The sequence below is a fragment of the Vigna angularis genome, chromosome 10, assembly GCF_016808095.1.
Source record: "Vigna angularis cultivar LongXiaoDou No.4 chromosome 10, ASM1680809v1, whole genome shotgun sequence".
Classification (NCBI taxonomy): domain Eukaryota; kingdom Viridiplantae; phylum Streptophyta; class Magnoliopsida; order Fabales; family Fabaceae; genus Vigna; species Vigna angularis.
Window position 1 is genome coordinate 2,259,710 of NC_068979.1, and position 70,704 is coordinate 2,330,413.

Sequence of the window (70,704 nt, forward strand, 5' to 3'; positions counted from 1 at the left end):
GTGGTTCATTGGCTGGAAAGAAGAGTAGCTCACGGCCATGGCAAGTTATCTAGATAGTTATTTGACAATAAAACAGACCCAAAGAAATAATGAATGGTCAAACTATATATGACTATGACAAGGCCTTTCCAGTCAGAATAGACCCTGCCATCCACCTAAAATGCTCTTCATTTCTTTTAGCCTATGTTTGGTACATTCTAGTTTTAAATTAAAACAGATTAATTAAGATTAATAGTAGTGCTCAATTACATTAAACACAACACAGATATACCTGGTAGCTTTCCAGGTTTGCATAAAGGAAAAAACATGGCAACAATGCCTAACGCAATTGAGGAACCAAAAATGAATCCCCTGAGTTCAAGTTGAAGCAAAACAAAGTTACTCTCACTCAGCAGAATAATTACAATCATACCATAATTTATCCAATATCAATCACACAACATAATTTCCAGAATTTAGCAACATCAACTCAACCATCGAAAACAAACTCAAAAGCTAAAAGTAGTTTTTATACAAGTACCCTTTTAATCACACCAGATTTAGAATCCCATTCTATTCTACTACGTAGGCATGCATTCATTAACAACTACTCAATTGAACCCCAATTGAAACCCCAATTAGAATATAATAGTTCAAAGAAAATTGCAAAACTGCTAGCATTCAATAGAACTAACTGAGATATTATAGCCACCACATTTAGTACAATAAATCAATCATACCAGATCCCAATTTTCTCTTTTCAATTCAGCAGGTATCTAAGTAAAACTACACTTAACTTCCATGTAAACTTTACTAGGTTCTAGACAGATTATAAGCAAACTAATTCCACCGAATACCGAAACATCAGACACAAACTTAAAACCACATAATTAAATTATATACTCTTTAGAAGCAATAATCACAGCCACCAGGAAACACTAATACGGTCAGACTATATGAAGTTGTTTTATGCATAAATTCTTTTTTCTTTTCAACACAAAGCATATGCATCAATCCCTCCTATTAATAACACTATATAATAGTTCTAGATTGTCCAAACAAACCAGTCAAAACTATTAAGAGTTCACTGAAAGACAATAATAATCATTTCCAATTATATCAGTAACCAATGTGCACAGTTAGAACCTCAATTAGGATATGAGGTTTTATCGCGCAACAAAATGCCCCCTTCATGCTTAAAACACCTAAACAAATAGTCCATTGTCCAATTAATGACCTTAGTTAATCAAAAGGGAAATAGACCAAAAAGAAATGTGGCCCGAGATTCTGATTAGGATCCAGTATTGTTGGCGGTGATTGATCTCCCTATTTTGGTATTTTAATACTGGTTGTTAAAACTATATGACTGAGTAAAGAGAGGTTGTTACGTACCTGAGTACGTAAACTAGCCAAATACAACCTTTCACTCTCTCTCACACGGAATAGAACAATAAACGAATAATATTTGATGAATGAATCTCTTTTATTGATGGTAATATCTGAATAAACAAGGATAAACAATAATTGGGAGCATAACCTCCTTCAATTACTTTGAGAGCATAACCTCCCTCACAAGACAATAATGTCTGTCACAAAACTCAATAATCAAAAGCCTGTCTTTAACCCTGGACTCTAACCTTATTTATATTAATTATTTCCCGCCCATCTCTTATTAAATATTCCTCTAGAATATATCTGCATTTGATATAAATATCCCTATATTTAATATTCAATAATTTATATAAATATCTCTATATTTAATATAAATATCTCTATATTTAATATAAATATCTCTATATTTAATATAAATATCTCTATATTTAATATAAATATCTCTCCGTATATTATCTTAGCACATATCCTTAATTATAAATATCTTATATTGAATATTTCCCTAAATATATATTTATTTACTCTAATTAACTTATACTATATTTATTTACTTTAATTAACTTATATTATATTTATTTACTCTAATTAACTTATACTAAATATTCTCTCTGCTCATATACTTTCTAACCCTTATTATTACCCCTACCTTAGGTCGTAACATTACACCCCGCTGCAAAACAACCTTGTCCTCAAGGTTGGAAACAGGGAGCTAGACCTCATGGCTCCTCATCAATTCATGTCTGGAGGTTCGGGTGGTGGTAAAACCTTCTCTAATGTCTTCCATTCTTCATCCAGCATTCTGGTTACCACTTCTCCTAAATCATAAGCCCTGAGGGAATGGTTTTCAATGTCTTTCAGTACTTCACGTCGCGCTCTTCCTTCTGCCAGTGTACCAAACACTGCAAGCCCCCTGTTCTTTTTGTCGGCCCATCTCTTCACAGACTCCATTGTTCTCTCCAGGGTATTGATTCTTCCATTTGCCCTTCCTTCCAAAGCCTTCATCCTTCCTTCCAATACTAGACCGTTTGGTTCAGGTAGTTTTCTCACGCTCGGTTCTGGCCGTCTCCTCCCGTTTGGCTCGGTAAGTCCTCTCTCTATAGGTTCCGTCCGTTCTTTCACATTCGGATCCAGCAGTCTGCTATCGTTCGGTTCTGGCCGTTCGCTCACGTTCGGATCCGTTAGTCCACTATCGTTTGGTTCCAGCAGTCCCTTCCCATTTGGAGCTTGGACTTCATGGCGTATTCCACTCAACTCTGCCTTCAACCTCCTTAGGGAGAACTCCATGTTCTTTATTCTCTGCTCCATGCTCTCCAGTTTCCCTTCAACTGCATTTATTCTTCCCTCCATGATGTCTTTCACTCGTCTCTATTAGGATCCGGCAGGTCGGACCAATTGTTACGTACCTGAGTACGTAAACTAGCCAAATACAACCTTTCACTCTCTCTCACACGGAATAGAACAATAAACGAATAATATTTGATGAATGAATCTCTTTTATTGATGGTAATATCTGAATAAACAAGGATAAACAATAATTGGGAGCATAACCTCCTTCAATTACTTTGAGAGCATAACCTCCCTCACAAGACAATAATGTCTGTCACAAAACTCAATAATCAAAAGCCTGTCTTTAACCCTGGACTCTAACCTTATTTATATTAATTATTTCCCGCCCATCTCTTATTAAATATTCCTCTAGAATATATCTGCATTTGATATAAATATCCCTATATTTAATATTCAATAATTTATATAAATATCTCTATATTTAATATAAATATCTCTATATTTAATATAAATATCTCTATATTTAATATAAATATCTCTATATTTAATATAAATATCTCTCCGTATATTATCTTAGCACATATCCTTAATTATAAATATCTTATATTGAATATTTCCCTAAATATATATTTATTTACTCTAATTAACTTATACTATATTTATTTACTTTAATTAACTTATATTATATTTATTTACTCTAATTAACTTATACTAAATATTCTCTCTGCTCATATACTTTCTAACCCTTATTATTACCCCTACCTTAGGTCATAACAGAGGTCCTAATGAATTTGACGTTAGCAAAATAATTAAGATTAGAATTGCATACATTAGCACTCTGTTAGCAGAAGGAATGGAAAATACTGTGATTAAGAGAAAGGATGGGAAGGCAGCACATATACAAATGATAAACTGATTCTTTAGACCCACTTGCAAAGAATACGACTTCTTAAGTCAACATAAAAGCAGCTGAATTATGCTGTCTGAGTGTCTGAATTTGTAAAACTGAGAAATGAAATACGAATTGTTTCCTTTTGAGAACTTGGATTAAGGGAGAGTATTCTGGTTAACACAAGCGTGTGGTAATTAACAGCTTTGTTCTGTTCTGTTTCTGCAGTAACTACTTTCCATTACAAATATTTACACAGACCCTTGGTCAGACTGTACATTCAAATATTTTTCCTACTGCCTTAGTTTTGAGTTGAATGTTCGATATTGGTCCACTTATGCCTCTTTCTTTAATTTCTCTAGTATATGTATACATGCGAGAACATAGCTAAGTGGAGAAAAGAAATAAGAGACAAAAAAAATGTGAAAAAGAAAACTGTAAGAAGAAAAGTAGTGCAGAAAGAACATCTGTCTACAAGAATTCAGAAATATAAAGGTAAAGGAAGTTGCAAAGGGTTCCTGAGTGTGTAGGGAGAGTGTCTAGTTTTAGTCTAAAAATTGACGTATACTAGACGCATTTAGAAAACCTAACCATCAGTTCGCAAATTAATCGAATTCTCGTGCTCACCGTACCTAAGAAAGTGAATTCATCCAAACCAATTGCACAGATAAAAAGTTTCATTTGAGATTTAAACAAGAAATATAAGATAAAATGTTTAAAGAGTAGCGAATATGAGGCTTGAAGAAAACAGAGAAAGCATGAAAACGACGACGCAGTACCGAGTGAGTGGCTAGGCAGAGGGAGGCGGAGGAGCAGCGGAAGCAGAAGAAGCGTCAGCAGGAATAACGAGAGTCCAATCCGGAGGAAGAGGAGGCATAGGATCGTACACAGTTGGCTTGCGGTTTATATCCCATGGCTGCGTCTTCCGTGGCCGAGTCTTCATGTGATGCGCAATCGCTTTCTTCTGCGGCCGAGACGAACACACTATCGTCAATCCTCCGTCACTTCTCTTTCCAATTCCCAGTGCTTGTGGTGGCGCCATCACCACTCCACACCCAAACATGCTTGACAACGACGACATCCTTCTCTCTTCTCGCTTTTCTCTTTTCTCTTCTATTGTTTCTCAAACACTCATCTCTTACCGGTTTATCCCTCTCAGATATTTTTCCAAAACTTCCCAATTTACCCTTCGAATTTTGGTTCGGAGGTACAAGGCCCAAAGGTTATTTGCTTTTTCCCTCTTCGATAGTTTCCTCCTCCATCCATTAAATTTTTCCTTACACGACATTATTCTGGAATGTTTTGAAGAGTGTAAAAAGAAAATTGACAGGGTACAGAAAGAAACATCCTCCCTCTTCACGAACTTTACTGGGCCTGGTCTTTTCTTTCTATACCTTTTGGGCTCCCCTTTTGCAGACACCTTTGCTGAAATTAATCCATGATTCGATAAAAGTACAGAAGCATGAACCATTTAATCTCTAAATTTATAATGATGAATTAAATTTGTTTTTTACACTGAGAGACAAGAAAAATTATTTCCAAAATGTTAATTAATATTAATGTGGTCTCTCTGAAATTAATTTAATCATTTCTTATTAACTAGTGTAACACCTGTAACATCCCAAAAGTACAGTAAAATCATATAATAGAATTAATTACACTAAATGATAAACCAATTCAGTTTTATATTAAACAAGCGAACGCTCTTGATCGAACGGCCTTACATAGAGTTGCCAAAAGTGAACTGTACAAGATTCAAGGGAGAGGAGGCTGCTAGTTCTTGTTTCATTTCAGCAATAGTCATAAAAAATAAACTCAAAACATACGTGTACTTTTCGATGAAAACGACACATTCCGGAATAGACAATTTCTGAAACCACCACTTAACTAACTATGCAAGTACTTGGTCAAACAACTGCTTTAATTTACACAAGTCGTGTAAATTATGTTTATTTTCAAGAATTTATCTTCTATAAAATTGGAATCTCATTTGGAAGAAAATAAAAAAATCAGCATGCTCATGCTTCAGGAAAACTACTACCAGTAATGGTAGAGTTCTTCTATTATTATGACCACGTGCCATTGAATGAGTTGACGCATTCCGTATCTATCTGAACTTACCCAAGTGGCTTCTATTTCTATTATGTTTGTCTCATGTCAGAGCTTGTGGCATAGTAACTACTGTCGTCAAAGTTCAGGTGACCATTGACCGATCGCTCACAATCATAAACATTAAACGTTGTCACTGTCACGGGCAAGACAAAATTTCCCTTTGGCCCCTAAAAGAGGGTACCTATGAAACCATCTTGCTCCTGAGCTGCTTCTCAATGCATAAGCTTAAGCTTAATTTGGCAAGGAGTGACCCCGTATCTTTTCCATAAATGCAGTGCTCTCGCGTTGTAACTATTATGAACTTCCATATCAAGTCCCAATCTGGCCTGGTTTGAGCATAATAAATAAGACAAGTCTAAAATGATTTAGAGACACTTTATAGAATGCACCATTAGAAGTTGTTCAAGTCCATAGACAAAATACGTGAGCTCAGGGTCAAGTGTGCTTGTCTGATTAGCAGAGGGTATTAATATGCCCCTCAGAGTATATTTGATTGGCAAGGATGTCCAATAGTACGTAAATATCCTCACTTTGAGGATGATTACTGTCTCCAACTAAAAATTCATGACTCTTACCATCCACCCTTATAATGCTAGACCCAGGAGCCTTGCTTATTCCTTTCTGCTTCATCAGTCTCCTAACATTTCTCACGTCAGCCCATTTCTTGTTAGAGGCATACAGATTAGAAAGAAGCACGTATATGCCACTATCTTGAAATTCAAAATTCTGCAGTGATTTCAAGATTTCTTGGGTGAATCCAACATTCCCATATGTATTACAGGCACTCAAAAGCGCTCCTATGATCTGCACATCAGGGGACATGGGCATTGTCTTTATCAACTCCACAGCTTCCTCCACCAGTCCAGCTCTGCAGAGTAAATCAACCATGCAGCCGTAGTGTTCTAACCAGGAAGAAAGGTTGTAGAGGGGACTTGACATCTCATTGAAATACTTTCGGCCTTCGCTGACCAAGCCAGAATGGCAGCAAGCTGTTAAAACAGCAAGAAATGTCACTTCATTAGGCTTTGCACCTGACACTATCAAATCTTTAAATAGCTTCAATGCTTCCCTCCCAAGTCCATTTATTGCTAGGCCACCTATATAGGCATTCCAAGTACGGATATTCCTAGAAGGCATTCCACCTATATAGGCATTCCAACACAGCATTGCATACCACCAACTCCTTCCCGAACAGACATTTGAGACCCAACCCATGAATTCCTTTCCCCAAATTTAAACAACCCAATTTCCCACAAGCCCCAAGTATGCTGACAAAGGTTGCCACATTAGGTTCCACATTCATTCTCAAAAACAATGCGATGGCCTCATTAAACAACCTAGCCTTGACATACCCAGATATCAAGCCAGTCCAAGAGACCACGTCTCTCACAAGCATGTCATCAAACACCTTGCCAGCACCAACAGTGTCCCCAGAAATGCAATACACATGGACAAGAGTGTTTTGCACATAAATGTCGCACCACAAGGCAGTCTTCAAAGCTACGGAATGAAACTGTTTAATCTCTACAATCCCATAAAACTTAGCACAAGATTTCAAAACTGCTGGGATAGTGTACACATCAGGCACAAAACCATTCCTAACAGTCCATCTATAAATCAGGATTGCAAGCCAGGGTAAGTGGCCAGAGGCATAGCCAGAAATCAGCAAATTGCAAGGGAAAGAGCTCAAGTTCCAATCAAATTGCTTCAGGAAATTGCAAGGGTAATGAACATCTGTAACATGTTTTCCCAAAAAAATTGCAGCCTTGGAAATAACCAAGTCATTGGCAACAAGGGCAGAAGTCAATAGATGCGCATGAATTTGCTTGAAGGATCTCAAGCCATTGCTCTTGTGAATCAAATCCAAGAGAACCGATTTCAGAGATTGCCCAGCCTTGCTCATGGTAGTGATCAGTGCTCAAACAATCCATCCAAAATCTTTCACTGTTTATGAGTGGACATAGCCACGCTTAGTTATTGGCACACAAGGTTATCAAAATCACAAGGAGTTTACGTTCCCACACCCTCTAACCTTGGTGTATTAGTAATTTTGAGCGTTCGGTCTTAAATTGGATTCTTAGGTTTGAATCGAGAGCGTTCGGTTTTGGTGCAATAGTGATTATAAGCGTTCGTCCTAAATTGGTATTCTCAGGAAGTGATCTTGAGCGTTCGTTTTGGTGAATTAGTGATTGTAGTCGTTCGTCCTTAATTTGGATTATTAGGTTTGGATCATAAGCGTTCGGTCTTGGGTATTAGTGATTGATAGCGTTCGACCTGGATCAGGTATTTTGAGGTTTAGATTGTAAGCGTTCGGTCTTGATGTATGAATTATGATTAGCGTTTGATCTTGATCTGATAGTGAACGTTCGATCCTGATGGTGATTATTCTAAGTTAGTGATCGTTCATAGAGAACGTTCGGTCTCGATGATGTTTGTCCTCAGGTAATGCTCGTAAAAACTTAGCGTTCGATCTAGATGAGGTTTGATGTTTGACCGATCGTCCAAACAGTGTTCGAATAATAGTATTCAGTCTAATAGATGTTCGCTGTTTTAGCGTTAAGTCTAAGTGCTCGATCTTAACGTTCGTTCAATAGTGTTCGACCTAATAGTATTCTGTTTATCAGCGTTTGGAGTTTTAGCGTCCAGCATAAGTGCTTGATCTTAGCGTTCGTTCTTTTGGTGTTCGAACTAATGGTATGCGGTCTAATAACGTTTGGTGTTTTAGTGTTGAGCCCAAGAGATTGATCTTAACGTTCGTCCAAGCAGTATCCGATTTGAATGAGGTGTTCGGTTTTAGCGTTCGGCCTAATAGTATTCGATTTAATATGGTGTCCTGTTTAGCGTTCGGTCAATAGTGCTTAATCTCATGACGTACGGCCAAATAGTGTTCAATCTAATATGGTGCTCGGTTTCTAGCGTTCGGCCTGATTATGATGGATTTTATAGTGTCCGTCCAAATAGCATAGTGTTCGGCAATTTAGCTGTCGGCAGATAGCGTTCGTTGGAATAGCGCGGTGAATAGTGTTGGCTGTAACACCCCGAAATTTTGTGTTACGCTGACTAATTTTTCCGTAAAACACGTAAGTAAAAATTCAAATTTTTAATATTCAACTTCCACGGAAAAATAGTACGTTATTTATTACAAACCGATTATTCCGAAAATAAAACGTTTAAATAGTCAGGATCGACTACAAACAAATACATTCCCAGTCATCTATCCCATCTCTCTTTCATCCTTTATGCATGTTCAGAAATATCAGCCATCACATCTGCAATAACATCTGCTCCCGTATAACATCACACATTACACGATCATCGCATTCACATGCACAAACAAGCAAGGGTGAGCTAACAAAATACAATTCATATACATCATAAATATACTCATAATAACATACTGTCATCCACACCTTAACCAGATCAAACTATATACCCAAGTACGAATTATGCTTCAACCATATGCATATACCAATATGTATCAAAATATCAAATTAGAATGCATACGCCAATATACATTACAAAATAAATCAGACTACATCCACCAATATTACAGATCAATCAAAATACATACACCAATTTGTACTAGTGTCACTCCCATCACTCTTTTCAGAGCTTCCCCGGGCCGTTACACATTACCCTAATGTGTAGTGTTGCTTCCCATCACTCTATAGGGAGATTCCCCGAGCAAGTACACAAGTCACCCTCCATTACTCTAATCAAGAGCTTCCCCGGACAAGTGCAAGTATACCCCTCATCACTCGCCTAAAGAGATTCCTCAGGCCCGCAAGCACAACGCCAATCAAATTTTGTAATGAGCTTCACCGGACTAGTACCCCACGTCACCCCCATCACTCTTACATAAATGTAAGAGATTCCCCAGGCGGTTACACACGTCACCCGTGTATAGGGTTACTTCCCATCACTCTATAGAGCTTCCCCGGGCCAGCAACCACAACGCTTACTATCCACCACTCATTTAATGACACCAAGTAGCCAAAAATACACATATCCAATAATCCTCACAATACCAATCCAAGCATACCATAACGCACATATCATATCATCATCACATAATCATCACAATACCAAATTTTAAACAATTCAAGTTCTTCATTTAACATGAAACTTATAATCAAATCATATACAACCATGATTTCAACAGTACTTAACCATTCAAACATCATTCTCCTATCAATTTGCAATCTCAAACAGATCACCCAACATTCCCATATCAAATAGATATATCAAACAACTCAAAACAGTGTACACCTAACACATTTTCTTTATATCTTTTTAATATCTTTTTAATACTCATTTTTAGGTAACTCAAACAGGTTTGAAACCATTACCAACAGTTCCGGAAGGGTCAAGAACCCCCAAAACGACCGAGAGAACGTCCAAAACGGACATCCGGAACCCCAAAACTATCGAAAACAAATTCTGCAAAGTGCAGGTGCGAGTTAACTATTTGGACGAACGTCATAAACCATTGGACGGACACTGTTTGGACGAACGCTGTTAAAGCTAGCGCTTCATGGACAACCACTGTGAGATCAAACACTAGGCCGAACGCTCAGAACCGAACACCATATTGAATTCAACACTCCTTGAACGAGCGCTTTACTATCAAACCTTATGAAGACCGAACGATAATTAAACCATCAACTGACCGAACACTACTAAACCAGCGAATGAACGAACGCTACTAACCAACACCTGAGCGATCGTTACTAAACCATAACTTGAGCGATCGTTATTTAAACCAATGACCGAACGCTATTAATATCATCCCCGAAAACCGAACGCTCTCCAGACAAGGACGAACGCTAAATGCCTAAGCCAAAGCATGATTATGACCGAACGCTTCTACCAAGAATGAACGTTAACCAAACCAACATTTGACCGAACGCCACTCAGCACATGGCATGACCGATCGTCCAAATCCGACATGGACGAACGGTCAGTTTTTCACATCATGCAGAATTCTGCAGAATGGTAGCAGAACCTCCCTTGACCATTTCTAACCACTTTTCTCAACTTCTTAGACTCTTAATTCTCGTTTTAGACTTAATTAAACTTATCCAAATGATTCTAAGCATTTCTACTACCATTTTTTTAAGTGATTAAAGTTCACTTTCAGCTCCAAAACACTAACTTCAACAACTTAGGGACCCAAATTTGATTCTACTACTTGGAACATGTTTTAGACCACTTTTATGTTTCTAACAAGTCACAATGGACTTGTCTAGACTGCCCAAACAGTCCAGGAACACTGCAGCCCTCATTTACTCAAAATTCCTACCTCACTTCCTCTAAAATAGCCCAAATTGACCATAAAGACACTTGATTTCCTTTCTAACAGCACTACCACAGAATTTTCATGTCAACACAGATCCAACATACACAATTCCAATAATCATCTCATACTTCCATCAATTCATCCAACCAAAAATTCATTAACTAAGCAAAACACACAATTTTCGTATTCCATGAAAAGTGAGTTAAAACTTCCTTGTTTACCACCCTAATTCACACCCAAATCCATCAAAACTTCATTTACGCATATACCAACATGCTAGAACGAATTTCCATCATCCAATTCACATATATTCATCACCTTACACAATTATTTCATCATTCAACTTATGCAGAATTCATAGATTAAATCTAACTCCCCTTACAACTTTACCTTCAAGCTTCTTTCATATTCAGAATTCTCAATCCATCATTTAATTATCTCACCTTATCATATTGATAATAACAAGTCCATAGATTCAAACAGAAAACCAAAGATCAAGGATCAATCTAACATCATCTCCATATGCTTAAAACATTTCATCCAATTCATACAAATTTTCCACAAAGTAAAATACATAGATTAGCTCCCCTTACCTCTTGAAGATCTTAACTTCTTCTTCCAAGAGAGTAACTCTTCCCTTCTGGTAGACCAAGCACGCTTCAATACCTCTGCACACGTAGAGTTTCATTCTCCTCACACCAAAAAGCTCTCCACTCTCCCCAAACTTCCAAGTCTGATGTGGATTTAAAGAAATGGCTCCAAGACAAGCAAGGACCCAAGATATTGTAATTTAGCAATAAAAGACCGACATCTGGCCTTACTAATCCATTTTCCAGCCCCAAAATCCGGAAAGAATGGTTTGTGGGAAGATTCCCCAACCTTGCACGCTCAAAAAAACGTGTTCCAGGCTGTTATGTTTCCATAACTGACGTAGCTAATCGATTAACTAAAGTGCTAATCGATTAACTCGAGTCCAGAGGCTAAAACACGAATTTTCTCTGTAACAATCGATTAACTACAACTGTTAATCGATTAACCAGCAGAAAACTCAAAATAACGTTTTTCGTGACTTGTTTGATTTGGTTGAGGCCCTTCCCGATGTTGAAAAAAAACGTATGAGTACTCAAATCGAAGCTCTTTGAGTCTACTTTCTAATGGAAAAAGAATTAACCCAAAATATTAATTGTACAAAAAGTTATACATAAAATAGTAAACCATGTCAAATTTTGACAGCATTCTATTTTACACTACAACTTGAAATTTTTACAACTTGGTAAAATTTTGAGTTTACAAGGGTCTTACATTGGCCAAATACGTTCGGCATATAGTGTTCGGCAGATAGCGTTCGGTCATATAGCGTTCGTCCAAATAGTATTCAACCAACTAGTATTCAACAATAGCATTCGGCAGATAGCGTTCGTCCAAATGTATTCGTCCAAATAGTGCTCGGCAAATAGTGTTCGGTTCCAAGGTTATTTGCTCTTGTTTTAAGTGTGCAATGTGGTTGGAATATATACTCTGATGTGATTTATGTGAAAAACATGTGAATGCATGAGATATGATAAATTACTCTGATAATATGACTGTGGTTGTAAATGATGAGTTTGAGTATGATTTGGACATCTCAGGGAGAGATGACTGTGGATGTAAATGATGAGTTTGAGTATGATTTGGACATCTCGGGGAGAGATGGATGAAAGTGATATGTGGTGTTGTGGTTGTTCTGTATAACTGTAGTGAACTTTGGGCTCGGTCTCTCTATCCCTACACTCAAAGCATTGTTCATGCTCACATAGAGAAGAACAGTGTCTGTGGTGAGAGTAGAGGGAGGTCCTCGTCTATAGCCTTTAATGGCAGAGATAGGCAGCTTGGGGATTCACCTTGCTAGTGTTGAAGAGTGCCAACAGAACTATGCAAGTGCAAAGACGACTGCTAGTTCGAGAGTTATACAAATCCGGATGAGTCGTGTGAGTGTGAGTTGTGGTTTAATGAGTATGCTTGAATTGTTCTTATATATATATATATATAACTACGTATGATGACATGAATTAACTGTGCTATATGTATAACATGTTTTTTTTATATCTAGCTCACCCTTGCATTGTTTTTGTTATGTGCTGTTTGGGTATGTTTCGTTGGCGATGATCATCCACTTGGATGGGAGTAGATGTTGTCGAGGAGATTCCCTTGGAGCAAGAGCTAGAGGATACCGAGGTTGCGGTTTAGTCTGCTAAGAACTTTCCTATTCGAACACTTGTTGTAGTGTTCAATAATTTAAACCGTTAAGTTTAAATTTTCGTTTCTTTGGCGATGATCATCCACTTGGATGGGAGCAGATGTTGTCGAGGAGATTCCCTTGGAGCAAGAGCTAGAGGATACCGAGGTTGCGGTTTAGTCTGCTAAGAACTTTCCTATTCAAACACTTGTTGTAGTGTTCAATAATTTAAACCGTTAAGTTTAAATTTTCGTTCCTTTGGCGATGATCATCCACTTGGATGGGAGCAGATGTTGTCGAGGAGATTCCCTTGGAGCAAGAGCTAGAGGATACCGAGGTTCTGGTTTAGTCTGCTAAGAACTTTCCTATTCGAACACTTGTTGTAGTGTTCAATAATTTAAACTGTTAAGTTTAAATTTTCGTTCCTTTCTTTTTCAGATGACTGTAATTCTGCACTTAAATTACACGTCATATGCTGATTGTTCTCTATATTTGAATGTTGACGTCTTTATTATATAATATTGGTTAGGTTTAATCCTTTTCGACATCCCTATTTATGTACGAATGTCTCAATTGGGTCCTCGTTTTCTAAAGTGTATCAAAATGGTCCTTAATTTTGAAAATTGATATCAATTGAGTCCTTTCCGTTAAGTTGGCTGGACGGCGTTAAAAAAATTGATGAGTGGATGCTGAGATGACGAACGAACGCTCGTCCACCAGCAAACGAACGCTCGTCCATCAGCGAACGAACGCTCGTCGACCACCGAACGAACGGTCGTCCAGTGTGGAACGAACGGTAATTAGATCAGGTACTAGAGCAGCTTCAAAAATCCCTAGTGCACTAACAGATTGAAACCGACTAAGATAAGGAAACAAAAAAAAACAGACTTAAATGTTTCTTGTATCTGTAATATACTAATTTAATGGTTTTGATCTCCATCAAATTTTATTTTATGGTTTTGATGTCCAGTAACTAATAATTTTGAGGTGACAACCATCTACTACAGAACACCTGATGTTTCTTAAATAGTATAAGGACTAAAATGAATATCTTATAATATAAGAAATATAGATATCAATGGTTTATAGTTTCGTAAGAACTAAAAAGAGAATCAGGGCATCGAAACAATCAAAGGAATATTGCACAAATAAACTGATGGTAATAAATTAAATTACAAGGTTCACTAGTGACTACTGTAATCATGTAATCACTATGGATAGGACTGAAATCTTATCAAACCTGTATGCTACTGGATCATACTCTTCTCTTATATTGTCCTGCTCCCAATATTCTTGTTCTTTACCTGAAACAAACAAGAAAGAATACATAGCCATCAGCCTAAATGCATATGATTAAAAACTGGATGTTATTATGACTGACAACTTGTTTTCCTTATGAAAGGACAAAAAGTGTTTTAACATTAATTTAATAAGGAAAATGTTATTCCAACAACGCTTTTTTAACACAGTTTTGACAACGTGCACGTGGCAGCTTGCCATTGGCTCAGTAATTTGAAAATGGAACAGAGAAGGTGAACCGGGGCGAGGGGTATTTTGGGTTTTCTAGATAAAATTTTTAACATTTGGGTTTGGCGGTTTAGGGTGCGAAAGTTCAAGCCTTGCTTCATCTCGTTCGTTCAAGCCTTCTCTCTTCGTTCAAGCCTTCTCTGTCGTCCGTCTTCTCTGTCGCTGTGTCGTCCGTCTTCTCGTTGGTTGAAGCCTTCGTTCTCTTTCCGTCTTCGAAGCTTCCATCCTCGGTTTCCTTCTCTCCTCCTTCTTCAAAACGTGCGTTGAAACCTTGGAGGATCTCTGTGGCTGTGTGTTCCATCTTTACCCTACCCACAGCGTTCAACCCTTACATTTTAGTGTAAGTAAAAATGGGCGAGCCCTGACATTGTGTTTTACTCTGTGTTTTTGGTTTTCATTAAGTTGAATGATATAACTGAGTGTGGAATGTTGTCTTCTTAGGGCCGTTGCAATGGAAGGGAAAAAAGCAAGTGTAAGAAAAAAATTAAATTTTTTGTTTATATATTATTTAATTATCTTACGGATTGTAGTTAGTAATAAATTTTTATGATTTTTTTTGTAGTGGCGACTTCTTATCTCGATGGATTCATCGATCATTATTGAAATGAATCGTTTACTCCGACAGTGTCATGTGGATCGGATTAGTATGACACCATTTATGTGGTGTTTGAATATTAATAACCCTGTGGAGGTGAATTTAAAATTATTGAAGGTTATGGTTAGCAGGTGGGTTGGAAATGATAACAGTTTCAGAGTTAGTCAAAACTTGGTGCCCTTTAGAGTTGTTGATGTGTTGATGAGCTTAGGTTTAGAAATAGGTGGTTTAGAGATTCCCTTTGATGAAGTAGTTTGTGGATTGGTTGGTGAAATGTTCAAATCAAAAACCATCAGTTTGAAGGACTTGACAGACATGTTTAATGTCATTGTTGATGATAAAAACATTGAAGTCGATGTAGTGTGTAGGTTATATATATTAGTTTGTTTAGTTGTTTTCTATTTCCCTAGGAAATCAAGGCATGTTTGTAACATGCCTTTTGGAGTGTTAGATGACTTAGACCGTTTGTGTGTATATGATTGGTGCACCGGTGTACATAAACACATTGTAGAGAATTTAAATAAATGTAAGAAGAAAATTATGGGAGCAGGTATCCCCCAGTCAGTCACTCTCAGTGGCAATGTGGCAGTGTTGCAGGTAATATGATATGTAGTTCACTATTTTGATGTAGTGCAGAACATTGTGAATTATGTTTGATGAAATAATTTTATGATGTTTTAGGCTTGGGCGGTTGAGAGACTTTCTTTGCATGGTCATCCTTCGCACCGGTTTTTCCCCCGCATAATGAGATGGTTCCCGTTTAAATCAAGGACCGAAAAAATTGAAAATTTTTTATGACCGGAGATGTAAGTGTTTTGTTTTTCGTTATTTTGTATGTTAAAATGGATTGTGTATTTTGTCTGAATTTGTTGTGTGCTTTTGGTGCAGTTAAATATGGAGTGGTATATACGAAATGAAGATCGTCATAGGCCGGAAATCCATGCAGCTTTCAACTTGGATGACGAAGGATCCTTGGGTGAAGGATCCAAGGTTGACAAAGACGATGATGAAGACGAAAGCTCTGATGACGGGGCATGGGAAGCAGGTGCGGAGGAGAGATTGAGGAAAAATAACGAACATATCAGAGCATTGAATGCCAAGATTGGAGTTTTGACTAGGGAGCTATTTGAAATTTATCAAACTCCAATCTTCTTCCCATGTGCCACTGATGAAGAGGTTGGGGGTGGAGTTGGAGGTGAGGATAATGCTGAAGTTGGGGGAGAACAAGAAGGTGATGGACATGGAGTTGGAGGTGAGGAGAATGCTGAAGTTGGGGGAGAAGAAGAAGGTGATGGAAATGAAGTTGATGACCCCCTAGGTGCACATGCCGAAGTAAGAGGGGATGATGAAACTGTTCGTAACATTAATTTTATTGAAATAGAAGATGATGCTGATGAAGGAGAACCGGAGGTCGTTCCATTGGCTATACCCCCATTGCGGAGTTTTGTTGGTGATCCAAGCACTGTTGATGTAAACCAATTGTATACAGCAGTCAGCATCAGAGAGATGAATGTACACAGGTATGTGGTATGAATTGTAGTTGTGGTTGAGGAATATGTATTGTTTGTCATTGACTAATATTTGTATGTTTAGGGTTGTAAGCGAGATAATTGGCCAAAGCTTGAGCACCACTTCAATTTACACTTTGGCCCCAATGAAATACGTTGATAACATGGTTAGTATTGTCACATTTGGTTGTGTTTCATGTTATAGTTTATTTTAGTAATGTGAAAATTTTTTATTGTGTAGGTGGTGTTCTTTGCTTGTACGGTCTTTATGTACTTTGAGAAAAGGTTGTGCGGTGTTGTTAAGAGGTTTCATTTTAGTCCGTTATACTCGGTAAATAAAATTTGATATTGTCTCATATTTATGATTGAAGAAAGTATTTATGATCGAATTTTTATTGATGATTTTGAAATTGTCCACAGCACCATATTCTTACAGATTATAGGAAACGTCCACAGAATCGCCATGTATTCACGCTTACCCCATTTCAGAACTGAAGTTCAAGCAAAGAATTGGTTGTGAAGTTGTAGCATCATTTGGTTATATGCAAAATGATGAAGGAGAATGGGTTCCCAAAGGCAACGCCCCCCATCCCCCCTTACAAGAAGGTCACCAGAATCAAGGACAAGATGATGAACAAGGCAGTTCATCTACAACACTAGATAATGTAATCAACCGCATAGAACAACTTCAAACCTTTGTTGGTACAAGATTTGATGCCTTTGAAACTCGCTTTGATGCCCTTGAAACAAGATTTGGAAACGCCTTCGTGATCCAACCCTAACATACGTCTTCCCTTGTAACGCCTTCGTGATCCAACCCTAACATACGTCTTCAAAGGTTGTTCATTTCCGTCAATGTCAGTAGGGGATACAAAACCAGTGTTCACAGATGGTTCTGTACGAGGCACACTTTGTCCAACGTCATCTTTATTTTGCCTTCTTGCCTTCTCTTCAGCCAATTGTGCCTCCAAAGTTGCAACCCTCCTTTTAAGTTCTTCAATTAGAAATTCTTGTTCCTCTAAGGCACGCATAAAAGTTTCTCTGCGAGCTCTTTTTTGTTTCTTCTTTCCTCTTGGTTTAGCATCCTTTCTTTTAGGTGTTGGTCTGTATTCCTCCTTATCCTTCGTTGAAGGACCACCATAAACATCGTCAACAACCTGAAATTTAACAACACATTACAGATTACACAACTTTGGTCAATATATGAAAACATAACAAAACTTTCGATAACAAACAACTTACCAAACCTGTCTCCATACACCGTTTAACGAACTTGTCTCCAACACTTATATTCATCCAATGCAATATTCGTGGAAATTTATCAATAGGACCTTTTGGTGGAACAAACAGCTCAAAAAACCATACCTAAAACAAATAAATCATCTTCACTTGTAACAAACTTAATTCAAATAACATTTTAAGTAAGTACATCAAATACTATTAATTACCTGCAGCATGTACACACAACCGTTGACGTAAACGTTTGAAATACCTTTGCCTTTCTTCAAGCCTTTTGAAGCTTTGCACAAACTATGTAACAGAAAACGATAAACTAGACTACCCCAACAATAACTACCCAAAGCACTTAAGTTGTCAACAACATTAAACATTACGGGAAACACTTTCCCGCTACGTTTTGGAAATAAAATCTCACTTATCCCTACCAGGAGGTAAAGGCTACAAAAATGAGAACAAGGAATCTTCTTCTTTTGTTTTCGCATTAGAATTTTGTATATTGAATTCAATTCCTTTGTTCCTTTGCCTATGTATTTCACACATTCACTATTGCCCAGCTCTTCCTTTAAGTTAATGTTTGCACCATCTGTACTCAGTCCCAACCCTAAATAAATATCATTTTCATTTATATTCAAAACTTTATTCCCAACTATAAAACCACTACTACAGTCGTCCCACTTACCCAATAACTCACTCAGTATATTTCTACCTACTTTAACATTGACATTGACATCTAAAAACCAAGCAAATGGAGTTGTCGCAATCAATGATCGATGCTCCTTTGTTAAGCGTTCGTTCAAAGTACATATATACTTTGTCGAAAAAGAGTGACGAACACTCAACTGCATAAACCAAAATCAAATCATCAAAACAACGAAACCCAATAACCCAAGCACCACAACACAACGATACGAACCCCAAACATTAACCCAAATCAAATAACCATGCTACGTGATGCCCAAACCGAATAACCAAGCTACGACATGGAATGGAAAACCACTTACCTTAGTCGTCGGAATATCGTCACCGGAACTTGCCATTACGCACGATAACAGGAGACCAAACTGGCCGGAGACAACAGGATGCAAATGGAACGAAGCGAGACGAAACGCAACCTTCGACCTCTCAAGAGAACGGACCTCGTTTGCAATGGAACAGAGAAAGGGAAAGGCAATGGAACAGAGAAAGGGAAAGGGGTATTTTAGGATTTTCACTCAAAATAAGGGTTACGGTCATAGGTTTTAAAAAAAAAAAAATTTAAACGAACCAATGAGGTGGCGACACGTGGCGTTGTCAAAAGAGTGTTAAAAATCTGTTGTTGGAATATCGCGGTCCATTTAATAAAGCCAAACAAAATTGAATGCAAATTGTTAGTACAAAAGAACACACAACGAAAGTTGATTAGTGTTAAAATATGACAAAATTTCAATAGTAGTATACCTGTATTTTACAATTAATTTGAATATATCTTAGGTTACCTCTCAAGATTAGTCCCTACATTTCTTTACCCCCAATGATTCATTAATAAGTTAGAATTATGATCTAACATTAGCATAAATAAAGGCCAATTTTATGAACTAGTTGTAGAAGGAATAAGATCAATTTTATAGTGTAGTCACTTTGAAGACTGACAATGATTCATTGTCCAATATAAAATGAAAATCCAAATGAAATAGACATATTCACTTAAGTAAAAATAAATAAATTAAACAATAATAATAATAATAAAGAGTATTAAATGTATACTTCTTTTAATATTAATGTGTATTTATAAACTATTAACTAAATGATTAAATTGATGATAGAAATATAGTTATTTTGACATTTAATATTCATGATCACCTTAGATGACAAGAGGTTGAGTCGAGCACAGATAGTTTATCCGCAATCCAACCTCACAAGGCCGAAAGTATTTCAATGAGATGTCAAGTCCCCTCTACAACCTTTCTTCCTGGTTAGAACACTACGGCTGCATGGTTGATTTACTCTGCAGAGCTGGACTGGTGGAGGAAGCTGTGGAGTTGATAAAGACAATGCCCATGTCCCCTGATGTGCAGATCATAGGAGCGCTTTTGAGTGCCTGTAATACATATGGGAATGTTGGATTCACCCAAGAAATCTTGAAATCACTGCAGAATTTTGAATTTCAAGATAGTGGCATATACGTGCTTCTTTCTAATCTGTATGCCTCTAACAAGAAATGGGCTGACGTGAGAAATGTTAGGAGACTGATGAAGCAGAAAGGAATAAGCAAGGCTCCTGGGTCTAGCATTATAAGGGTGGATGGTAAGAGTCATGAATTTTTAGTTGGAGACAGTAATCATCCTCAAAGTGAGGATATTTACGTACTATTGGACATCCTTGCCAATCAAATATACTCTGAGGGGCATATTAATACCCTCTGCTAATCAGACAAGCACACTTGACCCTGAGCTCACGTATTTTGTCTATGGACTTGAACAACTTCTAATGGTGCATTCTATAAAGTGTCTCTAAATCATTTTAGACTTGTCTTATTTATTATGCTCAAACCAGGCCAGATTGGGACTTGATATGGAAGTTCATAATAGTTACAACGCGAGAGCACTGCATTTATGGAAAAGATACGGGGTCACTCCTTGCCAAATTAAGCTTAAGCTTATGCATTGAGAAGCAGCTCAGGAGCAAGATGGTTTCATAGGTACCCTCTTTTAGGGGCCAAAGGGAAATTTTGTCTTGCCCGTGACAGTGACAACGTTTAATGTTTATGATTGTGAGCGATCGGTCAATGGTCACCTGAACTTTGACGACAGTAGTTACTATGCCACAAGCTCTGACATGAGACAAACATAATAGAAATAGAAGCCACTTGGGTAAGTTCAGATAGATACGGAATGCGTCAACTCATTCAATGGCACGTGGTCATAATAATAGAAGAACTCTACCATTACTGGTAGTAGTTTTCCTGAAGCATGAGCATGCTGATTTTTTTATTTTCTTCCAAATGAGATTCCAATTTTATAGAAGATAAATTCTTGAAGATAAACATAATTTACACGACTTGTGTAAATTAAAGCAGTTGTTTGACCAAGTACTTGCATAGTTAGTTAAGTGGTGGTTTCAGAAATTGTCTATTCCGGAATGTGTCGTTTTCATCGAAAAGTACACGTATGTTTTGAGTTTATTTTTTATGACTATTGCTGAAATGAAACAAGAACTAGCAGCCTCCTCTCCCTTGAATCTTGTACAGTTCACTTTTGGCAACTCTATGTAAGGCCGTTCGGTCAAGAGCGTTCGCTTGTTTAATATAAAACTGAATTGGTTTATCATTTAGTGTAATTAATTCTATTATATAATTTTACTGTACTTTTGGGATGTTACAGGTGTTACACTAGTTAATAAGAAATGATTAAATTAATTTCAGAGAGACCACATTAATATTAATTAACATTTTGGAAATAATTTTTCTTGTCTATCAGTGTAAAAAACAAATTTAATTCATCATTATAAATTTAGAGATTAAATGGTTCATGCTTCTGTACTTTTATCGAATCATGGATTAATTTCAGCAAAGGTGTCTGCAAAAGGGGAGCCCAAAAGGTATAGAAAGAAAAGACCAGGCCCAGTAAAGTTCGTGAAGAGGGAGGATGTTTCTTTCTGTACCCTGTCAATTTTCTTTTTACACTCTTCAAAACATTCCAGAATAATGTCGTGTAAGGAAAAATTTAATGGATGGAGGAGGAAACTATCGAAGAGGGAAAAAGCAAATAACCTTTGGGCCTTGTACCTCCGAACCAAAATTCGAAGGGTAAATTGGGAAGTTTTGGAAAAATATCTGAGAGGGATAAACCGGTAAGAGATGAGTGTTTGAGAAACAATAGAAGAGAAAAGAGAAAAGCGAGAAGAGAGAAGGATGTCGTCGTTGTCAAGCATGTTTGGGTGTGGAGTGGTGATGGCGCCACCACAAGCACTGGGAATTGGAAAGAGAAGTGACGGAGGATTGACGATAGTGTGTTCGTCTCGGCCGCAGAAGAAAGCGATTGCGCATCACATGAAGACTCGGCCACGGAAGACGCAGCCATGGGATATAAACCGCAAGCCAACTGTGTACGATCCTATGCCTCCTCTTCCTCCGGATTGGACTCTCGTTATTCCTGCTGACGCTTCTTCTGCTTCCGCTGCTCCTCCGCCTCCCTCTGCCTAGCCACTCACTCGGTACTGCGTCGTCGTTTTCATGCTTTCTCTGTTTTCTTCAAGCCTCATATTCGCTACTCTTTAAACATTTTATCTTATATTTCTTGTTTAAATCTCAAATGAAACTTTTTATCTGTGCAATTGGTTTGGATGAATTCACTTTCTTAGGTACGGTGAGCACGAGAATTCGATTAATTTGCGAACTGATGGTTAGGTTTTCTAAATGCGTCTAGTATACGTCAATTTTTAGACTAAAACTAGACACTCTCCCTACGCACTCAGGAACCCTTTGCAACTTCCTTTACCTTTATATTTCTGAATTCTTGTAGACAGATGTTCTTTCTGCACTACTTTTCTTCTTACAGTTTTCTTTTTCACATTTTTTTTGTCTCTTATTTCTTTTCTCCACTTAGCTATGTTCTCGCATGTATACATATACTAGAGAAATTAAAGAAAGAGGCATAAGTGGACCAATATCGAACACCTTCAACTCAAAACTAAGGCAGTAGGAAAAATATTTGAATGTACAGTCTGACCAAGGGTCTGTGTAAATATCTGTAATGGAAAGTAGTTACTGCAGAAACAGAACAGAACAAAGCTGTTAATTACCACACTTTGAATCTATGGACTTGTTATTATCAATATGATAAGGTGAGATAATTAAATGATGGATTGAGAATTCTGAATATGAAAGAAGCTTGAAGGTAAAGTTGTAAGGGGAGTTAGATTTAATCTATGAATTCTGCATAAGTTGGATGATGAAATAATTGTGTAAGGTGATGAATATATGTGAATTGGATGATGGAAATTCGTTCTAGCATGTTGGTATATGCGTAAATGAAGTTTTGATGGATTTGGGTGTGAATTAGGGTGGTAAACAAGGAAGTTTTAACTCACTTTTCATGGAATACGAAAATTGTGTGTTTTGCTTAGTTAATGAATTTTTGGTTAGATGAATTGATGGAAGTATGAGATGATTATTGGAATTGTGTATGTTGGATCTGTGTTGACATGAAAATTCGGTGGTAGTGCTGTTAGAAAGGAAATCAAGTGTCTTTATGGTCAATTTGGGCTATTTTAGAGGAAGTGAGGTAGGGATTTTGAGTAAATGAGGGCTGCAGTGTTCCTGGACTGTTTGGGCAGTCTAGACAAGTCCATTGTGACTTGTTAGAAACATAAAAGTGGTCTAAAACATGTTCCAAGTAGTAGAATCAAATTTGGGTCCCTAAGTTGTTGAAGTTAGTGTTTTGGAGCTGAAAGTGAACTTTAATCACTTAAAAAAATGGTAGTAGAAATGCTTAGAATCATTTGGATAAGTTTAATTAAGTCTAAAACGAGAATTAAGAGTCTAAGAAGTTGAGAAAAGTGGTTAGAAATGGTCAAGGGAGGTTCTGCTACCATTCTGCAGAATTCTGCATGATGTGAAAAACTGACCGTTCGTCCATGTCGGATTTGGACGATCGGTCATGCCATGTGCTGAGTGGCGTTCGGTCAAATGTTGGTTTGGTTAACGTTCATTCTTGGTAGTAGCGTTCGGTCATAATCATGCTTTGGCTTAGGCATTTAGCGTTCGTCCTTGTCTGGAGAGCGTTCGGTTTTCGGGGATGATATTAATAGCGTTCGGTCATTGGTTTAAATAACGATCGCTCAAGTTATGGTTTAGTAACGATCGCTCAGCTGTTGGTTAGTAGCGTTCGTTCATTCGCTGGTTTAGTAGTGTTCGGTCAGTTGATGGTTTAATTATCGTTCGGTCTTCATAAGGTTTGATAGTAAAGCGCTCGTTCAAGGAGTGTTGAATTCAATATGGTGTTCGGTTCTGAGCGTTCGGCCTAGTGTTTGATCTCACAGTGTTCGTCCATGAAGCGCTAGCTTTAACAGCGTTCGTCCAAACAGTGTCCGTCCAATGGTTTATGACGTTCGTCCAAATAGTTAACTCGCACCTGCACTTTGCAGAATTTGTTTTCGATAGTTTTGGGGTTCCGGATGTCCGTTTTGGACGTTCTCTAGGTCGTTTTGGGGGTTCTTGACCCTTCCGGAACTGTTGGTAATGGTTTCAAACCTGTTTGAGTTACCTAAAAATGAGTATTAAAAAGATATTAAAAAGATATAAAGAAAATGTGTTAGGTGTACACTATTTTGAGTTGTTTGATATATCTATTTGATATGGGAATGTTGGGTGATCTGTTTGAGATTGCAAATTGATAGGAGAATGATGTTTGAATGGTTAAGTACTGTTGAAATCATGGTTGCATATGATTTGATTATAAGTTTCATGTTAAATGAAGAACTTGAATTGTTTAAAATTTGGTATTGTGATGATTATGTGATGATGATATGATATGTGCGTTATGGTATGCTTGGATTGGTATTGTGAGGATTATTGGATATGTGTATTTTTGGCTACTTGGTGTCATTAAATGAGTGGTGGATAGTAAGCGTTGTGGTTGCTGGCCCGGGGAAGCTCTATAGAGTGTTGGGAAGTAACCTTATACACGGGTGACGTGTGTAACCGCCTGGGGAATCTCTTACATTTATGTAAGAGTGATGGGGGTGACGTGGGGTACTAGTCCGGTGAAGCTCATTACAAAATTTGATTGGCGTTGTGCTTGCGGGCCCGAGGAATCTCTTTAGGCGAGTGATGAGGGGTATACTTGCACTTGTCCGGGGAAACTCTTGATTAGAGTAATGGAGGGTAACTTGTGTACTTGCTCGGGGAATCTCCCTATAGAGTGATGGGAAGCAGCACTACACATTAGGGTAATGTGTAACGGCCCGGGGAAGCTCTGAAAAGAGTGATGGGAGTGACGCTAGTACAAATTGGTGTATGTATTTTGATTGATCTGTAATATTGGTGGATGTAGTCTGATTTATTTTGTAATGTATATTGGCGTATGCATTCTAATTTGATATTTTGATAAATATTGGTATATGCATATGGTTGAAGCATAATTCGTACTTGGGTATATAGTTTGATCTGGTTAAGGTGTGGATGACAGTATGTTATTATGAGTATATTTATGATGTATATGAATTGTATTTTGTTAGCTCACCCTTGCTTGTTTGTGCATGTGAATGCGATGATCGTGTAATGTGTGATGTTATACGGGAGCAGATGTTATTGCAGATGTGATGGCTGATATTTCTGAACATGCATAAAGGATGAAAGAGAGATGGGATAGATGACTGGGAATGTATTTGTTTGTAGTCGATCCTGACTATTTAAACGTTTTATTTTCGGAATAATCGGTTTGTAATAAATAACGTACTATTTTTCCGTGGAAGTTGAATATTAAAAATTTGAATTTTTACTTACGTGTTTTACGGAAAAATTAGTCAGCGTAACACAAAATTTTGGGGTGTTACAGCCAACACTATTCACCGCGCTATTCCAACGAACGCTATCTGCCGACAGCTAAATTGCCGAACACTATGCTATTTGGACGGACACTATAAAATCCATCATAATCAGGCCGAACGCTAGAAACCGAGCACCATATTAGATTGAACACTATTTGGCCGTACGTCATGAGATTAAGCACTATTGACCGAACGCTAAACAGGACACCATATTAAATCGAATACTATTAGGCCGAACGCTAAAACCGAACACCTCATTCAAATCGGATACTGCTTGGACGAACGTTAAGATCAATCTCTTGGGCTCAACACTAAAACACCAAACGTTATTAGACCGCATACCATTAGTTCGAACACCAAAAGAACGAACGCTAAGATCAAGCACTTATGCTGGACGCTAAAACTCCAAACGCTGATAAACAGAATACTATTAGGTCGAACACTATTGAACGAACGTTAAGATCGAGCACTTAGACTTAACGCTAAAACAGCGAACATCTATTAGACTGAATACTATTATTCGAACACTGTTTGGACGATCGGTCAAACATCAAACCTCATCTAGATCGAACGCTAAGTTTTTACGAGCATTACCTGAGGACAAACATCATCGAGACCGAACGTTCTCTATGAACGATCACTAACTTAGAATAATCACCATCAGGATCGAACGTTCACTATCAGATCAAGATCAAACGCTAATCATAATTCATACATCAAGACCGAACGCTTACAATCTAAACCTCAAAATACCTGATCCAGGTCGAACGCTATCAATCACTAATACCCAAGACCGAACGCTTATGATCCAAACCTAATAATCCAAATTAAGGACGAACGACTACAATCACTAATTCACCAAAACGAACGCTCAAGATCACTTCCTGAGAATACCAATTTAGGACGAACGCTTATAATCACTATTGCACCAAAACCGAACGCTCTCGATTCAAACCTAAGAATCCAATTTAAGACCGAACGCTCAAAATTACTAATACACCAAGGTTAGAGGGTGTGGGAACGTAAACTCCTTGTGATTTTGATAACCTTGTGTGCCAATAACTAAGCGTGGCTATGTCCACTCATAAACAGTGAAAGATTTTGGATGGATTGTTTGAGCACTGATCACTACCATGAGCAAGGCTGGGCAATCTCTGAAATCGGTTCTCTTGGATTTGATTCACAAGAGCAATGGCTTGAGATCCTTCAAGCAAATTCATGCGCATCTATTGACTTCTGCCCTTGTTGCCAATGACTTGGTTATTTCCAAGGCTGCAATTTTTTTGGGAAAACATGTTACAGATGTTCATTACCCTTGCAATTTCCTGAAGCAATTTGATTGGAACTTGAGCTCTTTCCCTTGCAATTTGCTGATTTCTGGCTATGCCTCTGGCCACTTACCCTGGCTTGCAATCCTGATTTATAGATGGACTGTTAGGAATGGTTTTGTGCCTGATGTGTACACTATCCCAGCAGTTTTGAAATCTTGTGCTAAGTTTTATGGGATTGTAGAGATTAAACAGTTTCATTCCGTAGCTTTGAAGACTGCCTTGTGGTGCGACATTTATGTGCAAAACACTCTTGTCCATGTGTATTGCATTTCTGGGGACACTGTTGGTGCTGGCAAGGTGTTTGATGACATGCTTGTGAGAGACGTGGTCTCTTGGACTGGCTTGATATCTGGGTATGTCAAGGCTAGGTTGTTTAATGAGGCCATCGCATTGTTTTTGAGAATGAATGTGGAACCTAATGTGGCAACCTTTGTCAGCATACTTGGGGCTTGTGGGAAATTGGGTTGTTTAAATTTGGGGAAAGGAATTCATGGGTTGGGTCTCAAATGTCTGTTCGGGAAGGAGTTGGTGGTATGCAATGCTGTGTTGGAATGCCTATATAGGTGGAATGCCTTCTAGGAATATCCGTACTTGGAATGCCTATATAGGTGGCCTAGCAATAAATGGACTTGGGAGGGAAGCATTGAAGCTATTTAAAGATTTGATAGTGTCAGGTGCAAAGCCTAATGAAGTGACATTTCTTGCTGTTTTAACAGCTTGCTGCCATTCTGGCTTGGTCAGCGAAGGCCGAAAGTATTTCAATGAGATGTCAAGTCCCCTCTACAACCTTTCTTCCTGGTTAGAACACTACGGCTGCATGGTTGATTTACTCTGCAGAGCTGGACTGGTGGAGGAAGCTGTGGAGTTGATAAAGACAATGCCCATGTCCCCTGATGTGCAGATCATAGGAGCGCTTTTGAGTGCCTGTAATACATATGGGAATGTTGGATTCACCCAAGAAATCTTGAAATCACTGCAGAATTTTGAATTTCAAGATAGTGGCATATACGTGCTTCTTTCTAATCTGTATGCCTCTAACAAGAAATGGGCTGACGTGAGAAATGTTAGGAGACTGATGAAGCAGAAAGGAATAAGCAAGGCTCCTGGGTCTAGCATTATAAGGGTGGATGGTAAGAGTCATGATTTTTTAGTTGGAGACAGTAATCATCCTCAAAGTGACTAAACATTCAATGACTTGAGACACATGATGACCAAAGACTCGTGTTTAGAAAGTCCAGACGAGAGACAGATCAAACATGTGCAAGTTCAAACTTCTGAGAAAACTAATGGGTCATAAGAAAGATGGAAAGAAGGGTACAAGCAAGAGGAAAGGGGAATTGGCACTCGAATAAAGGAAAGAGAGTGAAGATAGTTACGAGTTCTCAAGTAGAGGAGGAGGAGGAGGAAATGGTAAAAGTCAAGGAAAGACAGTTTTAATAAGAAAAAAAAATACATTGTTACAACTGTGTCGGGCCATTTTGCTTCTGAGTGTTGACATGCAAAAGGGAAATAGACCAAAAAGAAATGTGGCCCGAGATTCTGATTAGGATCCAGTATTGTTGGCGGTGATTGATCTCCCTATTTTGGTATTTTAATACTGGTTGTTAAAACTATATGACTGAGTAAAGAGAGGTCCTAATGAATTTGACGTTAGCAAAATAATTAAGATTAGAATTGCATACATTAGCACTCTGTTAGCAGAAGGAATGGAAAATACTGTGATTAAGAGAAAGGATGGGAAGGCAGCACATATACAAATGATAAACTGATTCTTTAGACCCACTTGCAAAGAATACGACTTCTTAAGTCAACATAAAAGCAGCTGAATTATGCTGTCTGAGTGTCTGAATTTGTAAAACTGAGAAATGAAATACGAATTGTTTCCTTTTGAGAACTTGGATTAAGGGTGAGTATTCTGGTTAACACAAGCGTGTGGTAATTAACAGCTTTGTTCTGTTCTGTTTCTGCAGTAACTACTTTCCATTACAGATATTTACACAGACCCTTGGTCAGACTGTACATTCAAATATTTTTCCTACTGCCTTAGTTTTGAGTTGAAGGTGTTCGATATTGGTCCACTTATGCCTCTTTCTTTAATTTCTCTAGTATATGTATACATGCGAGAACATAGCTAAGTGGAGAAAAGAAATAAGAGACAAAAAAAATGTGAAAAAGAAAACTGTAAGAAGAAAAGTAGTGCAGAAAGAACATCTGTCTACAAGAATTCAGAAATATAAAGGTAAAGGAAGTTGCAAAGGGTTCCTGAGTGCGTAGGGAGAGTGTCTAGTTTTAGTCTAAAAATTGACGTATACTAGACGCATTCAGAAAACCTAACCATCAGTTCACAAATTAATCGAATTCTCGTGCTCACCGTACCTAAGAAAGTGAATTCATCCAAAACAATTGCACAGATAAAAAGTTTCATTTGAGATTTAAACAAGAAATATAAGATAAAATGTTTAAAGAGTAGCGAATATGAGGCTTGAAGAAAACAGAGAAAGCATGAAAACGACGACGCAGTACCGAGTGTGTAACATCCCAAAAATTCACCCTAAAAATTAAAATTTATATTCAAAACTTAAATGTTGTAATAATACATAACATCCCGAACATAAACTAAAATTTATACATCAGTTTTAAGCTCAGACGCAACTGCAAAGATAACCTTAAATCCTTCTAATTCGAGCTTCCATCTCTTCCTCCATTTGCACAGGATCACGTGACAATCCTTCAACTGCTCCCGTATAACATCACACATTATACGATCATCGCATTCACATGCACAAACAAGCAAAGTAAGGGTGAGCTAACCTGAAACACATCATTTATAAAACGTGCATAGTTATTTCAATACAAATATCATATAATAATTAAATCAGACATCCTCAAGCCAACGTACCACAATTCCTGTTGGACACTCATTCCATAGTACCTAATAATCAACCCAGTACACAATAAACTCTCATCCGGACGATACGTTGATGAACAAATCAACGGAAAGTGCCCCACTTGTAATTTCATTCTTAGTCCCCTCAATATGTCCACAATCAACCACAAATCAAGACATCCTACTACAGTACCCTCAACCTCAATACATACCCAGATATCATATCATTACTGAATCAAACGATAAAACAACGAACTTATATTACATCGGATACTGTTTACACGAACATTAAGATTGATCACTTAAGCTCGAAACTAAACATCAACCGCTATTATACCGATTACCATTAGGTCGAATACCAAAAGATCAAACGCTGATTAAGATCAAGTACTTAGACTTCACATTAAAACAGTGTACTCTGCTAGAACAATTACTATTATTTCAAACACTATTCGAACTATTGCTCAAAGATCAAATCTCGCACACCACAGATTAAGTACCATTCAGACGAACACTTTATTGATCACTTTACTGGATTTAATTCTATCTGAGGATAACCTCATCGAGACCAGATGTTCCCTACGTACAACCACTAACTATTAATGATCCCTACCTGAGACAATCATCATCCGACCCGAGCATTACCTATGAATGATCACTTCCTGAATCATGCATCATCACAACTAATCACTATTTATTAATTAATCGTTACCTCAACGACTATCAAGGCTGGTCACTCCCTATAAATGATTACAACCTCAGAGCAACATCACCAATAAAGATCATCCCCTATGAACCATCGCTACGAGACAGAACACTATAATAAAGAACGCTTGAGTCTGGGTTAAACGCCTAGAGTACTCTGCTGAACACCTCAGTACTGACCGAACGTAATCAAACTAAACCTCAGGTTACCAAATTAAGATCGGACGCTAGCTACCTCAGATCCACTAACATCAAGATCAACTGTTACCTAATAACACTCGCTACCTGGAAATAAATAACACCAAGACCGAACGTCACTAGTAAGAACGCTCGTTACTACCTATAGATCCAACAAGTTTAATTCCCGTCTCTCTCTCGAAGTATTCCAAATCCAACTTTATCTGCACTACCATCTCTCCTGTATCCGTACGACCATCACGGTTAGAAACCACAGCCACAACATGCAAGAATGAATAACCAGAATTATCACATTATAAACCCACTACATATACTATAATAATTCCCATGATAAATCGACTCACATGACACTGCATACTAGTCTTTCATAAACTGATGTCGTTTACTTGTAATTCGTCGTCATAACCTGCTCTCAATAACAGGCGACTCGAGCCGTCATCCATCGCGACTTCAGACCTATCTCCCCGACTCCTCAAGGACTAACGAGTAAAAACATCGATACTACGCGTAACGATGCACTATACTCAACACGAGCCGAAGTCAGTGGGCGAGACATTCACCTCCTCGCGCAGAAGAAGGTGACACTCGAATCTCCGTCTCACGCGTGAGACTAGCAAAAATGCTAAAAAGACCGACGAAGTTACAAGTAAATAACATAGTGTATGTACCACCTCCAACCGAATAAACGTGCTCAATCACGAAGTCATACATATTCTCAATAATATGTATAACTAGAATATACGTGCTCAATCACGAAGTCATACATATTCTCAATAATATGTATAACTAAACCAATAGAATAAACGTGCTCAATCACGAAGTCATACATATTCTCAATAATATGTATAACTAAACCAATATTGGATCAAGGAAAATAACCAACAATTCTCAATAATTGCTTCAAAATACTCCCATGGATTCATGCATTATTACCGAACGCTATTTCCAACTCTGATGCTGTCTGAACGAACGTCCTGAAATCAATCCTCATCAAAACCGAACGCTGCCGAGCTCCCAGGACGAACGCTCATAAAACCAAGGACGAACGCTCTCAAAATCAAGGACGAACGCTCCCAAAACAAAGGACGAACGCTCCCAGAAAACAAGGACGAACGCTCCCAGAAAACAAGGACGAACGCTCACTGAAACAAAGGACGAACGTCCAAGATCCACACCGAACACTTAAAACCGAACGCTCCCTTATATCCAAAAACCGAACGTTCACTTATACTCAAAAACCGAACGCTCGTTATACCCCAAAAGCCGAACGCTCATAATTATCACAACAAATCCAACATACCTCATACATTTACATACTTCCCACATAAATCATATCATACTATGCATTCCAACATTCCACATGCATAAAAATCTGTTAAGCAAACAACATTAATCAATCTAATACACATTACTAAACAATAACAGTCTCAAGAGAACCACTAAACAATACAAATCCCCGTAACTCATACTTAGGCAAAGAAAATGGCTTTGAAACCATCACCAACAGTTCCGGAAGGGTCCAAAACCTCTAAAACGACTTAAGAAACGTCCAAAACGGACACCCGGAACCCCAAAAACTATCAAAAACAAAGACAAAGTCACTTTTTTCGAACACCTCGCGCCCGGGCGCCAACAAGGGGCGCTTGGGCGCGACTTTCTGCGAGACTCTCGCGCCTGGGCGCCACCGGGGGCGCCGGGCGCGAACCAGAAGTCGTCCAGCCCCATACCAGTTGACAGCAACCATTTTGCACCTGTTTTGATCAATATGATGACTCTAACAAGTCATAATACAGTGGGTGAAACTGTTCCAAAGGCTCAATAACACTCTAGACCCCAAATGCTCAAAATCACTACCTCACTTCCTCTCCAAATGACTAAAAGCTATGAAATTCCAATTTCTTTCAATTCCAAAGCATACAAGATTTCATACATGAATCAACACATCAATTTCAATCCAACCATACATACAACCACAATTTTCCAGCATCCTACTCATGCAACCACTATCAACATCCAGAAAATCCAACTCCCCTTACCTCTTGAAGACTTCCATGTAAGTTTTGGGATCAATCTCCTCCCAGACGTGCAGATCAAGATCTTCCAGGAACTTCAGCAGCTCTTCACTTCCTTTTCCAGTTCTTGATGCAAGAACTCCATCATCACCAGATGCCCAACTCAGTTCCTCCTCTAAGCCCCTTCCAAGGTTGGAACAGCTTCCCATGGGTGCTCTTTGGACGGGTGAAAATGGGAGAAAGGGTTCCCTCCCTTTGGTTGCTCTCCCTCTCTCTCTCCCTCTCCTGCCAAAAAATGAATCCCACACCTTGCAAAGCTTCCCGTAAAATGCACCCCCAATAATTGCATCTTGATAGTCAAAGAGGTGGGTGACCACCATGTCCCCACCATGTCCAAAAAAATACGGGTCTTACATTCTCCCCAACAACAAAAATTTTCGTCCTCGAAAATTAAGCTTATCGGAACTAGTCGAGGTAAGTTTCTCTCATCTCATCCTCTAACCTCCAGGTAGGGTTGCCTGTGATACCATTCCAGATGACCTTAAATCGTTTAACAGTTCGTCCTCGATCCCTAGTGGTTGCACTTCAAATGACAAATCCTTTCTGGCTTGCATACTCTCAACCTTAAACACTTACCTAAAATGATCTTCATGCTTTCGTGAAGGAGGAAACAAGAAACTTCTTCAAGAAAACATCTAAGAAGTCATTCACGACCGCAAAGTTTACACTCCGAGTTCTCCTGCACCGCAAGATCTGCAGCTTGAGTCGCTTCCATGGGTGATAACACTAAGAAGCAACTATCATTTTCTAGGAGGTCTTGCCTTAAAACACTGATCGACAAAAACATACCTTTGTCTTCATCGTTTGAAACCTTTCATCTTAGCCTATGATCAAACCTTTCTTCTGTGTGAACTACTAATCTTGAAACATCCAACTAAACTTGACTCTGAATCATCCACTTGCTGATACAACTTGATCATCTCCTTCAAATTTTCCCACTTAACTTAAGATCCTAACAATACTTCATTCTCTTTCAAATACCTCATGTCCTGCCTTATCTGACTACCTCTCGAAATTTTCTCCTTCTACTTCCTTTCTTGATACTTATTTCCCCTAGTCTGCTATAGAATTTCCTATTCCTTTCTTAACTTAAATTTTAGGTCATCCACCATTTTCTTATTCAGATTCCAACCATCACTAATACATAGGTTCATGTTACCAAACTCTCACAGCGTCACCCCGTTTCTCGCCAACACGTCCTTTTCTTCTGACTGTTAACGTTACTGATATTCTAAACCCAACTCATTTCTCCAACCTTGTTACAACCATATTTATCCAAAGCTTCTCTTAATCTAGCCTCTGAACTTCTTGCGAACGTACAACATATGACCTTATGACTTGATTTCTGGAAATTTTCATCACTCATAACCTTACTCCTAAACTCCAATATCTTCACTCGCCCTCCGAAGCTTAACTTTTAGTCTTCTAACTCCTATCTTCGCGGCAAGATCTTGTCTCAAAGGCTTAAACCAATTCTAATAAAGGTATACAACTCAAGTTGTCCTTGAATATGCATTCCTCTACTACTATCGAGCACAAAAGACTACCACAAAAGCAAGAACAAGACACGAATTACTACAGGAAACACCACTAAAACTCTAACCTTTTCTTAACTCTAACCTTCAGAATCAAGAAAGGAAAATCGTCTATGGTAAAAGTCATGAGTGTGCACCCTCATTACTCTTATCAAGACGTTTTCTGTTCTCAAAACATCTAGTTAGATACACATCTTACTATATAGACACGGAGGAAGTGGTAAATCAAACCATTTACACTAAATTCTTCACAGCGAAGACACGGTAAACCCACAACACAGAGGTCATCCTAAGGATGAACTGCTCTGATACCATTACTGTAACATCCCAAAAATTCACCCTAAAAATTAAAATTTATATTCAAAACTTAAATGTTGTAATAATACATAACATCCCGAACATAAACTAAAATCTATACATCAGTTTTAAGCTCAGACGCAACTGCAAAGATAACCTTAAATCCTTCTAATTCGAGCTTCCATCTCTTCCTCCATTTGCACAGGATCACGTGACAATCCTTCAACTGCTCCCGTATAACATCACACATTATACGATCATCGCATTCACATGCACAAACAAGCAAAGTAAGGGTGAGCTAACCTGAAACACATCATTTATAAAACGTGCATAGTTATTTCAATACAAATATCATATAATAATTAAATCAGACATCCTCAAGCCAACGTACCACAATTCCTGTTGGACACTCATTCCATAGTACCTAATAATCAACCCAGTACACAATAAACTCTCATCCGGACGATACGTTGATGAACAAATCAACGGAAAGTGCCCCACTTGTAATTTCATTCTTAGTCCCCTCAATATGTCCACAATCAACCACAAATCAAGACATCCTACTACAGTACCCTCAACCTCAATACATACCCAGATATCATATCATTACTGAATCAAACGATAAAACAACGAACTTATATTACATCGAATACTGTTTACACGAACATTAAGATTGATCACTTAAGCTCGAAACTAAACATCAACCGCTATTATACCGATTACCATTAGGTCGAATACCAAAAGATCAAACGCTGATTAAGATCAAGTACTTAGACTTCACGTTAAAACAGTGTACTCTGCTAGAACAATTACTATTATTTCAAACACTATTCGAACTATTGCTCAAAGATCAAATCTCGCACACCACAGATTAAGTACCATTCAGACGAACACTTTATTGATCACTTTACTGGATTTAATTCTATCTGAGGGTAACCTCATCGAGACCAGATGTTCCCTACGTACAACCACTAACTATTAATGATCCCTACCTGAGACAATCATCATCCGACCCGAGCATTACCTATGAATGATCACTTCCTGAATCATGCATCATCACAACTAATCACTATTTATTAATTAATCGTTACCTCAACGACTATCAAGGCTGGTCACTCCCTATAAATGATTACAACCTCAGAGCAACATCACCAATAAAGATCATCCCCTATGAACCATCGCTACGAGACAGAACACTATAATAAAGAACGCTTGAGTCTGGGTTAAACGCCTAGAGTACTCTGCTGAACACCTCAGTACTGACCGAACGTAATCAAACTAAACCTCAGGTTACCAAATTAAGATCGGACGCTAGCTACCTCAGATCCACTAACATCAAGATCAACTGTTACCTAATAACACTCGCTACCTGGAAATAAATAACACCAAGACCGAACGTCACTAGTAAGAACGCTCGTTACTACCTATAGATCCAACAAGTTTAATTCCCGTCTCTCTCTCGAAGTATTCCAAATCCAACTTTATCTGCACTACCATCTCTCCTGTATCCGTACGACCATCACGGTTAGAAACCACAGCCACAACATGCAAGAATGAATAACCAGAATTATCACATTATAAACCCACTACATATACTATAATAATTCCCATGATAAATCGACTCACATGACACTGCATACTAGTCTTTCATAAACTGATGTCGTTTACTTGTAATTCGTCGTCATAACCTGCTCTCAATAACAGGCGACTCGAGCCGTCATCCATCGCGACTTCAGACCTATCTCCCCGACTCCTCAAGGACTAACGAGTAAAAACATCGATACTACGCGTAACGATGCACTATACTCAACACGAGCCGAAGTCAGTGGGCGAGACATTCACCTCCTCGCGCAGAAGAAGGTGACACTCGAATCTCCGTCTCACGCGTGAGACTAGCAAAAATGCTAAAAAGACCGACGAAGTTACAAGTAAATAACATAGTGTATGTACCACCTCCAACCGAATAAACGTGCTCAATCACGAAGTCATACATATTCTCAATAATATGTATAACTAGAATATACGTGCTCAATCACGAAGTCATACATATTCTCAATAATATGTATAACTAAACCAATAGAATAAACGTGCTCAATCACGAAGTCATACATATTCTCAATAATATGTATAACTAAACCAATATTGGATCAAGGAAAATAACCAACAATTCTCAATAATTGCTTCAAAATACTCCCATGGATTCATGCATTATTACCGAACGCTATTTCCAACTCTGATGCTGTCTGAACGAACGTCCTGAAATCAATCCTCATCAAAACCGAACGCTGCCGAGCTCCCAGGACGAACGCTCATAAAACCAAGGACGAACGCTCTCAAAATCAAGGACGAACGCTCCCAAAACAAAGGACGAACGCTCCCAGAAAACAAGGACGAACGCTCCCAGAAAACAAGGACGAACGCTCACTGAAACAAAGGACGAACGTCCAAGATCCACACCGAACACTTAAAACCGAACGCTCCCTTATATCCAAAAACCGAACGTTCACTTATACTCAAAAACCGAACGCTCGTTATACCCCAAAAGCCGAACGCTCATAATTATCACAACAAATCCAACATACCTCATACATTTACATACTTCCCACATAAATCATATCATACTATGCATTCCAACATTCCACATGCATAAAAATCTGTTAAGCAAACAACATTAATCAATCTAATACACATTACTAAACAATAACAGTCTCAAGAGAACCACTAAACAATACAAATCCCCGTAACTCATACTTAGGCAAAGAAAATGGCTTTGAAACCATCACCAACAGTTCCGGAAGGGTCCAAAACCTCTAAAACGACTTAAGAAACGTCCAAAACGGACACCCGGAACCCCAAAAACTATCAAAAACAAAGACAAAGTCACTTTTTTCGAACACCTCGCGCCCGGGCGCCAACAAGGGGCGCTTGGGCGCGACTTTCTGCGAGACTCTCGCGCCTGGGCGCCACCGGGGGCGCCGGGCGCGAACCAGAAGTCGTCCAGCCCCATACCAGTTGACAGCAACCATTTTGCACCTGTTTTGATCAATATGATGACTCTAACAAGTCATAATACAGTGGGTGAAACTGTTCCAAAGGCTCAATAACACTCTAGACCCCAAATGCTCAAAATCACTACCTCACTTCCTCTCCAAATGACTAAAAGCTATGAAATTCCAATTTCTTTCAATTCCAAAGCATACAAGATTTCATACATGAATCAACACATCAATTTCAATCCAACCATACATACAACCACAATTTTCCAGCATCCTACTCATGCAACCACTATCAACATCCAGAAAATCCAACTCCCCTTACCTCTTGAAGACTTCCATGTAAGTTTTGGGATCAATCTCCTCCCAGACGTGCAGATCAAGATCTTCCAGGAACTTCAGCAGCTCTTCACTTCCTTTTCCAGTTCTTGATGCAAGAACTCCATCATCACCAGATGCCCAACTCAGTTCCTCCTCTAAGCCCCTTCCAAGGTTGGAACAGCTTCCCATGGGTGCTCTTTGGACGGGTGAAAATGGGAGAAAGGGTTCCCTCCCTTTGGTTGCTCTCCCTCTCTCTCTCCCTCTCCTGCCAAAAAATGAATCCCACACCTTGCAAAGCTTCCCGTAAAATGCACCCCCAATAATTGCATCTTGATAGTCAAAGAGGTGGGTGACCACCATGTCCCCACCATGTCCAAAAAAATACGGGTCTTACAGAGTGAGTGGCTAGGCAGAGGGAGGCGGAGGAGCAGCGGAAGCAGAAGAAGCGTCAGCAGGAATAACGAGAGTCCAATCCGGAGGAAGAGGAGGCATAAGATCGTACACATTTGGCTTGCGGTTTATATCCCATGGCTGCGTCTTCCGTGGCCGAGTCTTCATGTGATGCGCAGTCGCTTTCTTCTGCGGCCGAGACGAACACACTATCGTCAATCCTCCGTCACTTCTCTTTCCAATTCCCAGTGCTTGTGGTGGCGCCATCACCACTCCACACCCAAACATGCTTGACAACGACGACATCCTTCTCTCTTCTCGCTTTTCTCTTTTCTCTTCTATTGTTTCTCAAACACTCATCTCTTACCGGTTTATCCCTCTCAGATATTTTTCCAAAACTTCCCAATTTACCCTTCGAATTTTGGTTCGGAGGTACAAGGCCCAAAGGTTATTTGCTTTTTCCCTCTTCGATAGTTTCCTCCTCCATCCATTAAATTTTTCCTTACACGACATTATTCTGGAAAGTTTTGAAGAGTGTAAAAAGAAAATTGACAGGGTACAGAAAGAAACATCCTCCCTCTTCACGAACTTTACTGGGCCTGGTCTTTTCTTTCTATACCTTTTGGGCTCCCCTTTTGCAGATGTAAGGAATCGTAAAATTAAAAAAAAAAAAAAAAAAAAAAAAAAAAAAAAAAAAAACAAAACAAAACAAAACAAACGGGGGAAGGAAGGAACGTTGGCCACAAGGAGACAGCCCACGTTGCTTCCCCATTCAAAAACAAGAAAAAAGAAAATAAAAGGAGGCTCGTAGGAGAAGAAGAGGGGAAGAGGGAAGAGTTTGGGAAGTTAAAAAGGGAGCTATGGGTTCTGCCGGGAGGGGAAATCCCTGCTGCCATATCTGTGAGAGGAGTGTTCGGAGCTGCTTTTGGAGGAGTGAAAGAGTTGTTGCAGATATGGGAGAAGAGAAGAGGAGAAGCTGAGGAAAGGGGGTGTCTTCATTTTGGCATGGGAGAGGGAGCGGGAGAGCAGCAGGAGGAAGGGAGCCCTTCCTTCCTTCCGTTTCCAGCCAACCAAAGAGCGCCCGTGGGAAGCTGCACCAACTTCTAAAGGGCTGAGAGGAGGAGCAGGGATGGACATCTGAGGAGTCCTTGCAGCAAGATCTGGAAGATGAAGTGGAGAACCATTGAAGTTGCAAAGGAGATCTTGATCTGCACTTCTGGAGGAAGATGGATCACAAATTTTACAAAGGAAGTCTTGAAGAGGTAAGGGGAGCTAGATATTTTGCGTTTTGATTGTTGAATTATACTATGTTTGGTGCAAATCTGAGAATTTTGGGAGTGAAAATGGGTTTCTGCGTTTTCTGGAAAAACCTGTGATTCTGCATAATCTGCAGAATCGCGTTCGTCCAATTTGGTCTCAAATTGAACGTTCGTCCAACTTGACGAATTGAACGTTCGTCCTGCCAAATTATCTGAGGGTTCGTCTAGTTTTTGGGGACGCTCGTCCAGCTTGACCTTGTGAACGTTCGGTATTTTCTGAACGTTCGATTTTTATATGTATTTTGATGAGCGTTCGTCCGAAACGGCGACGTTCGTCACGTTGTTGAGTGAGCGTTCGTGCATAAGAGTGTAGTGTTCGTTCATGAGTTAGAATTATTTATACGTTCGTCCTCGGTTCAGCGCGTTCGTCCAAAGTGTTCGGATTAGTGTTCGTCCAAAGTGTTCGGCTTAGCGTTCGTCCAAAGTGTTCGGCTTAGCGTTCGTTCAAAGTGTTCGGCTTAGCGTTCGTCCAAAGTGTTTGGCTAGCGTTCGTCCAGGTGTTCGGCTTAGCGTTCGTCCTTCCTTTGAGCGCTCGTCCAAACGAGTGTTGTTTTCGATTCTGAGCGTTCGGTCTTTTTGTAAAATGACGTTCGTTCATCCGGAAAGGGCGCTCGTCCAAATTGTTAGATGGCATTCGTCCATTTTGAAGAGACGCTCGTTCAAATTGTTAAATGACGTTCGTCCAAATTTGCCTGGTGCTTGAAAAGTACGTTCGTCAGATAGCGTTCGTTCGAGTTCGGTGAACAGTATTCGTTCAAATAGTGTTCGGTCTGTTATTTGGAAATGGCGTTCGTCCAGCAACGTTCGTTCCACAACTGATTGGATGAATAGTGTTTGGATGAATAGTGTTCGGATGAATAGTGTTTGGATGAAGAGTGTTCGGATGAATAGTGTTCTACAAATAGTATTGGGTTCAAAGTTGATTTTCTCTAGAATTGAATCGTGTGTGTTTACCTTGCATAGTGTTGGGGAGTGCCAGCAGACTATGCGAGTGTAAAGATGTATCATGTGTATTTACCTTGCATAGTGTTGGGGAGTGCCAGCAGACTATGTGAGTGTAAAGATGAATTATGGGTATTTACCTTGCATAGTGTTGGGGAGTGCCAGCAGACTATGTGAGTGTAAAGATGAATTATGGGTATTTACCTTGCATAGTGTTGGGGAGTGCCAGCAGACTATGTGAGTGTAAAGATGAATTGTGGGTATTTACCTTGCATAGTGTTGGGGAGTGCCAGTAGACTATGTGAGTGCAAAGATGAGTCGTGTGTATTTACCTTGCATAGTGTTGGGGAGTGCCAACAGACTATGCGAGTATAAAGATGAGTGTGTGAACTGTGGGTTAATGAGTTGTGTATTTGCATAGTGTTGGATAGTGTCTAATGTTCCACCAGGCGGTAGTGCCTAATGTTCCACCAGGCAGTAGTGCCTAATGTTCCACTAGGCGGGAGTGCCTAATGTTCTACCGGGCGGGAGTGCCCAAATTTTCATAAAGCCACCACGAGTGCAAGACCCGCCATAGCTCGGTAATCATTCTAGTCCGGACGAGTCAGTCTATAAAGGAACAAGTCGGGGTATAAAGTAACAAGTCTTGTGATGTCAGTTTACCATGTTTGGATGAATGTTTACATGTAATGGAAGTATGTGAATATATGGATCAATGAGTATGCTTTAATTGTTATTTTATATGAACCTATGAATGATTGCATGAATTAATTGTGCTAGGAGATAACATGCTTTTTATATCTAGCTCACCCTTGCATTGTTTGTGTTGTGTGCCAATTTGGATATGTTATTTGGCGATGATCATCCACTTGGATGGGAGCAGATGGCGGGGAGGATACCTTGGGAGCAGCTCTTGATGGAGACGGCAGTGCTGCAACCTAGCATTACTAATTCTTATTTCGTGAACTCGTTTAATTACATTTGTGTGTATTTTAAGTTTTAAATTTTTCGTGATTTCCATGGGAGATTCCAATAATCGTATTGTCAATTTCTGCACTATTCTGAGGATGACTGTAATCCTTAAATTACTCTTGACTGCTTTCCTATATTATGCATGATGACGTCTTTATTATATATGCATGATGTATATATTTGGGATGTCACAACAGACACCTTTGCTGAAATTAATCCATGATTCGATAAAAGTACAGAAGCATGAACCATTTAATCTCTAAATTTATAATGATGAATTAAATTTGTTTTTTACACTGATAGACAAGAAAAATTATTTCCAAAATGTTAATTAATATTAATGTGGTCTCTCTGAAATTAATTTAATCATTTCTTATTAACTAGTGTAACACCTGTAACATCCCAAAAGTACAGTAAAATCATATAATAGAATTAATTACACTAAATGATAAACCAATTCAGTTTTATATTAAACAAGCGAACGCTCTTGACCGAACGGCCTTACATAGAGTTGCCAAAAGTGAACTGTACAAGATTCAAGGGAGAGGAGGCTGAGTGCGTAGGCAGAAAGAACATCTGTCTACAAGAATTCAGAAATATAAAGGTAAAGGAAGTTGCAAAGGGTTCCTGAGTGCGTAGGGAGAGTGTCTAGTTTTAGTCTAAAAATTGACGTATACTAGACGCATTCAGAAAACCTAACCATCAGTTCGCAAATTAATCGAATTCTCGTGCTCACCGTACCTAAGAAAGTGAATTCATCCAAAACAATTGCACAGATAAAAAAGTTTCATTTGAGATTTAAACAACAAATATAAGATAAAATGTTTAAAGAGTAGCGAATATGAGGCTTGAAGAAAACAGAGAAAGCATGAAAACGACGACGCAGTACCGAGTGAGTGGCTAGGCAGAGGGAGGCGGAGGAGCAGCGGAAGCAGAAGAAGCGTCAGCAGGAATAACGAGAGTCCAATCCGGAGGAAGAGGAGGCATAGGATCGTACACAGTTGGCTTGCGGTTTATATCCCATGGCTGCGTCTTCCGTGGCCGAGTCTTCATGTGATGCGTAGTCGCTTTCTTCTGCGGCCGAGACGAACACACTATCGTCAATCCTCCGTCACTTCTCTTTCCAATTCCCAGTGCTTGTGGTGGCGCCATCACCACTCCACACCCAAACATGCTTGACAACGACGACATCCTTCTCTCTTCTCGCTTTTCTCTTTTCTCTTCTATTGTTTCTCAAACACTCATCTCTTACCGGTTTATCCCTCTCAGATATTTTTCCAAAACTTCCCAATTTACCCTTCGAATTTTGGTTCGGAGGTACAAGGCCCAAAGGTTATTTGCTTTTTCCCTCTTCGATAGTTTCCTCCTCCATCCATTAAATTTTTCCTTACACGACATTATTCTGGAATGTTTTGAAGAGTGTAAAAAGAAAATTGACAGGGTACAGAAAGAAACATCCTCCCTCTTCACGAACTTTACTGGGCCTGGTCTTTTCTTTCTATACCTTTTGGGCTCCCCTTTTGCAGACACCTTTGCTGAAATTAATCCATGATTCGATAAAAGTACAGAAGCATGAACCATTTAATCTCTAAATTTATAATGATGAATTAAATTTGTTTTTTACACTGATAGACAAGAAAAATTATTTCCAAAATGTTAATTAATATTAATGTGGTCTCTCTGAAATTAATTTAATCATTTCTTATTAAGTAGTGTAACACCTGTAACATCCCAAAAGTACAGTAAAATTATATAATAGAATTAATTACACTAAATGATAAACCAATTCAGTTTTATATTAAACAAGCGAACGCTCTTGACCGAACGGCCTTACATAGAGTTGCCAAAAGTGAACTGTACAAGATTCAAGGGAGAGGAGGCTGCTAGTTCTTGTTTCATTTCAGCAATAGTCATAAAAAATAAACTCAAAACATACGTGTACTTTTCGATGAAAACGACACATTCCGGAATAGACAATTTCTGAAACCACCACTTAACTAACTATGCAAGTACTTGGTCAAACAACTGCTTTAATTTACACAAGTCGTGTAAATTATGTTTATCTTCAAGAATTTATCTTCTATAAAATTGGAATCTCATTTGGAAGAAAATAAAAAAATCAGCATGCTCATGCTTCAGGAAAACTACTACCAGTAATGGTAGAGTTCTTCTATTATTATGACCACGTGCCATTGAATGAGTTGACGCATTCCGTATCTATCTGAACTTACCCAAGTGGCTTCTATTTCTATTATGTTTGTCTCATGTCAGAGCTTGTGGCATAGTAACTACTGTCGTCAAAGTTCAGGTGACCATTGACCGATCGCTCACAATCATAAACATTAAACGTTGTCACTGTCACGGGCAAGACAAAATTTCCCTTTGGCCCCTAAAAGAGGGTACCTATGAAACCATCTTGCTCCTGAGCTGCTTCTCAATGCATAAGCTTAAGCTTAATTTGGCAAGGAGTGACCCCGTATCTTTTCCATAAATGCAGTGCTCTCGCGTTGTAACTATTATGAACTTCCATATCAAGTCCCAATCTGGCCTGGTTTGAGCATAATAAATAAGACAAGTCTAAAATGATTTAGAGACACTTTATAGAATGCACCATTAGAAGTTGTTCAAGTCCATAGACAAAATACGTGAGCTCAGGGTCAAGTGTGCTTGTCTGATTAGCAGAGGGTATTAATATGCCCCTCAGAGTATATTTGATTGGCAAGGATGTCCAATAGTACGTAAATATCCTCACTTTGAGGATGATTACTGTCTCCAACTAAAAATTCATGACTCTTACCATCCACCCTTATAATGCTAGACCCAGGAGCCTTGCTTATTCCTTTCTGCTTCATCAGTCTCCTAACATTTCTCACGTCAGCCCATTTCTTGTTAGAGGCATACAGATTAGAAAGAAGCACGTATATGCCACTATCTTGAAATTCAAAATTCTGCAGTGATTTCAAGATTTCTTGGGTGAATCCAACATTCCCATATGTATTACAGGCACTCAAAAGCGCTCCTATGATCTGCACATCAGGGGACATGGGCATTGTCTTTATCAACTCCACAGCTTCCTCCACCAGTCCAGCTCTGCAGAGTAAATCAACCATGCAGCCGTAGTGTTCTAACCAGGAAGAAAGGTTGTAGAGGGGACTTGACATCTCATTGAAATACTTTCGGCCTTCGCTGACCAAAGCCAGAATGGCAGCAAGCTGTTAAAACAGCAAGAAATGTCACTTCATTAGGCTTTGCACCTGACACTATCAAATCTTTAAATAGCTTCAATGCTTCCCTCCCAAGTCCATTTATTGCTAGGCCACCTATATAGGCATTCCAAGTACGGATATTCCTAGAAGGCATTCCACCTATATAGGCATTCCAACACAACATTGCATACCACCAACTCCTTCCCGAACAGACATTTGAGACCCAACCCATGAATTCCTTTCCCCAAATTTAAACAACCCAATTTCCCACAAGCCCCAAGTATGCTGACAAAGGTTGCCACATTAGGTTCCACATCCATTCTCAAAAACAATGCGATGGCCTCATTAAACAACCTAGCCTTGACATACCCAGATATCAAGCCAGTCCAAGAGACCACGTCTCTCACAAGCATGTCATCAAACACCTTGCCAGCACCAACAGTGTCCCCAGAAATGCAATACACATGGACAAGAGTGTTTTGCACATAAATGTCGCACCACAAGGCAGTCTTCAAAGCTACGGAATGAAACTGTTTAATCTCTACAATCCCATAAAACTTAGCACAAGATTTCAAAACTGCTGGGATAGTGTACACATCAGGCACAAAACCATTCCTAACAGTCCATCTATAAATCAGGATTGCAAGCCAGGGTAAGTGGCCAGAGGCATAGCCAGAAATCAGCAAATTGCAAGGGAAAGAGCTCAAGTTCCAATCAAATTGCTTCAGGAAATTGCAAGGGTAATGAACATCTGTAACATGTTTTCCCAAAAAAATTGCAGCCTTGGAAATAACCAAGTCATTGGCAACAAGGACAGAAGTCAATAGATGCGCATGAATTTGCTTGAAGGATCTCAAGCCATTGCTCTTGTGAATCAAATCCAAGAGAACCGATTTCAGAGATTGCCCAGCCTTGCTCATGGTAGTGATCAGTGCTCAAACAATCCATCCAAAATCTTTCACTGTTTATGAGTGGACATAGCCACACTTAGTTATTGGCACACAAGGTTATCAAAATCACAAGGAGTTTACGTTCCCACACCCTCTAACCTTGGTGTATTAGTAATTTTGAGCGTTCGGTCTTAAATTGGATTCTTAGGTTTGAATCGAGAGCGTTCGGTTTTGGTGCAATAGTGATTATAAGCGTTCGTCCTAAATTGGTATTCTCAGGAAGTGATCTTGAGCGTTCGTTTTGGTGAACTAGTGATTGTAGTCGTTCGTCCTTAATTTGGATTATTAGGTTTGGATCATAAGCGTTCGGTCTTGGGTATTAGTGATTGATAGCGTTCGACCTGGATCAGGTATTTTGAGGTTTAGATTGTAAGCGTTCGGTCTTGATGTATGAATTATGATTAGCGTTTGATCTTGATCTGATAGTGAACGTTCGATCCTGATGGTGATTATTCTAAGTTAGTGATCGTTCATAGAGAACGTTCGGTCTCGATGATGTTTGTCCTCAGGTAATGCTCGTAAAAACTTAGCGTTCGATCTAGATGAGGTTTGATGTTTGACCGATCGTCCAAACAGTGTTCGAATAATAGTATTCAGTCTAATAGATGTTCGCTGTTTTAGCGTTAAGTCTAAGTGCTCGATCTTAACGTTCGTTCAATAGTGTTCGACCTAATAGTATTCTGTCTATCAGCGTTTGGAGTTTTAGCGCCCAGCATAAGTGCTTGATCTTAGCGTTCGTTCTTTTGGTGTTCGAACTAATGGTATGCGGTCTAATAACGTTTGGTGTTTTAGTGTTGAGCCCAAGAGATTGATCTTAACGTTCGTCCAAGCAGTATCCGATTTGAATGAGGTGTTCGGTTTTAGCGTTCGGCCTAATAGTATTCGATTTAATATGGTGTCCTGTTTAGCGTTCGGTCAATAGTGCTTAATCTCATGACGTACGGCCAAATAGTGTTCAATCTAATATGGTGCTCGGTTTCTAGCGTTCGGCCTGATTATGATGGATTTTATAGTGTCCGTCCAAATAGCATAGTGTTCGGCAATTTAGCTGTCGGCAGATAGCGTTCGTTGGAATAGCGCGGTGAATAGTGTTGGCTGCAACACCCCGAAATTTTGTGTTACGCTGACTAATTTTTCCGTAAAACACGTAAGTAAAAATTCAAATTTTTAATATTCAACTTCCACGGAAAAATAGTACGTTATTTATTACAAACCGATTATTCCGAAAATAAAACGTTTAAATAGTCAAGATCGACTACAAACAAATACATTCCCAGTCATCTATCCCATCTCTCTTTCATCCTTTATGCATGTTCAGAAATATCAGCCATCACATCTGCAATAACATCTGCTCCCGTATAACATCACACATTACACGATCATCGCATTCACATGCACAAACAAGCAAGGGTGAGCTAACAAAATACAATTCATATACATCATAAATATACTCATAATAACATACTGTCATCCACACCTTAACCAGATCAAACTATATACCCAAGTACGAATTATGCTTCAACCATATGCATATACCAATATTTATCAAAATATCAAATTAGAATGCATACGCCAATATACATTACAAAATAAATCAGACTACATCCACCAATATTACAGATCAATCAAAATACATACACCAATTTGTACTAGCGTCACTCCCATCACTCTTTTCAGAGCTTCCCCGGGCCGTTACACATTACCCTAATGTGTAGTGCTGCTTCCCATCACTCTATAGGGAGATTCCCCGAGCAAGTACACAAGTCACCCTCCATTACTCTAATCAAGAGCTTCCCCGGACAAGTGCAAGTATACCCCTCATCACTCGCCTAAAGAGATTCCTCGGGCCCGCAAGCACAACGCCAATCAAATTTTGTAATGAGCTTCACCGGACTAGTACCCCACGTCACCCCCATCACTCTTACATAAATGTAAGAGATTCCCCAGGCGGTTACACACGTCACCCGTGTATAAGGTTACTTCCCAACACTCTATAGAGCTTCCCCGGGCCAGCAACCACAACGCTTACTATCCACCACTCATTTAATGACACCAAGTAGCCAAAAATACACATATCCAATAATCCTCACAATACCAATCCAAGCATACCATAACGCACATATCATATCATCATCACATAATCATCACAATACCAAATTTTAAACAATTCAAGTTCTTCATTTAACATGAAACTTATAATCAAATCATATGCAACCATGATTTCAACAGTACTTAACCATTCAAACATCATTCTCCTATCAATTTGCAATCTCAAACAGATCACCCAACATTCCCATATCAAATAGATATATCAAACAACTCAAAATAGTGTACACCTAACACATTTTCTTTATATCTTTTTAATATCTTTTTAATACTCATTTTTAGGTAACTCAAACAGGTTTGAAACCATTACCAACAGTTCCGGAAGGGTCAAGAACCCCCAAAACGACCTAGAGAACGTCCAAAACGGACATCCGGAACCCCCAAAACTATCGAAAACAAATTCTGCAAAGTGCAGGTGCGAGTTAACTATTTGGACGAACGTCATAAACCATTGGACGGACACTGTTTGGACGAACGCTGTTAAAGCTAGCGCTTCATGGACGAACACTGTGAGATCAAACACTAGGCCGAACGCTCAGAACCGAACACCATATTGAATTCAACACTCCTTGAACGAGCGCTTTACTATCAAACCTTATGAAGACCGAACGATAATTAAACCATCAACTGACCGAACACTACTAAACCAGCGAATGAACGAACGCTACTAACCAACACCTGAGCGATCGTTACTAAACCATAACTTGAGCGATCGTTATTTAAGCCAATGACCGAACGCTATTAATATCATCCCCGAAAACCGAACCCTCTCCAGACAAGGACGAACGCTAAATGCCTAAGCCAAAGCATGATTATGACCGAACGCTACTACCAAGAATGAACGTTAACCAAACCAACATTTGACCGAACGCCACTCAACACATGGCATGACCGATCGTCCAAATCCGACATGGACGAACGGTCAGTTTTTCACATCATGCAGAATTCTGCAGAATGGTAGCAGAACCTCCCTTGACCATTTCTAACCACTTTTCTCAACTTCTTAGACTCTTAATTCTCGTTTTAGACTTAATTAAACTTATCCAAATGATTCTAAGCATTTCTACTACCATTTTTTTAAGTGATTAAAGTTCACTTTCAGCTCCAAAACACTAACTTCAACAACTTAGGGACCCAAATTTGATTCTACTACTTGGAACATGTTTTAGACCACTTTTATGTTTCTAACAAGTCACAGTGGACTTGTCTAGACTGCCCAAACAGTCCAGGAACACTGCAGCCCTCATTTACTCAAAATCCCTACCTCACTTCCTCTAAAATAGCCCAAATTGACCATAAAGACACTTGATTTCCTTTCTAACAGCACTACCACCGAATTTTCATGTCAACACAGATCCAACATACACAATTCCAATAATCATCTCATACTTCCATCAATTCATCCAACCAAAAATTCATTAACTAAGCAAAACACACAATTTTCGTATTCCATGAAAAGTGAGTTAAAACTTCCTTGTTTACCACCCTAATTCACACCCAAATCCATCAAAACTTCATTTACGCATATACCAACATGCTAGAACGAATTTCCATCATCCAATTCTGTTACGTGTCTGACCACGTAACTTGCCTTTCACTGTAAACGTACGTACTCAAATGAATGAAAATCTTTATTATTGAGACTAGGGTAATCACAAACACAACCAATGACTGGGAGCAGGTTCTCCTTCAGTCACACGAGAGCATAACCTCTCTAACAATACTTTCAATAATCAAAACATACCTCCTAACCTCTAGGTGCCCTCTATTAATAATATTAATCACTCCTTCCAGAAAAGGTAAGGAATAATTAGTAATTATTAGTAATTATTTGGAAATAATCAATCTGTCCTTATTTACTGTATTTATTACTAATTAACTCTGCTGATCGCCCCTTGAATTCCCGCCTGATCTTCCGCTTGCCATTTAGACGAACGCTGTCGCTCCTCTCTGCTGCGGACGCTCTTCTTTATTCAGGACGCTCGTCCTTGTTAGGACGTTCGTCCTTGCCCCTCGTTGGGACGCTCGTCCATGTTAGGACGTTCGTCCTCGCCCATCGTTGGGACGCTCGTCCTCGCCCCTCGCTCCGAACGTTCGTCCATGTTCTGCTCGTCCATGTTAGCACGTTCGTCTTCTCCCTTCTCCCTCCTATATCTCCTTCTCTCATATACTCGCCAGGCCCTAACATTACCCACCCCCTGAAGATCAACCTTGTCCCCAAGGTTGAAGTCAGGATATTGGTCTTGGATGGTGAGGGCATCTTCCCATGTAGCCCCGTCAGGACCTCCTTCCTGCCATTCGACCAGGACTTCCTGCCGTGCGTCCTCTCCCTGGTGCACTTGCCTCTTGTCCAGCACTCTGACCGGTCGTGGAGATGGTGCCTCCCCCTCCAAATCTCTGGGTAACTCCGGCTCGACCGGGTGATCCCCTACTGCCTTCTTTAATTGTGACACATGGAACACGGGATGTATTCGGGCGGTCTCTGGTAATTGCAGCTTAAATGCGACTGCTCCTACCTGCTGAATGACCAAGAAGGGACCAAAATAGCGAGCAGCCAACTTAGACTGCACCATGGACGACATCGTCGTTTGACGGTGAGGTCTAATCTTCAGATAGACCCAATCTCCTACTCCAACTTGGGACGGTCGTCTCGCCTTGTCTGCCTGCCTTACCATTAATTCCTGTGCCCTGGCTAGATGGAACTTTAGCTGGCGGAGGGCTTCATCTCTCGTCTGTAATTCCTGACTGACGGACTCCACTAAGGTTTCTCCTGGGACGAACCTATGCAGGGAGGGTGGCGGCCTTCCATAGACAGTTTCAAATGGCGTGCATTTGGCTGATTCCTGATAGCTGGTGTTGTACCAGTATTCCGCCCACGGTATCACTGTGCTCCAGCCCTTGGGCTGTTCGGAACAAAAACATCTCAGATACCCTTCCAGGACCCTGTTGAGAACCTCCGTCTGCCCATCCGTCTCAGGATGATAGGCTGTGCTCATCTTTAGTCGAGTGCCTTGTAGCTTGAACAACTCCTTCCAAAAATTACTTAAGAACAGTGGGTCCCGGTCACTTACGATCGATAGTGGTACCCCATGCAATCGGACAACCTCTTTCACGAAGATTTCGGCTATAGTGCGTGCGGAATAAGGGTGTTTTAGGGGTATGAAATGTCCGTATTTGCTGAGTCGGTCCACCACCACTAATACAGCATCATAGCCTCTAGATTTGGGTAGTTTGACAATAAAATCCATACTTATCTCCTCCCAGACGGCGTTGGGAATGGGTAACGGCTGCAGCAGCCCTTGCGGTGATGAGGTTAAATATTTATGTTGTTGACAGACTAGACAATGGGCAACGAATTCGGTCACTGCTTTCTTCATTCCTACCCAATAGAGCGACTGTGCCACCTTGCGGTACGTCCGGTAGACCCCTGAATGGCCTCCTGTATGTGTGGAATGGAATTCGGCTATCAGCTTGGGCACCCAGGCCGAACGGGCCGACAGCACGAGCCTCCCTTTATAGTGCAAACGCTCGTTCTCTAGCGTGAACGAGGGATGGGAGTTGGGGTCTTTCTTTAAGTCATAAATCACTTTCCGTAACTCCACATCCGCCTCGACTTCCTCCGAGATTTCCTTGAAATCTTGCCAATATGGCCGAACCATCACCGTTAACTCCTTCTCGTCCCGCAGCTCATCCTCATCCTTGCGTGATAGGGCGTCCGCCACCTTGTTGGTCACACCTGATTTGTACACGATCTCAAAGTCGTATCCCAGGAGTTTTGCTAGCCAATTCTGCTGGTTCTGAGTGGTGATGCGTTGTTCCAAGAGATACTTCAAACTCCTCTGATCCGTGTGGACCACAAACCGTTGCCCCAATAGGTACGGCCTCCAATGTTGTATGGCCAAAACCAGTGCCATTAGTTCCTTCTCATAGATTGACTTCCCTAGCGATCCCTCCGACAGCGCTTTGCTAAAGAAAGCTATGGGTTGCTTCCCTTGCATGAGTACTGCTCCAATCCCCCTCCCGGACGCGTCACACTCAATGTGGAACGGCTGGTTAAAATCCGGCAGAATCAATACAGGTGCTGTCGTGATTGCCTTCTTCAACTTAAGCATGGCTTCCTCTGCTTGTTCCGTCCACGCAAACTGTCCTTTCTTGAGAAGGTCGGTCAAGGGCCGGGCAATCTTCCCATAATCCTTTACGAACCTCCTGTAGTAGCCAGTTAGCCCCAGAAAACCCCTCAAAGCCTTTACCGTCTTCGGTTTCTCCCACTCCAGCACTGCCCGCACTTTGTCCTCGTCCATCTCTACCCCCTTCTCTGATATCCGATGGCCCAGATACCCTATTTGAGTTCTGCCGAACTCGCATTTCTTCCTGTTTGCCACCCATCTATGTGCCACCAGCTCCCTTAGCACCGTCGCTACATGCTCCAAGTGCTCCTCCCAGGTGCGGCTGTACACCAGTATATCGTCAAAGAATACCAGTACGAATTTCCGCAGGTAAGGTTGTAATAGTTGGTTCATGGCACTCTGAAAAGTGGCTGGCGCGTTGGTTAGGCCGAACGGCATTACCATGAATTCGTAGTGGCCCTGGTGCGTCCGGAAAGTCGTTTTCTCTATGTCACCTGCTCCCATTCGTATCTGATGATAGCCTGACTTTAAATCCACCTTTGAGAAGTATTTGGCTCCCCTTAGTTCGTCCAGCAACTCCTCTATCAAGGGAATAGGGAATTTGTCAGGTACGGTAGCTCGGTTTAGGGCCCTGTAGTCCACACAAAACCGCCAACTGCCATCCTTCTTCTTCACCAAAATTACAGGGCTTGAATATGGACTGGTGCTTGACCTTATAACGCCTGCCTTCAGCATTTCCGCCACCTGTTTCTCAATCTCCTCCTTCATTACATGGGGATATCTGTACGGTCTTACATTCACAGGGTCTGTCCCTTCCTTTAAGGGGATTCGATGAGCCATTCCCCTATCAGGTGGTAGTCCGTCCGGCTCGTGAAACACTTCAGCGTGACGTTCCAGGATTCGCTTTATGTCGAACGTCTGCATCCGAGTCAGTCCTGGACCGAACGTCTCTTTTTCCGGAACGTTCGGGCTTGGTTCCTTTTCCTTCTCTGTCTCCGCTAGCTCCCACACTAATAACCAGACCTCGACTTCCTTCATTTTAAGCAAAGCTGCAGGTTCCACCAACCTCCTAGTTAGAGTTGGATCTCCCTTGATGGTCACCCTGTTCCCTGCTTGTACGTACGCCATGGTTAGCTGCCCCCAATTTATGATTACCTCGCCTAGCTTGGCCAACCATTCGACCCCCAGTATCACATCCACTCCGCCCAATTCGAACAAGTGAAAACGTTCGTTGATCACAATCTCCCCTACCTGAACCGTTACTGATTCACAACATCCTCTCGTCTCCTTCCTCCGTCCATCCCCCAAACTCACCCTGTAGGGTAGTGTATCCACGACGGGTAAAGATAGATCTTCTACCAATTCCCTGCTGATGAAGTTGTGGCTGGCGCCACTGTCAATTAGGATCAAAACCTGCTGCGTCCCTATCTGTCCGTGCAACTTCATCGTTCTGGGCTGGGTGAGCCCTCCTGCTGAGAGAGCAGACAGCTCCAGTTGTTCGCATTCCACCTCCACCTCTTCTTCCCCTCCTGGCTCCTCTTCTTCGGCCAAGATCAGCATCCGAATCCCTCTTTCTGGACAGCGGTGGCCCGGACCGAACGGTCCTCCGCACCGGAAACACCTCCCTTCCTCCCTGCGCTTGACGTACTCCGCGTACGGTAAATCCCGTACGTTCCTGCCCTGAGCGCTAGAGAACGTACGCTCCCCTTCTCGTCTTGTACCTCCTTCCCTTTCCACAGTACCCGTTCGGTTCTGATTGTGGCGGCCAGTATCCACCCTTGTCACTGCACCGCTCGGCTTTCCCCACGTTTGTCCCTTGCTGACGATGCCTCCGCTCGCCCTTGTCCCAGCCTGGAACGCCTCCACGTCTCTTGCTAGTCTCATGACGTCCATAAACTCTTTTGGGTCAAGCAACCTGAGTTGGTTACGTATCCCCTCCTGTAAACCTGCCATGAAATACCCCATTAATTGTGCCTCGGGTATTTTCTCTGCTTGGCCCACCAATACCTCGAATTCTTGAATATAATCTCCCACAGATCCCGTTTGTTTACAAGATGCCAGTCTTTCGAAGACCGTGCCTCGATTTCTGCCTCCAAACCGGATCACCAATGCCTCCTTCAACCCGGCCCATGATCTGTTCCTTGCTTTCTCCCTCCAAAACCGGAACCAGTGTCCGGCTATCCCTTCCATGCTGATGTATGCCAGGCGCAATTTCTCGTCCTCCGGTACCCCTTGCAGTTCGAAGAATTTATCCGCCCTATAAATCCAGTTCATAGGCTCGTTTCCTTCGAACACGGGTAACTCGACCCTCCTCCTCCAATATGGCTGCTCCTCTTGGTGTCCACCCTCTGCGCCGCTTCCAATCCTTTCTTCTTCGTCATTCCTCCTCCCGTTGATTGATCCTTGGCTACCATCAAGGTGGCCGTCATCCCGTCGACCTCGCTCCCCTAACACCCTCACCAGTTCCTGGACTGCTGACTCCAGCCCGCCCATAGATATTTCTAGGGTCTCCATTCTTCCTTCCACAGCATTCAGCCTTCCCTCCATGACGCTTTACTCCCTGCAATAAGATCCGGCAGGTCGGACCAATTGTTACGTGTCTGACCACGTAACTTGCCTTTCACTGTAAACGTACGTACTCAAATGAATGAAAATCTTTATTATTGAGACTAGGGTAATCACAAACACAACCAATGACTGGGAGCAGGTTCTCCTTCAGTCACACGAGAGCATAACCTCTCTAACAATACTTTCAATAATCAAAACATACCTCCTAACCTCTAGGTGCCCTCTATTAATAATATTAATCACTCCTTCCAGAAAAGGTAAGGAATAATTAGTAATTATTAGTAATTATTTGGAAATAATCAATCTGTCCTTATTTACTGTATTTATTACTAATTAACTCTGCTGATCGCCCCTTGAATTCCCGCCTGATCTTCCGCTTGCCATTTAGACGAACGCTGTCGCTCCTCTCTGTTGCGGACGCTCTTCTTTATTCAGGACGCTCGTCCTTGTTAGGACGTTCGTCCTTGCCCCTCGTTGGGACGCTCGTCCATGTTAGGACATTCGTCCTCGCCCATCGTTGGGACGCTCGTCCTCGCCCCTCGCTCCGAACGTTCGTCCATGTTCTGCTCGTCCATGTTAGCACGTTCGTCTTCTCCCTTCTCCCTCCTATATCTCCTTCTCTCATATACTCGCCAGGCCCTAACAAATTCACATATATTCATCACCTTACACAATTATTTCATCATCCAACTTATGCAGAATTCATAGATTAAATCTAACTCCCCTTACAACTTTACCTTCAAGCTTCTTTCATATTCAGAATTCTCAATCCATCATTTAATTATCTCACCTTATCATATTGATAATAACAAGTCCATAGATTCAAACAGAAAACCAAAGATCAAGGATCAATCTAACATCATCTCCATATGCTTAAAACATTTCATCCAATTCATACAAATTTTCCACAAAGTAAAATACATAGATTAGCTCCCCTTACCTCTTGAAGATCTTAACTTCTTCTTCCAAGAGAGTAACTCTTCCCTTCTGGTAGACCAAGCACGCTCCAATACCTCTGCACACTTAGAGTTTCGTTCTCCTCACACCAAAAAGCTCTCCACTCTCCCCAAACTTCCAAGTCTGATTTGGATTTAAAGAAATGGCTCCAAGACAAGCAAGGACCCAAGATATTGTAATTTAGCAATAAAAGACCGACATCTGGCCTTACTAATCCATTTTCCAGCCCCAAAATCCGGAAAGAATGGTTTGTGGGAAGATTCCCCAACCTTGCACGCTCAAAAAAACGTGTTCCAGGCTGTTATGTTTCCATAACTGACGTAGCTAATCGATTAACTAAAGTGCTAATCGATTAACTCGAGTCCAGAGGCTAAAACACGAATTTTCTCTGTAACAATCGATTAACTACAGCTGTTAATCGATTAACCAGCAGAAAACTCAAAATAACGTTTTTCGTGACTTGTTTGATTTGGTTGAGGCCCTTCCCGATGTTGAAAAAAAACGTATGAGTACTCAAATCGAAGCTCTTTGAGTCTACTTTCTAATGGAAAAAGAATTAACCCAAAATATTAATTGTATAAAAAGTTATACATAAAATAGTAAACCATGTCAAATTTTGACAGCATTCTATTTTACACTACAACTTGAAATTTTTACAACTTGGTAAAATTTTGAGTTTACAAGGGTCTTACATTGGCCAAATACGTTCGGCATATAGCGTTCGGCAGATAGCGTTCGGTCATATAGCGTTCGTCCAAATAGTATTCAACCAACTAGTATTCAACAATAGCATTCGGCAGATAGCGTTCGTCCAAATGTATTCGTCCAAATAGTGCTCGGCAAATAGTGTTCGGTTCCAAGGTTATTTGCTCTTGTTTTAAGTGTGCAATGTGGTTGGAATATATACTCTGATGTGATTTATGTGAAAAACATGTGAATGCATGAGATATGATAAATTACTCTGATAATATGACTATGGTTGTAAATGATGAGTTTGAGTATGATTTGGACATCTCAGGGAGAGATGACTGTGGATGTAAATGATGAGTTTGAGTATGATTTGGACATCTCGGGGAGAGATGGATGAAAGTGATATGTGGTGTTGTGGTTGTTCTGTATAACTGTAGTGAACTTTGGGCTCGGTCTCTCTATCCCTACACTCAAAGCATTGTTCATGCTCACATAGAGAAGAACAGTGTCTGTGGTGAGAGTAGAGGGAGGTCCTCGTCTATAGCCTTTAATGGCAGAGATAGGCAGCTTGGGGATTCACCTTGCTAGTGTTGAAGAGTGCCAACAGAACTATGCAAGTGCAAAGACGACTGCTAGTTCGAGAGTTATACAAATCCGGATGAGTCGTGTGAGTGTGAGTTGTGGTTTAATGAGTATGCTTGAATTGTTCTTATATATATATATATAACTACGTATGATGACATGAATTAACTGTGCTATATGTATAACATGTTTTTTTTATATCTAGCTCACCCTTGCATTGTTTTTGTTATGTGCTGTTTGGGTATGTTTCGTTGGCGATGATCATCCACTTGGATGGGAGTAGATGTTGTCGAGGAGATTCCCTTGGAGCAAGAGCTAGAGGATACCGAGGTTGCGGTTTAGTCTGCTAAGAACTTTCCTATTCGAACACTTGTTGTAGTGTTCAATAATTTAAACCGTTAAGTTTAAATTTTCGTTTCTTTGGCGATGATCATCCACTTGGATGGGAGCAGATGTTGTCGAGGAGATTCCCTTGGAGCAAGAGCTAGAGGATACCGAGGTTGCGGTTTAGTCTGCTAAGAACTTTCCTATTCGAACACTTGTTGTAGTGTTCAATAATTTAAACCGTTAAGTTTAAATTTTCGTTCCTTTGGCGATGATCATCCACTTGGATGGGAGCAGATGTTGTCGAGGAGATTCCCTTGGAGCAAGAGCTAGAGGATACCGAGGTTCTGGTTTAGTCTGCTAAGAACTTTCCTATTCGAACACTTGTTGTAGTGTTCAATAATTTAAACTGTTAAGTTTAAATTTTCGTTCCTTTCTTTTTCGGATGACTGTAATTCTGCACTTAAATTACACGTCATATGCTGACTGTTCTCTATATTTGAATGTTGACGTCTTTATTATATAATATTGGTTAGGTTTAATCCTTTTCGACATCCCTATTTATGTACGAATGTCTCAATTGGGTTCTCGTTTTCTAAAGTGTATCAAAATGGTCCTTAATTTTGAAAATTGATATCAATTGAGTCCTTTCCGTTAAGTTGGCTGGACGGCGTTAAAAAAATTGATGAGTGGATGCTGAGATGACGAACGAACGCTCGTCGACCACCGAACGAACGGTCGTCCAGTGTGGAACGAACGGTCGTCCAGCAGTAAGAGGTCGACGAGCGTTCGTTCTCTGGTGGACGAGCGTTCGTTCGCTGGTGGACGGGCGTTCGTTCGTCATCTCAGCATCCACTCATCAATTTTTTTAACGTCGTCCAGCCAACTTAACGGAAAGGACTCAATTGATATCAATTTTCAAAATTAGGGACCATTTTGATACACTTTAAAAAACGAGGACCCAATTGAGACATTCGTACATAAATAGGGATGTCGAAAAGGATTAAACCTATTGGTTATTATATAATTGGGATGTTACAACACTTGTAATCATAACTTTTTTTCGTGATAAAAGCACAAAAATTGTTTTAACATTAATTTAATAAAGCCAAACAAAATTGAATGGAGATTGTTAATACAAAAGAACACACAGCGAAAGTTGATCAGTGTTGGAATACATGATAAAATTTCAATAGTATAGCAGCAACTGTATTTTACAATTAGTTTGAATATATCGTAGGTTGCCTCTCAAGACTAGTCCCTATATTTCTTTACCCGAATGATTCATTAATCAGATAGAATTATGATCTAGCATTAGCATAAATAAAGGCCAATTTTATATGTTTTTGTATCACATTGGAAAACATCATAAGTTTATGCAAGAAATAACTTAACTTAAAACTTCTATTTATTCTAATAATTACTAATTAGATCAGGTACTAGAGCAGCTTCAAAAATCCCTAGTGCACTAACAGATTGAAACCGACTAAGATAAGGAAACAAAAAAAAACAGACTTAAATATGTTTCTTGTCACGCCCCATTAATTATTCTGCTTAGTCACCTCCCTGCTTCCATTAATACGTGTGACACGTGTTCCGTGCCATTAAAGAAGCACACGCCCTCACTCTGCATGCCACCGCCAGGTGTCAAATTGGAAGGTTCTGAGTTTGATAGTGGAAGCCAAGTGGCAGCGCAGGAGAGAGTGTCCGTTTGACTTGGGAAGAAAAATTAATTTTCTGAAACACTCTTCCCTTCTCTGCGTGCTCCTTCATCTTCCTCAGAAAACCAAACCTCCATTTTTCTCCTCCATCTCTCTAGAGACCTTTCTTCTTCTCTCTTCTGCAACTCACCCTCCTTTGCTCCATTCACGTTTCAGCACCGTGAGAAGCGTCCCTACACCGTGAGCTTTCCATCAAACCGATTGGTTTTGGATTCTGAAACGGGTAAGTTTCACGTCCTCAACCACTCTTCATTTTCAACATGCAAGCTTCGTTTTAATCTGCATGCACCTTCTCTGAACCAGTATTGGTTTTTCTGTAATTTTAGTTTGAGGAGTTTTGGGGTTTTGAACGTTAAGGGTAGAGGAGTATACTGGAATCTGTTTTCTCTCTCTCTGAAGAACGAACGCACGTTGCTTAATCCGGGTAAGGGAAGCTTATTGGTTTAATTCATGTGATGTCTGTACTGCATGCGTGTTATGTGATGCTTGAAAATATGATTTCTAATATTTGATTTGTGAGTATATGAATATGATGCTAAGATGATATATGAAAGTGTTGCATGTATGTACTGGGAACTATACGTTTGTGTGTATGAATGTTCTGTAAATTGGTATATAATGTGACTTTGATATTCGATGTTGGTATATGATATTGATTCAAAGATTGAGAAGTTTAGAGTATACTGTGATATGATTAATTGAAAGAATGTAAGTTATACTGGGAAAGGAGTTACTGTAAAAGAGGATTTTTATATGAAAAGTGCATGAAATTGAATGTTCGTTATCGATACGGTCATTGACCGTTCGGTATTATCAATAAATTCTTGATGTAGGTCTTTCGCTTAGAGCTCATAATGAGCAGTGTCGATATTACACCTAGTGATCGTATTGGGTAGTGCTCGGTCTTACACCAAGCGCTCTTACTTTTTCTGGAAAAGTCCTTGATAATGCAGATCATTCATCTGTGTCGACCAACATCGTCGAGTGTCCTTGATAATGCAGATCATTCATCTGTGTCGACCAACATCGTCGAGTGTCCTTGATAACGCAGATCATTCATCTGTGTCGACCAACAGCGTCGAGTGTCCTTGATAACGCAGATCATTCATCTGTGTCGACCAACAGCGTCGAGTGTCCTTGATAATGCAGATCATTCATCTGTGTCGACCAACAGCGTCGAGTGTCCTTGATAATGCAGATCATTCATCTGTGTCGACCAACAGCGTCGAGTGTCCTTGATAATGCAGATCATTCATCTGTTTCGACCAACAGCGTCGAGTGTCCTTGATAATGCAGATCCTTCATCTGTGTCGACCAACAGCGTCGAGCAACCACCTTAATACAGGTCGTCCATTTGGGTCGACCGACAGTGTCAAGCACCCGTGTTAATGCAGGTCGTTCATCTATCTAGTAGTCGATATTACCTTGTTTTGGAGCGGGGTAAATTCTTCGGTGTCGTTCCTCACGGTTATTCCCATATTCGAGAGGGTTGAACGTGTGTAATTGTACGTACTCGGAATGAAAGATTATGAATGATGAGAAATATATGTGATGAATAAACAGTTATGGAGTTTGAATGAGCGTTCCAGGGAGGAACGACTCTTGATTGAAAGATTGAGATTTGTAAAGTATGAATGTGGCAAGCTTAGCTGGCGGTTCATCCTGATATTCCGTGAGTGCTCGTTCTCAAGTAGAGAGGAGCATGTCATGCGTGGGAATGGCAGGAGGTCCTAGTCCATAACTGTAACTTGGACGGAACGGACTAACCTCAGGTGGCAGCTGACGAGTATTCCAGCTCTTCCACCTGGGTGCACGGACGTCGTAGCTACACAGAATTTATACATGTCCGGACGGTCGGTCTAGTATCAGGATTTTGGTTGTGTTAATGTATGATTTGAGTGCATGTGTTATGAACAAATTGATATGTTTGATATGTATAAACTGTATGTTGACTTGAATTAAATTCAATAAGCTTACCCTTGCATTTCCATTGTGTTGTCTTGTCTATGTATATCCGTCTTGTCAAATGCAATGATCATCCGGGTGGATGTGAGCAGATGGAGATGCTTCCTTGGAGCAAACACTTGAAGATGGATTCATAGCTGAAGAGAACCTCGTGGAAGTAGAAGTGAAGGCCGAACAGTGAGGCATTCGGTTTTTAGTTAGTATAGTTAGAGTAGCGAGCGGCTGTGAGCGAACGCTCTTTTGATTGATTGTAAATAGTCGGACGTTCGGTCAATTTTTGTAAACCGTTCGTCTCATTTATTTTGTGAACGCTCGTTGAATTATATATATAAGTAAGGCCGTTCGACCACTTTTGATTTTCTGCTCCCTTTAATATTAAAACTGTTTTGGGTTATTGATACGTGTAATTATTCTAAGTATATGGTTGATGACTGTATAATTTTGGGATGTTACATTTCTTGTATCTGTAATATACTAATTTAATGGTTTTGATCTCCATCAAATTTTATTTTATGGTTTTGATGTCCAGTAACTAATAATTTTGAGGTGACAACCATCTACTACAGAACACCTGTAACATCCCAAAATTCTACAGTCATCAACTATATATTTAGAATAATTACACGTAATAGTATGGAGAAACAGTCCTTAAATAAGAGGGGTTAAATTCGCGAATGGCCGAACGGCCTTACATGCAAACATAAGTTACGAGCGTTTACAAAACAATGAGGACGAACGGTTTACAAAATAAAATACCGAACGTCCAAGTAGTTACATCCAGCAAAAGGGCGCTCGCTCACAAGCGGACCGCCATCCTAAATAAACTAACTAAAAACCGAACGAGCTACTGTTCGGCCTTCACTTCAACCTCCACCCGATTTGCTTCATCCAAATTTTCTTCTTCCAGCATTTGATCAAGGGATGCACCACCATCTGCTCACACCCACAACGGATGATCATTGCATTTTGACAAGACGGAAATATACATGGACAGTAGACACATAATGGAAATGCAAGGGTAAGCTTATAATATTTAATTTATAAAATCAACACATACATTTACATTTCAATTCACACATACAACATTTGACTTATCCAATCACAATCATAAACATACGTATATAAGACAGACCGTCCGGACTGTATGAACCATGTAGCTACAGGCGTCCTTGCACCCGAGTGGTGTAGTAACTGGGAAGCCCTCAACAGCTGCCACTCGAGGTTAGTCCGTTCTTACATCGCCCATGTTAACTTATGGACTAAGGACCTCCTGCCATTCCCACACATGAACTACTCTCCTCTACATGAAGATGAGTATCACGGAATATCAGGATGGACCAAGCCAGCATTAGCTACCCACGGTCATACTTTACCAATTCAATCTTTCAATATATATATATATATATATATGAGACGTTCCTCCCTGGAACGCTCGTCCAAAAAATCCAACATCATAAATCCAGTTCTCATAGTGTTCACACTTTAATTTATCATATTCCATCATCTTTTACATCATTAGGTTTTGGAGTAAAAAATGACGAACGCTCAGTCCACTGAATAATTAGGACGAAAGTCCAAATACGATTACTGGACATTCAGAAAAATATATAACGAACGTACTCTTGTGCTTGGTCAATTAAATGAACTGACTCGACTTGAAGTGTACTGATACTTAGAAAATATTTGGGGATAATACTTGAACCAAATTTAAAGAAAACGGAGGATCAGGAATACTTAGGATTTATCTTTGAAGAAATTTGCATATGAAAACCAATGTCAGGAATTGAACGAACGTCAAGACAATGAATATTTAATACTTTGAACGAACGCTATTCTATCAGATATTTATCCAATCAGTACGAGCGCTTGGTATGAGACCTAGCGCGGTTCTGGACGGACGCTCGTTATAAGACCGAGCGCTATGTAGAACGAACGCTTGGTAGAATACCATGAGCAGTTTAAGACGATCGTTCGTCATAAGACCGAACGCTATTAAGAACGAACGTTCGACACAAGGCCGAACGCTATCAAAGACGAACGCTCGACATGAGGTCGAACGCTCTCAAGGACGAACGCTCGGTTAAAGAACGAGCGTTACATATTTATAAAGTTTCAAATATTTAAATACCGCTGAGCTAAACCGAACGCTCAGACATCCAAATGGGGACGCTCGTTCTCGAGCAGAATTCTTTCCAAATGAAAGAATTCCATTCTAAGTTATTTCAAGGAAACCGAACGGTCTAAGACCGTGCGATGACGAGCGTCATTTATAAAAGGGAAGATTTAAATTTCAGGTTTTTCAACCTTAACAGAATTTTCCAGATTTCAACTTTATAAACTTTATATCTTTCATTCCAGATTTAATACATCATAATCATACAGATCTCGACATTTTAATCATTCCAAATATACAATAACCATACTCCATTCATACGTAATCAAACCAACATGCATTTCAATCAAAATCACAACATATTTAATACATACAAGCAGTGTTCGTTCATGACAGATCAATCAAAACCAGAATTCATACCAGATATCAGTAAACGTCCATACAGTTCAAACATAATACTTTTAATACATGCAATCCAGATTTAAACCACATACAAGTATAAATTAAACGTATAAGCTTCCCTTACCTGGATAGCAGTGAACGTTCAACAGTGTAACTTGAATCTGCCCAACTATAACTTTCTACCCGCTAAGCTCTTCCTTACGCTCCTTAACTAAGTCTAACCAAAGAAAACTCAGAAATTCAGATTTTATCCTTGCATGCAACTGAAACAGCGTTCATAGTAACTCCAGAACTAGGGTATGGCTGGGAAACTTACCGGTTACAGGATCAAAAGAGGTTCAGCTTAAAATGAAGTTTACTGGCCCGTGAACGTTTCTACGGTTTCAGAAAGTTGATTGGAGTTAAAAGAAGTGAGTAATGGTAGAGAGGAGATGAAGGTTCCTAGAGAGAAGGTGGGGAAGTCGTAGAGAGAAGGAGGAGAGAAAGAATTTTCCAGAATTAAGAAAGGAGTGTGCGTGTAGAGCGAGAGATGAATTTTTCTGAAAATGCATGCTTTGTTTCCAGTGCCGAACGTCCGCTCCTCGTCAGCCACGTGCATTCCACTAACGCTTTCCAGATTCCTCTCGCCGTGACACCTGGCGTTCTCTATTGAACTGTCGCGCCCTCCGAGTGACACGCAAACTGCACTGCTTTTCCCAACTCCAGACCCCATGCAGCGTGACACCTGGCGTCTGCTGTTGGAATGCTCCTCCCTGCTGCCGCCACGTACGTTGTTGAGGTGCCCAGCTCTCCAGCTGCCACGCGTACTCCAATGTACGTTATTTTCCAGGGTCTTACATTCCCTCCGACTACAAAAATTTTCGTCCTCGAAAATCTAGGTATACTAAGGTGTAGACGGAGTACTTTGTCCATGCTAGCAAACCTTCAAGTTATCCTGTAATGTCGTCATTCTTCTCGTTCCAGACCACTTTCACCCATCTGATGGATTTTTTTACTTGAACACTAGATGGGGTATCTCCAATACCTACTGGTTGGATTTATACAATCCTTAAATACGAACGTGTTCTAGTCCTTCTAGTCCTAGCACATCAGACGAGTCTCCAATATATATCCAGAGTGGCGATGCGTGAAAACTAAATGAGGATTAGCCAATTGAGAAGAAAATGATATCTTCATACGCTACCGTCCCGAAGCGTCTACAACCCAAGAACATTCGGCAGCAGCTTCCTAGGACAAGTGACTTCGTCCCACACACACGTCTTTATCAATTTCTTCAATGTTGACTGGTTCCAACTATAACGAACGGTTATGTTTGGGTAAGGACTAAATATTTATGGGAAGAAAATAAATTACAATGGAACCGTGAAATAAGGAACCAGTAGATGACTTTGAAATACAGAGACATTGAATTTGAAAGGTTAATGGATTGGTAACATTATACCGAACGAGAGAAATTTTCATTAGGAAGAGTCACGAGTTTTCCAAGAGGAAAAGAATTAATATTGAAGTATTTTATTATTGGATTAGAGTGTGGAAAGGATAAACAGAAGCAACAGATGAAAGAGAACATAAAAGATTAATCTGAATATCCCGGAATAAATTGATTATTGAAAACTAAGACAAGTATATATATATATATACATATATATATAGCAAATTCAAATAAAGGGTATAAATGACGAACGTTAAAGAACGAACGAAACCGAACGGTCAAAGGACCCGACCCTTAACAACCTAGTATAACGGATTCAGAATAAACTTGGATATAAAGATCGTAGACCATCTTCAAAAAGACCAGGATATAATCAAACGAATATTTAGCGCCCTGAGAAAGAGTGTTAAATAAGACCAAGAGTGAACATTTGATAATTTGGGACGAACGCTATTTACGTACGTTCTGAAATTCAGAGTATGGACGAGCGACCGGTATAAGACCGTACACTTCTTAGAACGAACGCTCATTTCGAAACCGAACGCTTGTTAAGAACGAACGCTCGTTTCAAGACCGAGCGTTATTAAGACGAACGTTTAGTGTCGAACCGGACGATATTTAGGGCGAACCCTACGTAGTTGACCGAGCACAAAAATAGAACGAACGCGCCTTTAGAACGGACGTTCGGTATTAGACCGAACGCTAACTTAGGACGAACGCCCAGTCTAAGATCGAGGGTTCATTTGGACGAACGCTCAGTATAATACTAAGCGCTACTTATGACGAACGCTGGTGAACAAAACCGAGCGGTCTAAATGCACTTCAATTTATTTTCAATCGTTGGACACGCTAGGCTGAGCCGAACGCTCAAACCTAACCCTTCACACAAAGGACGCTCGTCTCAAACATAATCCTTTCCAATTGAAAGAATTCTTATTCTAAGTTATTTTCATGGGATACCGAACGCCAACATCCCATTCACATTAAATCTCTCCTAAGTTAGTCAATTCTAGAAAATAGCACTCTCACTAACATAGTAACAAACATCTATCTCACTGGTCGAATATCTAAACTAACCCAATTGTTGGTGTTTACACTATCAGACCGAACAGCTTCCTTATCACAGTAATCAAAACAGTGTACAGCAAGGCAGTTCATACCACAAGAAAGTGCGGTTGATGAATATACCTGAGCTAGCCGCCTCCGCTCCAGTTATCGCATACACACGCCCAACAGCTTGGGCTCGTCCACCTCTCCCTTGCTGATTCCTTCCAGCGTTCGGTGGTCTCATCACCGCTCGACCACTCATGTTGCACTCGTTCTCCAAATGTCCATTTCGTCCACACCGGTTACAGTATTTTCCTCCCACCAACTGAGGACACGACGAACGGTAGTGTGGTCCTCCACACTGGAAACAAGTAACGTTCCCGTACTGCCCAGCTTGTCCAGCAGGAACTAAAGCTTGAGAACTGCTCGTGCTAGATGGCTGACTAGGACGAGGGTAAGGTGTCCTTCTCGGAACGGTACCTCCCCGGGACACTATAGGTCCCTTACTCCCTTGTTGCTGTTTCTTCTGTCTTTCAGCTTCCGTCATATTCTTCTCCAACACTTTGGCTCTCTCGACCAAGGCAGGGAACGTCCGTATACAAAGGCTGGAGATTAAAACCTTCAAGTCGCTCCGCAGTCCGTTCTCAAACTTCCTGCACTGCCACTCTCCACTGGTGGCCATCGTATTGAAACGAACCAAGTGTTTGAACTTGTTCGTATACTCAGAAACGGACATTCCACCTTGGACGAGTTGCAGAAATTCAACCTCCTTGGCAAAACGGATGTTGTCGGGGAAGTATTCTTCATAGAATTTGTCTCTGAACATTTCCCAAGTAATCTGCTGGTGAGCGTCCGTCAGAATGGCTCTGGCGCTCGCCCACCAGTGGCTGGCTTCTCCAGTCAGCAAGTACTCCGTATACGCCAAGCGGTTTTCATCCGGACATCTCTTGGCGTTGAAAATTCTCTCCATATCTCTCAGCCACTGGTCCGCTTCATCCGGAAGACACTTGCCACTGAACTTGGACGGACGGTGCTGGAGAAAACTCTCCAAACTCCATTCAGCATTTGGTTGGGTCGCATGTTGATTGGCGTTTGAAGAAGAAGCTCCAGGCGTACCTCTAGTGGCAGCCAAGATCTCCATCAATTGCCTTTGCGTGTTTTCAGAATTAACACGCGAGGCCTCCAATCCTTGCACAGCAGCTTGGTTTTGCTGCATCAGGGTGGCGTTTTGTTCCATGAGGGTGGTATTTTGTTGTTGGAGTCTCTCAATGACGTTCTCCAACAATCTAGAGTTGTTGGAAGCATCAGGTTCATTCGGTTGAGAAGGGGGAGGCAATCTAGGTGCCATTGGTTCTCTGGATACAGAGAAAAACGAGCGTTATTTATGTCTAAGAGTTAAAGCAATAATAACTCATTAAACATCTAATAAGCACACAGCAAAACACAGTGCACTCATAACCCTACAGTGTCCTTAAGAGAACAAAACTGCTCTGATACCACTAATGTAACATCCCAAAATTCTACAGTCATCAACTATATATTTAGAATAATTACACGTAATAGTATGGAGAAACAGTCCTTAAATAAGAGGGGTTAAATTCGCGAATGGCCGAACGGCCTTACATGCAAACATAAGTTACGAGCGTTTACAAAACAATGAGGACGAACGGTTTACAAAATAAAATACCGAACGTCCAAGTAGTTACATCCAGCAAAAGGGCGCTCGCTCACAAGCGGACCGCCATCCTAAATAAACTAACTAAAAACCGAACGAGCTACTGTTCGGCCTTCACTTCAACCTCCACCCGATTTGCTTCATCCAAATTTTCTTCTTCCAGCATTTGATCAAGGGATGCACCACCATCTGCTCACACCCACAACGGATGATCATTGCATTTTGACAAGACGGAAATATACATGGACAGTAGACACATAATGGAAATGCAAGGGTAAGCTTATAATATTTAATTTATAAAATCAACACATACATTTACATTTCAATTCACACATACAACATTTGACTTATCCAATCACAATCATAAACATACGTATATAAGACAGACCGTCCGGACTGTATGAACCATGTAGCTACAGGCGTCCTTGCACCCGAGTGGTGTAGTAACTGGGAAGCCCTCAACAGCTGCCACTCGAGGTTAGTCCGTTCTTACATCGCCCATGTTAACTTATGGACTAAGGACCTCCTGCCATTCCCACACATGAACTACTCTCCTCTACATGAAGATGAGTATCACGGAATATCAGGATGGACCAAGCCAGCATTAGCTACCCACGGTCATACTTTACCAATTCAATCTTTCAATATATATATATATATGAGACGTTCCTCCCTGGAACGCTCGTCCAAAAAATCCAACATCATAAATCCAGTTCTCATAGTGTTCACACTTTAATTTATCATATTCCATCATCTTTTACATCATTAGGTTTTGGAGTAAAAAATGACGAACGCTCAGTCCACTGAATAATTAGGACGAAAGTCCAAATACGATTACTGGACATTCAGAAAAATATATAACGAACGTACTCTTGTGCTTGGTCAATTAAATGAACTGACTCGACTTGAAGTGTACTGATACTTAGAAAATATTTGGGGATAATACTTGAACCAAATTTAAAGAAAACGGAGGATCAGGAATACTTAGGATTTATCTTTGAAGAAATTTGCATATGAAAACCAATGTCAGGAATTGAACGAACGTCAAGACAATGAATATTTAATACTTTGAACGAACGCTATTCTATCAGATATTTATCCAATCAGTACGAGCGCTTGGTATGAGACCTAGCGCGGTTCTGGACGGACGCTCGTTATAAGACCGAGCGCTATGTAGAACGAACGCTTGGTAGAATACCATGAGCAGTTTAAGACGATCGTTCGTCATAAGACCGAACGCTATTAAGAACGAACGTTCGACACAAGGCCGAACGCTATCAAAGACGAACGCTCGACATGAGGTCGAACGCTCTCAAGGACGAACGCTCGGTTAAAGAACGAGCGTTACATATTTATAAAGTTTCAAATATTTAAATACCGCTGAGCTAAACCGAACGCTCAGACATCCAAATGGGGACGCTCGTTCTCGAGCAGAATTCTTTCCAAATGAAAGAATTCCATTCTAAGTTATTTCAAGGAAACCGAACGGTCTAAGACCGTGCGATGACGAGCGTCATTTATAAAAGGGAAGATTTAAATTTCAGGTTTTTCAACCTTAACAGAATTTTCCAGATTTCAACTTTATAAACTTTATATCTTTCATTCCAGATTTAATACATCATAATCATACAGATCTCGACATTTTAATCATTCCAAATATACAATAACCATACTCCATTCATACGTAATCAAACCAACATGCATTTCAATCAAAATCACAACATATTTAATACATACAAGCAGTGTTCGTTCATGACAGATCAATCAAAACCAGAATTCATACCAGATATCAGTAAACGTCCATACAGTTCAAACATAATACTTTTAATACATGCAATCCAGATTTAAACCACATACAAGTATAAATTAAACGTATAAGCTTCCCTTACCTAGATAGCAGTGAACGTTCAACAGTGTAACTTGAATCTGCCCAACTATAACTTTCTACCCGCTAAGCTCTTCCTTACGCTCCTTAACTAAGTCTAACCAAAGAAAACTCAGAAATTCAGATTTTATCCTTGCATGCAACTGAAACAGCGTTCATAGTAACTCCAGAACTAGGGTATGGCTGGGAAACTTACCGGTTACAGGATCAAAAGAGGTTCAGCTTAAAATGAAGTTTACTGGCCCGTGAACGTTTCTACGGTTTCAGAAAGTTGATTGGAGTTAAAAGAAGTGAGTAATGGTAGAGAGGAGATGAAGGTTCCTAGAGAGAAGGTGGGGAAGTCGTAGAGAGAAGGAGGAGAGAAAGAATTTTCCAGAATTAAGAAAGGAGTGTGCGTGTAGAGCGAGAGATGAATTTTTCTGAAAATGCATGCTTTGTTTCCAGTGCCGAACGTCCGCTCCTCGTCAGCCACGTGCATTCCACTAACGCTTTCCAGATTCCTCTCGCCGTGACACCTGGCGTTCTCTATTGAACTGTCGCGCCCTCCGAGTGACACGCAAACTGCACTGCTTTTCCCAACTCCAGACCCCATGCAGCGTGACACCTGGCGTCTGCTGTTGGAATGCTCCTCCCTGCTGCCGCCACGTACGTTGTTGAGGTGCCCAGCTCTCCAGCTGCCACGCGTACTCCAATGTACGTTATTTTCCAGGGTCTTACAACACCTGATGTTTCTTAAATAGTATAAGGACTAAAATGAATATCTTATAATATAAGAAATATAGATATCAATGGTTTATAGTTTCGTAAGAACTAAAAAGAGAATCAGGGCACCGAAACAATCAAAGGAATATTGCACAAATAAACTGATGGTAATAAATTAAATTACAAGGTTCACTAATGACTACTGTAATCATGTAATCACTATGGATAGGACTGAAATCTTATCAAACCTGTATGCTACTGGATCATACTCTTCTCTTATATTGTCCTGCTCCCAATATTCTTGTTCTTTACCTGAAACAAACAAGAAAGAATACATAGCCATCAGCCTAAATGCATATGATTAAAAACTGGATGTTATTATGACTGACAACTTGTTTTCCTTATGAAAGGACAAAAAGTGTTTTAACATTAATTTAATAAGGAAAATGTTATTCCAACAACGCTTTTTTAACACAGTTTTGACAACGTGCACGTGGCAGCTTGCCATTGGCTCAGTAATTTGAAAATGGAACAGAGAAGGTGAACCGGGGCGAGGGGTATTTTGGGTTTTCTAGATAAAATTTTTAACATTTGGGTTTGGCGGTTTAGGGTGCGAAAGTTCAAGCCTTGCTTCATCTCGTTCGTTCAAGCCTTCTCTCTTCGTTCAAGCCTTCTCTGTCGTCCGTCTTCTCTGTCGCTGTGTCGTCCGTCTTCTCGTTGG

General features: G+C 40.1%; 8 protein-coding genes, 4 long non-coding RNA genes and 3 pseudogenes across 13 annotated transcripts; 5 read left to right on the forward strand and 10 right to left on the reverse strand.

Annotated features, from left to right (window-relative positions):
• Positions 1-4,337: 4,337 nt before the first annotated feature.
• Positions 4,338-4,628, reverse strand: LOC128194277 (50S ribosomal protein 6, chloroplastic-like). The gene has a single exon (XM_052869466.1). The coding sequence runs from the start codon at positions 4,626-4,628 to the stop codon at positions 4,338-4,340; it is 291 nt and encodes a 96-aa protein (XP_052725426.1).
• Positions 4,629-5,354: 726 nt separating this feature from the next.
• LOC108332570 (pentatricopeptide repeat-containing protein At4g38010-like) lies at positions 5,355-7,562 on the reverse strand (annotated as a pseudogene).
• Positions 7,563-8,744: 1,182 nt separating this feature from the next.
• Positions 8,745-11,598, reverse strand: LOC128194259 (uncharacterized). Its single transcript, XR_008245639.1, has 2 exons — positions 11,552-11,598; positions 8,745-8,940 (listed from the first exon to the last, which is right to left on the reverse strand). It is a non-coding gene; the product is annotated as an uncharacterized LOC128194259 (long non-coding RNA).
• Positions 11,599-15,049: 3,451 nt separating this feature from the next.
• Positions 15,050-16,187, forward strand: LOC108321485 (uncharacterized). Its single transcript, XM_052869467.1, has 3 exons — positions 15,050-15,892; positions 15,977-16,047; positions 16,184-16,187. Exons 1-3 carry the CDS (start codon positions 15,281-15,283, stop codon positions 16,185-16,187), a joined length of 687 nt encoding a protein of 228 aa, XP_052725427.1. The 5' UTR covers positions 15,050-15,280.
• A 2-nt stretch (positions 16,188-16,189) lies between these two features.
• On the forward strand, positions 16,190-17,298 carry LOC128194278 (uncharacterized). The gene is made up of 4 exons (XM_052869468.1): positions 16,190-16,815; positions 16,889-16,970; positions 17,045-17,134; positions 17,224-17,298. Exons 1-4 carry the CDS (start codon positions 16,190-16,192, stop codon positions 17,296-17,298), a joined length of 873 nt encoding a protein of 290 aa, XP_052725428.1.
• Positions 17,299-17,419: 121 nt separating this feature from the next.
• On the reverse strand, positions 17,420-19,079 carry LOC128194279 (uncharacterized). The gene is made up of 4 exons (XM_052869469.1): positions 19,044-19,079; positions 18,252-18,881; positions 18,046-18,168; positions 17,420-17,960 (listed from the first exon to the last, which is right to left on the reverse strand). The coding sequence occupies exons 1-4, from the start codon at positions 19,077-19,079 to the stop codon at positions 17,460-17,462; spliced, it is 1,290 nt and encodes a 429-aa protein (XP_052725429.1). The 3' UTR covers positions 17,420-17,459.
• Positions 19,080-21,931: 2,852 nt separating this feature from the next.
• Positions 21,932-22,222, forward strand: LOC128194280 (50S ribosomal protein 6, chloroplastic-like). The gene has a single exon (XM_052869470.1). It carries the CDS (start codon positions 21,932-21,934, stop codon positions 22,220-22,222), a length of 291 nt encoding a protein of 96 aa, XP_052725430.1.
• Positions 22,223-26,702: 4,480 nt separating this feature from the next.
• LOC108334752 (pentatricopeptide repeat-containing protein At4g38010-like) lies at positions 26,703-28,543 on the forward strand (annotated as a pseudogene).
• A 760-nt stretch (positions 28,544-29,303) lies between these two features.
• On the reverse strand, positions 29,304-38,316 carry LOC128194260 (uncharacterized). 2 transcript variants are annotated; one of them, XR_008245640.1, is made up of 2 exons: positions 32,727-38,316; positions 29,304-29,634 (listed from the first exon to the last, which is right to left on the reverse strand). It is a non-coding gene; the product is annotated as an uncharacterized LOC128194260 (long non-coding RNA). The 2 variants fall into 2 exon arrangements; XR_008245641.1 differs by having other exon boundaries at positions 29,800-38,316.
• LOC128194281 (50S ribosomal protein 6, chloroplastic-like) lies at positions 38,314-38,604 on the reverse strand. The gene has a single exon (XM_052869471.1). It carries the CDS (start codon positions 38,602-38,604, stop codon positions 38,314-38,316), a length of 291 nt encoding a protein of 96 aa, XP_052725431.1.
• Positions 38,605-39,050: 446 nt separating this feature from the next.
• On the forward strand, positions 39,051-41,693 carry LOC128194261 (uncharacterized). The gene is made up of 2 exons (XR_008245642.1): positions 39,051-39,560; positions 41,443-41,693. It is a non-coding gene; the product is annotated as an uncharacterized LOC128194261 (long non-coding RNA).
• Positions 41,694-42,431: 738 nt separating this feature from the next.
• Positions 42,432-42,722, reverse strand: LOC128194282 (50S ribosomal protein 6, chloroplastic-like). Its single transcript, XM_052869472.1, has one exon. It carries the CDS (start codon positions 42,720-42,722, stop codon positions 42,432-42,434), a length of 291 nt encoding a protein of 96 aa, XP_052725432.1.
• A 937-nt stretch (positions 42,723-43,659) lies between these two features.
• Positions 43,660-45,705, reverse strand: LOC128194283 (pentatricopeptide repeat-containing protein At4g38010-like; annotated as a pseudogene).
• A 15,648-nt stretch (positions 45,706-61,353) lies between these two features.
• Positions 61,354-63,596, reverse strand: LOC128194262 (uncharacterized). The gene is made up of 3 exons (XR_008245643.1): positions 63,559-63,596; positions 63,367-63,459; positions 61,354-61,660 (listed from the first exon to the last, which is right to left on the reverse strand). It is a non-coding gene; the product is annotated as an uncharacterized LOC128194262 (long non-coding RNA).
• Positions 63,597-65,803: 2,207 nt separating this feature from the next.
• On the reverse strand, positions 65,804-67,069 carry LOC128194284 (uncharacterized). The gene has a single exon (XM_052869473.1). The coding sequence runs from the start codon at positions 67,067-67,069 to the stop codon at positions 65,804-65,806; it is 1,266 nt and encodes a 421-aa protein (XP_052725433.1).
• Between the last annotated feature and the right edge of the window lie 3,635 nt (positions 67,070-70,704).

Coding starts and splice junctions, on each gene's coding strand:
- LOC128194281 (XM_052869471.1), bottom strand. CDS start 38,604: ATGTCGTCGTTGTCAAGCATGTTTGGGTGTGGAGTGGTGATGGCGCCA.
- LOC128194279 (XM_052869469.1), bottom strand. CDS start 19,079: ATGGCAAGTTCCGGTGACGATATTCCGACGACTAAG. Junction 18,882..19,043: donor ACGATATTCCGACGACTAAG/GTAAGTGGTTTT, acceptor TGGTTTATGCAG/TTGAGTGTTCGTCACTCTTT. Junction 17,961..18,045: donor GGTGTATGGAGACAGGTTTG/GTAAGTTGTTTG, acceptor GTTAAATTTCAG/GTTGTTGACGATGTTTATGG.
- LOC108321485 (XM_052869467.1), top strand. CDS start 15,281: ATGGATTCATCGATCATTATTGAAATGAATCGTTTACTCCGACAGTGT. Junction 15,893..15,976: donor GCAATGTGGCAGTGTTGCAG/GTAATATGATAT, acceptor ATGATGTTTTAG/GCTTGGGCGGTTGAGAGACT.
- LOC128194280 (XM_052869470.1), top strand. CDS start 21,932: ATGTCGTCGTTGTCAAGCATGTTTGGGTGTGGAGTGGTGATGGCGCCA.
- LOC128194277 (XM_052869466.1), bottom strand. CDS start 4,628: ATGTCGTCGTTGTCAAGCATGTTTGGGTGTGGAGTGGTGATGGCGCCA.
- LOC128194284 (XM_052869473.1), bottom strand. CDS start 67,069: ATGGCACCTAGATTGCCTCCCCCTTCTCAACCGAATGAACCTGATGCT.
- LOC128194278 (XM_052869468.1), top strand. CDS start 16,190: ATGGAGTGGTATATACGAAATGAAGATCGTCATAGGCCGGAAATCCAT. Junction 16,816..16,888: donor AGAGAGATGAATGTACACAG/GTATGTGGTATG, acceptor TTGTATGTTTAG/GGTTGTAAGCGAGATAATTG. Junction 17,135..17,223: donor ATTTTAGTCCGTTATACTCG/GTAAATAAAATT, acceptor AATTGTCCACAG/CACCATATTCTTACAGATTA.
- LOC128194282 (XM_052869472.1), bottom strand. CDS start 42,722: ATGTCGTCGTTGTCAAGCATGTTTGGGTGTGGAGTGGTGATGGCGCCA.